This window comes from Vigna umbellata, chromosome 8, assembly GCF_029865625.1.
Source record: "Vigna umbellata cultivar VRB3 chromosome 8, Vumbellata_1.0, whole genome shotgun sequence".
In the NCBI taxonomy this organism is placed as follows: Eukaryota; Viridiplantae; Streptophyta; class Magnoliopsida; order Fabales; family Fabaceae; genus Vigna; species Vigna umbellata.
In genome coordinates this window covers 27,577,001-27,649,089 of record NC_142172.1, presented here as the reverse complement: position 1 = coordinate 27,649,089, position 72,089 = coordinate 27,577,001, and the positions used below count along the sequence as shown (strand labels likewise).

The 72,089-nt window shown below is 34.1% G+C and overlaps 7 protein-coding genes and 1 pseudogene across 9 annotated transcripts; 4 read left to right on the top strand and 4 right to left on the bottom strand.

Annotated features, from left to right (window-relative positions):
* Positions 1-319: 319 nt before the first annotated feature.
* TRM5 (zinc finger CCCH domain protein) lies at positions 320-3,684 on the bottom strand. Its single transcript, XM_047292037.2, has 4 exons — positions 3,334-3,684; positions 2,029-3,207; positions 1,679-1,871; positions 320-1,080 (listed from the first exon to the last, which is right to left on the bottom strand). The coding sequence occupies exons 1-4, from the start codon at positions 3,475-3,477 to the stop codon at positions 509-511; spliced, it is 2,088 nt and encodes a 695-aa protein (XP_047147993.2). The 5' UTR covers positions 3,478-3,684; the 3' UTR covers positions 320-508.
* Positions 3,685-22,510: 18,826 nt separating this feature from the next.
* LOC124820368 (guanine nucleotide-binding protein subunit gamma 1-like) lies at positions 22,511-25,868 on the bottom strand. 3 transcript variants are annotated; one of them, XM_047292039.2, is made up of 4 exons: positions 25,366-25,868; positions 23,145-23,197; positions 22,909-22,975; positions 22,511-22,826 (listed from the first exon to the last, which is right to left on the bottom strand). In XM_047292039.2, the coding sequence occupies exons 1-4, from the start codon at positions 25,504-25,506 to the stop codon at positions 22,794-22,796; spliced, it is 294 nt and encodes a 97-aa protein (XP_047147995.1). In that variant the 5' UTR covers positions 25,507-25,868; the 3' UTR covers positions 22,511-22,793. The 3 variants fall into 3 exon arrangements, with proteins under 3 accessions (XP_047147995.1, XP_047147994.1, XP_047147996.1); XM_047292038.2 differs by having other exon boundaries at positions 22,926-22,970; positions 25,366-25,755; XM_047292040.2 differs by having other exon boundaries at positions 22,735-22,826; positions 22,926-22,975; positions 25,366-25,852.
* A 12,048-nt stretch (positions 25,869-37,916) lies between these two features.
* On the top strand, positions 37,917-38,633 carry LOC148194375 (uncharacterized). Its single transcript, XM_088096278.1, has 2 exons — positions 37,917-38,413; positions 38,486-38,633. The coding sequence occupies exons 1-2, from the start codon at positions 37,917-37,919 to the stop codon at positions 38,631-38,633; spliced, it is 645 nt and encodes a 214-aa protein (XP_087952404.1).
* Positions 38,634-38,790: 157 nt separating this feature from the next.
* LOC148194374 (uncharacterized) lies at positions 38,791-39,799 on the top strand (annotated as a pseudogene).
* Positions 39,800-45,597: 5,798 nt separating this feature from the next.
* Positions 45,598-47,257, bottom strand: LOC124844651 (ammonium transporter 2 member 5-like). Its single transcript, XM_047321628.2, has 3 exons — positions 46,667-47,257; positions 46,272-46,557; positions 45,598-46,181 (listed from the first exon to the last, which is right to left on the bottom strand). Exons 1-3 carry the CDS (start codon positions 47,255-47,257, stop codon positions 45,622-45,624), a joined length of 1,437 nt encoding a protein of 478 aa, XP_047177584.2. The 3' UTR covers positions 45,598-45,621.
* A 3,286-nt stretch (positions 47,258-50,543) lies between these two features.
* APG1 (S-adenosyl-L-methionine-dependent methyltransferases superfamily protein) lies at positions 50,544-53,091 on the top strand. The gene is made up of 4 exons (XM_047321626.2): positions 50,544-50,687; positions 50,839-51,413; positions 51,772-52,078; positions 52,807-53,091. Exons 2-4 carry the CDS (start codon positions 50,848-50,850, stop codon positions 52,960-52,962), a joined length of 1,029 nt encoding a protein of 342 aa, XP_047177582.1. The 5' UTR covers positions 50,544-50,687; positions 50,839-50,847; the 3' UTR covers positions 52,963-53,091.
* A 1,793-nt stretch (positions 53,092-54,884) lies between these two features.
* LOC124847087 (uncharacterized) lies at positions 54,885-57,288 on the bottom strand. Its single transcript, XM_047324479.2, has one exon. The coding sequence runs from the start codon at positions 56,918-56,920 to the stop codon at positions 55,100-55,102; it is 1,821 nt and encodes a 606-aa protein (XP_047180435.2). The 5' UTR covers positions 56,921-57,288; the 3' UTR covers positions 54,885-55,099.
* Positions 57,289-65,486: 8,198 nt separating this feature from the next.
* LOC124844652 (uncharacterized) lies at positions 65,487-66,570 on the top strand. Its single transcript, XM_047321629.2, has 4 exons — positions 65,487-65,664; positions 65,789-65,946; positions 66,074-66,151; positions 66,298-66,570. Exons 1-4 carry the CDS (start codon positions 65,589-65,591, stop codon positions 66,430-66,432), a joined length of 447 nt encoding a protein of 148 aa, XP_047177585.1. The 5' UTR covers positions 65,487-65,588; the 3' UTR covers positions 66,433-66,570.
* The last annotated feature ends 5,519 nt before the right edge of the window (positions 66,571-72,089 follow it).

Sequence of the window (72,089 nt, the reverse complement as noted above, 5' to 3'; positions counted from 1 at the left end):
AAATAAAACTGAAGGTCCGGTCCAAATGTGCAGCTCAAGGTCCACAGACCGTTTGGCGACCTTGCTTTGTAGTTGTAGGACCAAATTAAGGGTAAGAAACGGTTGTCATCATTAATTAGCTTATCGTAAGACAACTTCCCCGATAAGCAAGTCCACATGCATAGGCTCAACAGGTTTTCTCTCTTGCTTCGTTATGTTTGACATCCTTATCCGATATGCTGCGTGTCTATCCTTCAATGTTAAGTGTTCGATGATCAACTACACATGACCGCCCGCACAACATACCATATAATAACATAATAAAAAAACAATCCAACAATTCATTCCAAGGTCAGATTTGCCTAGATTTCAGATTTAAAATTCCTGATTTCGTCATTGACAGTGAGTAAAAGTAAAATCATATAAAACGAAGCTACAAAAGGAAAAAAGATGCAAGCGCGCGAAAAATTTAAACAAAGCGTGCAACTCCTTTGCTTTTTCTTTTTTTTTTCATGTTTGTGAATGGAATTCAAAAGAGGAGTTTCCTACGAAGCGCGGGTAGCTTGTCGTTGTTACAATGAGGAGAAAACGAAGCGAGTTCTCTAATGGTTTCGCCAACCAGATCTTTAAACACCAGACGTTCAATGTCTAACACCACATCTCCCATCTCCACCGCCCATTCTCCCCACCCCCGCATTTCCTCCGCCATGTCCTTCTTCAACACTCCGCATATAACCTTGAACAAGTCCTCCGATTCCGATTCTTCCCTCTCTCGGATCCTCCGAAACTCCGACCAGATCTTCTGCCTCTGCTCGCCGTACGACACCGCCTTCCACGGCGGCAACTGTTGGTTCCGCTGCAGGATCTCCTGGAGAGTGTCGAAGATCAACCGCCTCTGCAGCGTCGAAGCCTTTGAGGTATCCTTTCCTTTCAGGCATTGCTGCTTCTCCAGTAACAGAAAAATGTCGCTCTCTTCCGGCAAGTAACTGCACGCTCGAAGAATCTCCGATACGTACACGAAATCGCAATCCTCCGACGCTGCCTCCTCGCTACTGCACAGTGCCGCACTCCACATATCATCTTCTGACTCCGCCGCTTGATCTGTAATGTAATTACACCGCATTTGTTATCTTCGTTAACTAACAAACACAATATTAATGAATTTAAAAAAAAATGAAACGGATAAAAGTGTGCACAGTATATGTTAGTGGAATTAAAAAATTAGGAAGATTCTTTGGGACGGTGAGAGTGTTGAAGACGCGAAGTGAGTCAGTCCCTCCCACGTGATAGTACGATTAAAAACAGGCACCGCACCGCACCGCAGTGCAGTTTTGAGGTAAGTGACTGAGCCAACTGAGTGATGCCATGTCAACATCCCTGGGATCAAATGATTGGTCCACATTGGTTGGGATTTTGGGAGAGCGAGAGGACAAACCATCTACTGTTCCCGTACTTGTAGTTGGATACAAACCAAAGCAAAAACAAAACGGGAGCAGCTTCAAAGTAAAAGCCCTTGACTAACGTTAGATATTTTGTTCCATTAAGTTCCCCTAGGGTCTTAGCCATTAGACCTCCTACATGATACATGATACATCATGACATGCTCCAACTTTGGATATGCACACACAAATAATGCGTCACAACAAAATCTAATTTCATTCTGTAACCAATTGCAACACAAGCTAAGCTAACCACTTACCTTTGTAATCAATGCAGCGTTTGGTTATAGGGGATGGTGAACACCAGTCGTCCTTGTCAAACGACGAGTCCAGAACCGATACTGGACTCGGTTGCAACTCGTTGGCTGCTGTTATTTCTGCTATGCTGTTCAGCAGCTTATCACACCTATCCAGCAGATCTTTCCCTTCTTTGTACTCTTCCAACCTGTACCTCTGCACCACAGGCACCACACTTCAATCAATTGCCACCAATCCCACAAACACCACTAATTAATTAATTCATTAACTGATTAAAAAGCTGCTTAATCATATGTACCCACCAGAAACAACAGTTTCTATTACCACTGCACGCACTCGTTTAGTATTTTACCTCTGTATCGGGATATGAAGAGGTGCTGAAGCTGTTCTCTGAGACTGTGGACGATTCATCCTCTGCCCCACCCAGCATTTTCAACTTAGGCTCCACATTTCTTCTCATCCTAGGCGATCCACATGACACCTGCTGATTGCCTGCATTCCTTCTTGGGCTCGTCTTGGGAGAATGAACCGGAGAGACAGACACAGACCCCCTTCTTGAATCAACACACACTTTCCTCTGAGGTTCCACTATTCGTTGCTTTCTCCTGTTTGGACTCGAACTTAGTGCTCTGTTGCTTTGACTCATTGAACCTCGTTCGTTTTGGTCAATCCTCCTGTTCTCGTTCCCAACACGGAGGTTCCGGCGAGGACTGGACCGGAGGAGAGGGGCAGGAGGAGGAGAATCGCTACCGGTCCGGTTCACCGATCGGACAGGTTTCATAACGACAATGGGAGATTGATTGGATTTGCCGTTGGAATGCAAAAGCCCCTTGAGCTGCAAGGCCTCCAGGATGTGTTTGAGAGTGTGGAGATCCTTGGATGGCTCGTTAATCCCTCGCATCCGCAACCTCCTCTCAATCTCCCCGTACACCGAAGCGGTGTGTTTGGGCTCGGGGAAGAAATCCGCCGAGTCATAGAAACTCTTCTTGGCCCTCTGCCTGGGTGGATCTGCAGCTCTGCCATTGCTCAATCGGGCATCGATGGCAGCATTATTATTCTCAAGGACCACATTGGTGACCTGAACCGCGCTTGGGAAATTGTTTGTGTCCAGAAAACGACACTGTGGCAGTGGCAGAGGCAGAGACAGATCTCTGGACACTCTGGACTCCGAAGCGGATCTCTGCAGCTTTGCTATGGGCCCTGGTCCGGGCTCTGAATCGGGCAGGGGCTCCAGGCCCATAAGCTTGGCAATGACGCTGGTGGAACGACGCTGCTTGTCTCCATCGTTCTCCGAGGGGATCTCTCGCGCGTGAAGGTGAAGAGTTCCTTTTGCGTCCACCATGGCTCTGCTGTCAAGAGACAGTCTCGGAGCCTCTCGCGAGAACTTCCAAGAGGAACGCGTGCCTTCCTTGAATTCCAGAACAGGGAGCACAGGAGAACTCGCCTTGGGTTCGGATTGGACCACCTCCCTAGCCGGCGACTGCGTGGAACGAGCCGGCGAGGCAGTAACTTTGTCAGGTTCCGGTGAGGCCTAAAGAAGACAAGAGAAAGAAAGTTAAGTTATTGGCAGCACGAAAGAGGAAGGTGTGGTAGAGAGTGAAAAAAGTTTAATGGCAGCATGAAAGAGGAAGGTGTGGTAGAGAGTGAAAAACATTACCGGAGGTAGACGTTTGGGGGAATAGATGCGTTTTCCAGTGAGTATCTGATGACGGTCAAAGATCTGAAGAAAGCCAGCCATGCACCCCATCTGCTTGTGAATGTGTTTCTCCAGGTTCTGGTCTCGTACTATACCAGTCGTCATTTTTTTTCTTTTACTTTGTTCCGTGCTTTTGCTTGGATTCTGGCACTGCTATGTCACTCTCTATAGGTGTGGCTTTGTGTTGATTGCGAAACTTAGTCCATGCTTATTTTTTTTTGCTACCACTCCGACTACTGTCTCCCTACTCATGTTATGAGATGGGATGCCATTTTCATCACACATTCCCTTCCTCGCGCTTTTCTGCTCTATAAAACGGGGTAGCCACAATTAAAAGCCACTGAACAGGACATAAGCCTATTTTTGTCCTTCCACTTTATCCCAAATGACTACCGTGTCCTTAGCCTTTTTTCTTCATTCCAACATCTCAATCAAATTATATTATTATCATCCTAAATAATATTATATTTATTATTATTTAATTCAAAAACAAAATTTCAAAAATCCAACAAAATTATTGTAATATTTTTTAATATATCTTATGTATTTCACAGAGAAAATTCTACCATCCACCTTACCTATATAGATCATTGATTCATCTGCTGTGATTTCCTCTCTGAAAGCTTTATAAGCTCCCATCAATCTTCTATATTGTGATAGATGAATCTTATTTATTTACAATAATAAATGTTCCACTTATCCTAAAAGAGACTTTATTAAATGCTTTTAAATGTGAAACAAAACTTAAATAAATGTGTAAAAATTAAGATTCTGTGCATGTTGTAACAAGGATTTCTTAAAAAAAAAAAAAATCGTATCTATATTATAAACTTTAATTTTCTGTGTGCATAGTAGGCCATACTTTTTATATTAGTTTCTTCAAAAACCGTTTTTAAATAATATTATACATGAGACTAGTTAATTTTACTTGTTTTTCTTTCATGCTTATTTTATGAATATTTATAAATTCACAATATTAAAATAGAATCAATAATTTTAAACTAGTTTTAGTCTTATGTAAAATAACTTGTTAGGGATAATATATTACAGAAAGAGTTTAAACATAACACAACTCAGGATATTTTTGTGCATTTTTATTTACTTATGTGAAACATATCACATGACTCAATCATAAATATATTAGTTTGTTAGTATTATATTGAAGTTTAGGAAGATTTTGGAAAATAATTTTTTATACCTTAAATATAAGAAAAAAAACATCTAGTAAAGTAAGTAAATTCTATCACATCAATACTATCTGCTTGATATGATTGTTTAAAATAATATTATGTTTTAAGTGTGAGCAGAATCTCCAAAAGAAAAGATGTGAAAATAGTTATTTTGACTGTGATGAGTTGATAGTTAATAGTTAAATCTGATTGTATGAATAAGGTAAGCATAAGACAGAAAAGTTTACAGTGGTTTGTTTTTTACAGTTAGATAGTGGAGGAGGGCTTTTACTGCAAAGAAGCAGGTGCAGTGCACCATAGCCACCGTGGGCAATGCTCTCTGCCTGCGTGTCAGGTGCCAACTCCCTTGTTTTTTGCGCCTTTCGACCAAAGACTCTCTTTCAATTCCAACCCTGTCTCCTCTTTCTCTTCCCCATGCTCCCCCAACCACTTCTAACCATTCAATTCAATTCTTCTTTCTCCACACTTAACAAAGCTTCAATATTTCACTATGTCAAGATTAATTTAGTAATTTGATGGAAGCTTTCTAAACCATTTTTCTAGTCTCCATTAAGATGGAAGCATTTTGTTTGTGTGTGTTTATGATCAGTCATGAATAACATTTGTCTATGTTGTCCTCTAACCTTAACAAATACACATGAACAGAGAGTTAATTAGGTTGGATTTGTCTGCAAATTGTTAGTTGAACCATTTATGTGTTTTTTATTTGAAAAGTTTGACATGATAATGTTCTGTTCTGAACCTAACATCTGGTTATGGTTACGGCAATTGTTCTTGTGTAACCGTTTCTTCTTCTTTCTATATTTTCTTTTTGCTTTCATAAAATTGTTGGTGAAAACTCTTTTCCAAACTTCAAGAAAGAAAAGCGGTGAATGAAGCCATCATAAGAGCACTTGCACCATTTTGAAAGTATACACAACTACACCATTTTATGCTTAATTCCCTTCTTTTATCTTCTTATCAGATAACTATTCTTAGAAAATGTTCTGCAATTTCAAAATTTCTTCTTATTTTGTAGGAAAAAGAATTGCAGATTAGCATTTTTATTATGTGATTTCCAATACCTGTGACTCTTTACATGAACTTTAAAAAGATATTCTTGGAACAAATTTGAAAAGATATTCTTGGAACTCTTTAAAACTTTAAGAATGAACTAGTTGAAGTATTACTTATTTGTTGAGTAGCTTTTAAAGGAATGACATTACTTAATGTGAAATATTTATTAGCTATGCCTTTAATTTTTAGTTAGTAAGTAAATTCTAGACATTAATTTGAATAAAAACAGTTGAGGCTTTAGTTAATATGATTTTGATAGCTCTTAAAGTACTTAAATGTTTGATGGGCACTATTATATATTTCTATGAATTTGTGTCTGTTTAATTTTTTTACTGTTGAATTTTTTTATAATGTATTGCTTATTCTATTTTAAAGAGCGTTTGCATCTACAAATATTCATGTTTGTATTATAAATTCATCATGGGAGTTCTATAAGACATTGACTAAGTCAAACGCGTGGTCAAAACACAAATAAATTGTGACGAGAGTTTCAAAAATTATGGAGATATGAAATTTCATACAATAACTTCAAAATATTTGTTATATAATCCACTCAAACAAAATATATACTCACTCACATTTTGTTTGTTATCACTTTACATTTTGTAATTCAACGATGCATTATTATTATTTTCTTAAAATATCATTAACTAAATATTTAAAATAAATTAACTTTTTTTTCAACTACTTTAATTTTAAATATGTAAGAATAATTTTGAAATAATATAAATTATTGACAAATTATTTCTAACTAAGTTTTTTAAAAAAAATAGTTGAAAAGATTTTATACATAAAGATGGAGGGAGTATAACTATAATAATAATAATTTTATTATTTTTTATAATCATGAAAAAAAATGAACACAAATGTCCATAGCACATGTATTTTCACTAGTGTATATATATATATATATATATATATATATATATATATATATATATATATATTATATATATATATATATATATATATATATATATATTTATATATATATATATAAAACTAACGTAAAAATAATAAAAATCTTATAAATACATTAAATTTATGAAAATTTATTTTATTCCTTTATTTAAAGTAACAAACTTTAAATGAATCCTAAAAGTGAGTACTCACATGATAACATATAAATCAAAACTTTTAATTTATTACTTCAAAGAAAATTTCACTAAGGACTTAAAATAAAAATAACTTACATATTGAAAACATAAAATATTTTTGAAACTAAATTGTATGAATTTGAAGTGAACAATATAAGGATTAAAAAGTACTTTATAGAGTATAAGTAGTTTTTATAAGATATATTGATTAGTTTATTATTACATAGTTTAAGCTATAAATAACCAATTCAAATTTTATTTTATAAAATCTATAATCTTTCTTTTCATCTTTAATTTTTTTTAATTCTAATTTATTTGTCTTGAATATCATATACTCCTGAGGTTGACGTCTATAATGTTATCATATCAGTTTTTTAATTCATTTTTTATATTTTAAAGTCCTTTTTAGTATATATGTTGTATGTGAGGTGTTGAAGGCTGGCATGTGTTATCTAAGTTCTAAGGATGAATCTATGTTTGATTAGGATTATGAGAATGTGATCACATATTTGATTTGATTTTTCTATGTGACGATATTGCTTTCTATGTGAGTAAGCGATCCTTGGAAATAGTGGAACTATAGCGTTGATAGCTTACAATTATGTAAAGGAAGTTAGTTAATTTAAATTGATGGTGTGGTTTTGCTGTGATGAGAAAATTGAATGATTTATGATATATGTGATGAGATAATGAAAGATAATTACTAATTTTGTTACTGTTGTGTTAGGTGTATTATGATGTGAATGGATGATTGTTTAAAATTGAAGAATCATGTGAAAAACATGTATACCAATTTCGGTTGACATTGTAACATCCCATTTAATAGAGTAATCTACTAAACAAAATATTATATATTTGGTATAACATAGCAGATAGATAAGAAAACATGTAGTTTATGTTACAACTATCCAAAGTAATAACTATATCAACAAAAACATATTTTAAGAACCTCCTAAACACAAAGTATCTTAAAAGAGGTAGACCGTTATACAAAATGTCTAAGCAATTATATATCTGCATTTATATACATATCTACATGCTAAACTCCGAATATCACTCGACCGCATCCTCTAGCTCCATCAGCGGCGAGCTAACACCTACAACATCCTCTGCTCACACCAAATGGTTATCATTGTTAAACACACACAAACAAATAACACAAAGCAAGTGTAAGCTAGTATACAAAGAAATCAACATATTATAATTCATATAAGAAATCATATTTCCACATCCACACCAACCCATCAAACACATGATCATATAACAATTTAACCTCTCAACTCAATGATCCGGATCCAATAGACTTCGCTGAAAGTTTGCACCCATGATAGTATTTATACTTTACAAAGTCATAAACAAGGGTCACACGACCTACTTTCCCATGAGATTGATCTTCCTTTACACGACCCAAAGGGTCAGGATAAGACCTTCTGCCATTCTCTCTACCACCCCAATTCACTCGACATGAGTTGAATGGTTGGTAAAATATGAGGATACCTTCTCTCCAAAGTCTCATTATCAAACATTCACCACAACTGACTTAAACATAGAATTTCTCCTTGAGATTCTTCTCACATCACCCATCTTTCATTACCACAACATACTCATCATCATCATATTCTTCAACCATAAACATACTCATCATCATGTTCATCAACCATTAACATGTTCAAAAATCATAAATATACTTATACACATCTCCATTACTCACATCATAACAATCATAATTATCATCACATACTTAAGGTATTTCAAGTACAAAATCATTTTTAATAGATGGAAATCACAACCACATTATAACATAATTTTCCTTCATATTAGCTTATTAAACACTCTAGGCAAAGAAAACAGCTTGGAAGGGTCCAACCCCCCCCCCCAAAAAAAAAAAACAACATAAAGAACATCCAAAACGAATGTCCAGAACCCCAAATTTGAGATTCCCCACAACTTAATTCTTACAATCTTTTACCAAACAATCCCTTACCCAAATGATTTCTTACCAGACGATTCTTTGCCAGACGATCCCTCACCAGACTACTCCTCACCATATAACTTTTACCCAAACGACTCTTACCAGACGATCTACCATATTTTTGTACAATAAGAAACCAACTAAGCCCTAAATGATCCCAAGACAGTTCCCAAAACTTTAGACTTTCCCTTAAACCATGATCTTAGAATCTTACTTGTTAAAACCCTCATTTTTATGCCCAAACTCACTCTTCTTCTAATTTATTCCATACCAAAGTTCTGTAAAAATACATCAGTTGAAACTCGCTAAATTCACATTCACAAATTCATTCAATAAACAAATTTTAACAGCAGCAACCAGACACACCAATATGCAACAATTTTCAATTCAATAAACCACCTTTCTCAAACACCCAACATACCATATTTCACAATTTAATCAAAGTTCACAAATCAATCATCACATCATCATCCAAACATCAAATATTACATGTATACCAAATTCAAACCAAATAAACTAGCTTCCCTTACCTAATTGACGCTTCGACGGTGCTAAAAACTCTAAAATTTCTTCTACGGCTCTAAGATCTCTACTTGCTCTCTATAGCTGAAATCAATTGGCTAGAAATGAAGATCTTGCCTTAAGAAATCCTCAAGCAGTCTCTGATCTTTCAATAAATGGATAGGTAGTTAGGATTTCTAGAGAGAAAACAAAGAAAATTTAGAGAAGAAAGTGTTAGAGAGATAAAGTTTCTTAGATAATGAAACTCCTAATTAGTATATTTTATTTATTATTCTCTTGATATTTTTGAAATAAAATAATAGAGTATCATTATTTAAAACACTCTACCACACTAATATCAGATTTTTGAGGGTCTTACATTTTTTCCAACAACAAAATTTTTTGACCTCAAAAATTGAATTTATCAGGAAATAGGTGTGGATATGACTTCCTCATATCCTCCTCTCAATCCCAGGTAGAGTCACTGATTCTCCCATCCCACAACACTAATAGGCAACACCTCCAACAAAAGGTGTTCCTTAACTTGCAAATTCTCAACTATTCCAATATACGAGGCATGTACTTTCTCAATTGAGATACGTGGAAAATCGGATGAAGATTAACTAGTTGAGGAGGCAAAGCAATTTCATAAGCCACTGGTCCAATCCTTCTCAAAACCAGATATGGACCAATAAACTTAGGAGATTGTTTCCTCAAGTGAATAACCCTTCCCACGCTAGTGGTTGGAGTTACCCTTAAAAATACATGCTCCCCTACTACAAACTCCAAAGGTTTCCTCCTCTGATCAACATAAGACTTTTGTCAACTTTGAGATGCCTTCATTATCTCTTGTATCTTCCTCACCTTATCCATAGTTTGCTTCAATAATTCTGGCTCGACCAAAACTATCTCACCATCATTAAACCAACATAATGAGGTTCTACATCTTCTACCATACAATGCTTCATATGGAGCCATCCCGATGCTAGCATGATTACTGTTATTATAGGTGAACTCCACCAAAGGTAACACTTCATTCCATCCACCCAAATGATCCAATACACACCTTCTCAACAAATCTTCTAGGGAATGAATCATTCTTTCTGATTATCCATCGGTTTGAGGATGATAGGAAAAATTCATCCTCAGTCTACTACCCAAAGACTATTGCAGCGTTTGCTAAAACCTAGAAGTAAATCTAGGGTCTCTGTTTGACACAATACTTAAAGGTACACCATGCAACCTTACTATTTTCTTAATGTACAACTGTGCCAATTTGACCATTAACATCCATAGATTAATCGCTAGAAAATGAGCACTCTTTATTAATCGATCCACTATCACCTAAATTGTATCATGACCACCCACTAACCGTGGCAAATGGGTAACATAGTCCATAGCTATGTTATCCCATTTCCACTGTGGCACCTCCAATTGTTGCAACATCCCTTCGGATCTTTGATGTTCAACTTTTGTCTTTTGACACGTCAAACATGATGCTACAAACTGAACCACATCATGCTTCATACCCGACCACAAGAAAGAATTCTTGAAATCATAATACATCTTGTTCATACTAGGATGAATACTCAGATGACATCTATGACCCTCTTCTAAAACTTTCAATTCGACATCGTCAGGAATACAAAATCTGTTTTTAAACTTCAAAATCCCATCACTTCCTATCACAAAATCTTTAGCCAACTCATATCCAATCAGCTTCACAATTTTCTACAAACCAAGGTCTAACAATTGTTTATCTTTAACCAAACTCATGAACACATGAGCTTTTAAATTTCTTAGGATTGGTTGAGAATAATTTTTAATCTAATCCGTGATTTGTTTTCTCCAACTTCAATGCTTGTTAATAGTAAGACTTGTGTTCGGCCAACTAACTAAGGTTAATAAATTGGAAACAAAGACTTAACCCATAAATAAATTAGAGACGAACTATAATAGAAAATTGGATGCCAACTACAAAACTCAAGAAATTTAAAAGAGAAAGAAATTGCACTAAAAGAATTAAGAAGCTTATTTGAATTTTCTCTTAGCTAACTACTTGTGTTTGTTTTCCTTTTATGCTAAATAAAAAGCAGACAAAATGAATAATTTGTTTCCCAACATGATAAATAATTGATATGTTTTTGGAATGATGAAAAAGAAAATTATAATATTTTATATTACATGTATAATTAGTACACACTTGTCATATTGTGAATGATACTTATAAATGCCAGATGAATAATTCCATAACATTGAATTGCAGGTTCCCTAACACTCCTATTTAAAGGAGTGATAGAAAGTGACATGTTTACATTTTCTGTAAAACGATAGAAGTAATATTGCAAGGAGACACCTCGTTTTGCATATTAGAAATGATGCTCCCCAAACTCAGGGCAATTCTTGTGAAAAATAAAATAAAAAAGGAATTAAATTAAGCTGGCTTTTATGGAAGGCTAGACCCTGATAGGACACAGATGTCTACCTCCAACGACACTGCTAAAATCTCTTTAACACATTCTTACATACATCTTTTCTTTTCTTCTGTCTCCATTACCAAATCTATATCCTTTTAACCATCACATTATACTCAAATCAAATTCAAAACTAGTACCAATCACTCACACTGTTCCATTTCAGTCTGAAGAATATTCCACCATTCTTCAATTTCCTAATAAAATCTGTCATTAGTGTCAAAACCTGAAATGCTTGTACTTTTACTATATTCAAATACTCTGATATCATATCTCTCTAAACTCAAGATAAACACTTTCTTTTATGTATCAGAAGAGGACATGTTAATGGGTGGAGAAAAAATAAAAGGAATAATGGGTTGAGATGTTCTGGTGCAGGTACAGGCCATTGAATGAAGTTAGGAAATGAGAGAGTAATCCAATTAAAACAAAGTGAAGTGGGATGAGTTATTTCACTTCTGTCCTCATCACAATTATGACCTGTGCCCTATTCATAACAATTGATCCAGCTACAACTAGAAAGTGATAGTTCAAGTTCTGATGCTGCTGCTTATCAAATTCAATTTCATTTCTGAAAAATAAATTATGTTCTGAACTCAGTGGACACTCCATTGAGTAGTCTTGTACCCAAGTCCAAAATTTTGGACTTACTTTCCCACAATTCTATCATCAGTACTGGTTTTTCTTTCTTATGGTTTTACAGCAGTGATTTAAGTTCTCATCTAACCAGCTTCCGTTTTTGGAGGGTTTCAACTATTTCCTAATCAATGTCTTGTATCTACCAACATTAAATAATTTTAAATTTACATAAAAACTTGTGTACACATAATTTTTGTAAAAAGAAATTCAGTAAAACGTATGCAATCTAACCATGATGTTATTCTGGCAAAATCTAAGTACCCATCACATCTAAAATTGCTGTGCAAATTGGATTCCTGTTTGGGAAGGGGAAAGTTGCGCACATCAATAATATTCGGCAAACCTATACAAAGCTCGAGATACTAAGTCCTCAACTTGAGCACCACCTATGATTTTTTGTTTGCTGTGAAAAGGTTGTATTTGATTTGACTGAGGAAACCAAAAAATATATGCATTCATTCACTCCAGTTTTTATGTACACACGCACAGATTTTAGCAAATAAAATTTAGAGATGTTGGTCGGGTGTTTGCTGAAAAGAGAAACTTTATACATATTTTAGAATCCTCAAGTTATGATATGACGGAAATGTTATCTGGTGAGAGGAAGAAGAAACCTTGATGGTGCTATGGTGTTAAAATATTGATAAAGATAAGTGAAAGTGGAGATATTATTAATATTATTATTATTGTTGTTACAAGTAAATGCTGTCAAGCTGCCATCCCATGTGGTTTGTCCTATTGCAACTTTTCTGATTGATCCATGTGACTCTATATAAGTTCCCCTATCTTTCACACCTTCACCCTTATTGGTTACATTTATGGTTCACAGTAACAAAACACTAAATTGCATTGTTCTATTCATGTTGATAAAACATTGTAGAAAAAGACATCAAGTGTCTGTTTTTCTCTTATTATTATAATGACAGTGTTAATATCTTTTGCTTCAGTTTTGGTCTTTTCAAAAGCACATTCAAAACTCTCATTGAAACAGCATTTTATTATCTGAGTTGTGGTATGAAGAAATGCAGAATTGGAATCACAGACTGAAAGTTACCCTGCAAATGAAACGCGTGACTCTCTAACATAACTGTGTTTTAGCCAAAGTAAAAGAAATATCTGTCACTGGAGTGTTAGACCACTTAACACAAAAAGGGAAAAAAGGGTTGTAAAAAAGAGAAATAAAAGATGGAAGAAGAGTGGTTCCAAGTTTGAAGTGAAGAGAGAAAAAATGAGGGGTCCCCATCATCCTCAATTTCCCATGCCATGGTTATATGAATGTGGTAACTGCTATGAGAGCTCACTTCCCAATCATAAAACTCCCATCTTCTGTTTCACTTCCAATGCACACATTTCCCAGCGTTTCAAAATCCTCTTCTTCCCATTTCCACCTTTCTTCACCACTTTTCAACCTCTATTTTCGATTATCATTTCTAAATCATCCTTTTAGTTAATTAAACTGCTTAAACTACTCTTTGGGGATCCCAAATCATGTTCAAGCACAAAAATATAAAAATATTTTAATTCCTGTTCAAAAATTGTTTCTCAAGGCATCACTTATCACTCACTTTAGTGTCAAATCCAAAGAGTTTTCTATGTACTTATCAAACAATTTTATGATAATTAAATAAATATCAAAGATGGCCAAAAAGTGATAATTTAATAGTTTTAAAGGAATAATTTTTCACATGGTAAACTTAAGAAAATGGAATGAAAAAATATTCGTAATTTGGACTTGTATGTGTTAAATGAAGTAATTGAGGATAAATGAAAATATAAGAATAAAGTAGAAGTTTAAACTTTGTTATGATACTAATCAAGGATTGAGAGTGTTTGATTGTGTTAAAGGGTGATGCATTTAAGAGGTAGGGTGTGTGGGTGTGTTTTATTATTAATACATAAATGTTAAGAATATGATATATGAAGGGATGAATGGTTGCATCAAGGTTGTTGATGAATGGTGATATATTAATATTATAGAAAAAAGTTATTGGGAGAAAGGGATTATAGGAATGGCTAATGAATGATGAAGAGAAGATTGTGATTGTGATTCCTCAATCTTAGGCTCAGTACTTGGACCACTTCCAACACTGTTATTCCCTCCCCTCCCACATGGATTCTCTCTTTCTTTAATCTACTATATATGCTTCTCCATTTTTGTTCTATATCATTTTCATTCATCAACCAACCTACACCCTCTCTTCCCTTATATATAGCACAATTCTAAATTCTCCATCTTCATTCAAAAACAGACATTCATTTCATCCTAAACTATAAGACTAGTTTTATTAGGTTAACTATGTATTCTACTTCATTGTGTGGAATTAATGTGCATCGATCCCTTTAAGTTTTAACTGGTTGAGATCATGATATATTAAATTATATATATAACTTCCCTTTGTCAGTTTAACAATTATTCAACTTCTGATAAGTCTTTTCAGATCAGAGAATCCAGTCAATCCACAAACAAAATGAGGAGAATTATTGTGTGTAATAATTAAGGTGAAAGAAGTTGTAATGCAAGAGAGCAAAAAGTGTTTTTGTGTAGAAGCTCTTCTTCATGTGCTGGAATACATTGCACCCTTGTCATGTAGTGGGAAGATTAGTTATCTTTTTGGCCCGTGGAATTTGATTCTATTAATTACCCTATACATGTTCTGACTGCTATAACACACACATATAGAGAGAGAGAGGAATATAAGCACGACCTAATCTAGAACAAGGGTCAAATTGTTTATATCCAAAAAAGAGACCGCTCCCCTCACATTCACATGTCATTGCTTTTCTGTTTACCTCTGACCATAAAACGGGAAATCAAAGATCCCAAGTCCAAAAGAAGATGATGAATGATGAAAAGAAGAAAAGATGAATCTATGCACATGATATGAGGGGGAACAGTTTTGTGGCTTCTGCTACTTCTCACACATAATTTCCCCACAAATTCACCGTGTCACGCCTTATAACCAAGTTAGAAAAATTAAAAAAAGTGAAAAAATTTCAGAGAAATGATAAACTCGGGTAATTTGTTTTGATTTTTGATAAAAAAAAAAAATAGGTAGCTATAAACGAATGTTATGATTAGTCTAGTTGGGTAGATAGAGCAGTTATTGATTAAGAAAAAAGAAGAAAGGAGGATGTTGTTGTGGTGTGGATGAGGTCACATATAGTAGGGTTTTAGGTATAGGTATGAGAGTAATAATGGAAGAGAATTTGGTTTAATTATAGTATGATGCAGTAATCTAAGAAGGGTATTTTGTATTAGACCTTGACATGTGTGTATATTCTAGTTTTCCTTGAAGGAAAGGGAAGTAGCCAATAAGAAGAAGGATTGGGTTGGCTCGTTGTTCGAAGTAGTTGGTGCATTAAAAATATGAAGATATATAGAAAGAGTGTGAAGTTGGATTAATTAATTAACCAAATGGGGGGTTGAGAAAGTGAAAGTGATTGGAGGAAATGAAAAGAAAATGATGTATAACGGTTCTTTTTGTGAGTAGAATAGATGATTGTTGGTTGCTACTGAGAGGGAGTATGTCTCCATCTTCATTTGCTTGGGAGGCGTACCCATTTGCCAAATGCAGTGCCTTTTCTCATCGATAACATAGCCATTCTCACATGCAACACCATTCCACTTCATTGGAGGATTCAAAACATGGCTCCATGCTTCATGCACACTCCATACTCTCTCTCTCTCTATATGTTCATACAATACAATACAACCACTATTATGGTCAAGTGCTTCCCCTCTTACTATAATCATGCATTGAAGCTTTCCATAAACTTTATTCTAAAGTATTCTCAGTTCAGAATGACATATTTTTTTCTACTTCCAATGTACAGATGCTGACGAACATGATGCAACGGTCTTTTTATTTATGGGTCATGTTTCTTGTACCAAATGGGATATTCATTCTCCTCTTACTCTTTTCTTGTACAATAACAAAATACAAAGAAATGCCTACAAAAAATGTTATCATCACCTGCAAGTGCCATTTAGCAGACCTTCTGTTTATTTATTTGATCATCAAAACTTGATTATTAAATTGTGAGTGTTTGATTTGATGATAAATGTGTAGAAGGGTTAGATTAAAATGGAAAATTTGAAGGCTAATTAGGTGGTGTGGTTGCCGGCAACTGCAACTTTATTTATTTGTCTGGTAGTGTTATGTTACATGCAGGCGAGACGCACTATAGTGTATAGATAATTGAAATGCAGAAGGAGCAATAGTTTTGGTCCAAGGACAAAGTTTGATGATGTTCTTTCTCTTTGCACACTATGCACTCCACAACTATTGCTCATTTTTTCACAAATTCACGAATTCTTTTTCATTTTTCACCCCAGTTGTATTTTAGAGATTCTCAATTTAAAACTTCTAATTAAGTTAAAATGGTTCTTTCTTATTTCATGTATGTTTTCTGTGGCCACATTTGCCTAAATCCTATTGCTAATTAAATTGCTGACTGAATTAATATATGACATTGGCAATTACGTCGCAGTTCATCTTTAATATGATTTGGCTGAATAGATAACACTTTTCTATATATAAACTCACTAGGAGAAGACAACAACATAGTCCAGGCGTTTCAAATTTTAAACTAACCTAGGATGTTTTTGAAAAGATCTTGAATTTAATGCGACCCAATTTTTTTTTTTTTCAAAAAATCCACCAATATATTTTGTTTTTTCTTTCTGTTATGAGCTTTAGAATGAATCAACCTAACCTAAGACTGCATTGGATATTAACTCCAATGACATTAATATGTCAAGAATCAATTAACTATAATAATAATAATTTAATTATAAGGTTATGATTTAATCTATTAAAATATTTTTTTATTTAATCATATTTATCAAATCTTTTATAAATTTTATTTTCCATTTTTTATTTTTACCTTCAATTTTTTTAAAACAAATATAAAATTCTTACTTTTAAATTCATTCAAATTCGTTCATTTTTTCCTTTTGATATTTATTTTCACCTGAACAGAAACTTTTAGTATTTATTTATTTAAAATATAGTGATAAACAGTTTATTTTAATGTTTTAAAATATATTTAATTTTTTTTTAAAAGATAAAGTTCAGCAAATCCCTTTATATTAGTAGTTCCCGTTTCCCAAATACCGAAATGAGAAGCAAGCCTCCTGTTACCGTGGTGGGTTTGCATGTGCATTTGCTCATTTTCATCAGCAAGCCAATACATGCTTACTAACTGGGTTCTGCTTTCAATTGAATTAATCTTCACTAGTAAAAAATTAGTATTTTTAAATCGTATATTATGTTTCGATTTTTTCGAGAAGCGTATCAGACGTGGTGGCAGGACTATAATTTTTAAATCATTATATGTCTCAGTTGTTAAACAACCGGTGTCTAAAAGACATACTGACTCGGTTGACAGAATGGACCGAGATATATACCTAGGTGAAAAGAAAAAGTCATAACTTTAAAGTTGATCAAATTTGTAAATAAATCTGAAGTTTAATTATGTTTTAAATTCTTGATAAATTTGAAACTTTCAATTGAAATTTTATTAAATTTGTGAATAAATCTTTAAAATTTTAAAAGATTATAATTGAACCACTGTTAAATTATTTGTTAACTATATGATATGATATGATAGGTACTTGCACTGTCATCACGATATACATTGTTACAAGAAGTTTGTAACAAGTTATGAGGACGAGATGAAGATTTCCATCAAAAATTTGCTGTATTTAATGAAAATTATTCGTGAAAAAATTAAAATTATAAAATCATAATATTTGTTCTATAATTTATAATTTTATATATTTTATAATATAAATTCTAAATAAATAGTTTAAAATATTATTCAGGAATTATTACAGTTTAATATGATAGAATATTTAACCAGAGATGACGTATAAATACTAAATGTAATAATAAATTAAATTTTATATACAAAATTTTAATATAAAAGGATCTCAAATACAACTAAAAGAAAGAACATAAGCATTATATTATCTAAACATTAGTAATATTTTCACCTAAGGTTTACTCTAGAGACACATCTTCACTCTCTGTTCACACCCACCATCGTCACATAAAATCAACGAATCCAATTAAACAAAAAGCAATACAAAAGAAGGGTGAACTAGTAATAAAAGAATAAACAATCATTACATAGTTAGATTCATATTATACATTCCATTTCATTCAAAACAAACCAAACATCTTAATCATGTTATTGACCTAGGAAAAAGCATCCGGATAGATGTATTGTTGTCAGACTATGTCAAGGTTAGGTAGTGAAACAACTGCCCCCCAAGCTACCACACAATGTTAATCTGTCTACCACTTATGAACAAACAACATCAAACCATAGATTAGGATCTCATGTTACTCCTTACCACATAATTCTCTTCTCTGTCTGAGATGGCACGATTATTGGAGCGTCAGGATAACTTCCAAGACTGAGTCCCTACATCAATACATCACTTACTTCAAATCACCACCAAGAATTTCACCCTAGAAATTCTTTTCAAACCAAATGGAGTACTATTCATACCATCATATCATTTAAAATCACATTACTAAGCAATTGACATAACATTCCATCATTAGAACTAAAAATAAAATAGAAGAGAAATCAAAATATCTACAACAACTCGAACTGCTCGCCCAGCGAGAGAGCTCGCTTAGCCCCTAACCTTCACTGCCAAAAACCTCAAAAACTCGCCTAGCAAGCAAACCCCATTCGTCCAACGAGAGCCAAAACAACAAGCTCCATGAGCTCAGCAAGCTCCATAGGCCCAGCAAGCTCCATGAGCCCAGCGAGTTGGCTCGCCTAACCACTAGAACTTATTACCAAAACTCATTTAAACTCGCGCAATGAGCTTCTCTTGCTCTCCTAGCCTTGTTGCATAATTATGTAGCACGAAACTTAGGGACTCTAGCAAGTCAGAAATGATTTACCAATACTCTCAAAAACTTTCATTTTGACAGAGAACCTGTAATTCACAATCTCACCATTCAAAATCTCTACAATGCACCAAAAACCCATTTCAAGACATTATATATTGCTTTTTTAACATTTCTAAACCAATTCTTTGCACATTCATCACCCAACCAAGTTTCAATTAACCACAAGTTCATAAATCACCCCCTCTTCATTTAGACCATTATTTCAAAAAGTCACCTAGTGAAACTCCATTTTCAGACCAAAATTTGACTTACCACCTAGCTTAACTTTCTCTTCCTCAACATTTTAATCCAATATCATTACTAACTTTCCAAGCATAACCAAAATCACAATGAGATTCATTCCAACCAAATTCATCATAGTAACAAGTAATCAATTAACTATTTTAAACCATTCCAATCACAATATACACTTTAGCATGCAAAATTCTAGTTTAACCAAATTCAACACAATTTAACTAAACTCATGAAATTGAAATAGCAATAAGAAAGGTTATTAGCTCTTCTTACCTTAAAGAGAACTACACAGCTCTAAGAACGTTCAACAATTGCTTCAAACGCAAGAAACTCTAAAAATGCCTACAACCTGCATAATTGAAATCAAAGTGAGTCCTTAAGACCACTGATCAACAAGGAACAAGAAAAGGAAGGTGGATGACACATGTGTCACCCCTAAATTAGAGATTTTAGAAACAAAACATCAAATGGAAAAAGGACTAGAAACTTACTCGCTCTATAGAAGCAATTGATGGGATAGAAATGTAGATTTCATTGTTGTGCTAGACACCTCCTGATCGTCAAAAAAATAACTCGAGAGTTAGAAAAGGTAGAAAACTCAAGAGAAGAGTTTTTAGAGAGATGATTTACGTTTTAAATAATGAGACAACATGTTAATGGAATGATAATATAAGATAACTATCATATTGTATAATTCTTAATGACAAAAATTCAATTGAAAAGTTTTAAAATTAGAAAAGTTAAATAAATTTAGAAATTTAATCCAAAATATTAAACATGTTGAAATAAAGCCGAAATAGTTGGTGCTAAACCTTTGTTTAAAAAATGGAAGATGAGAGATTATGGAAGCTCCTTTCCCCAAAACATGAGCATTTCTCGGGCAGACAATAAAGTGAAATAAAAGCTCTTTTAGATTATATTGCATTGAAAATGTGATGGTTGGTTTTAGACAACAGAAGTACGCAAAGAATTTAACAATGGAGCTCAAAAAAATGTCTTTTCTCTGTGTAAGAAAATTGTGTGTGGACTGTTACTATTAGTGGCACTGTCATTGACTATATGTCCAATTCCGTGGCTACTATTTGTCTTAAATCCCATTTCCATCACATGATGTCACCTCTGCAACATCCACATCGCTTCTATGTGATGTGATTGTATCTCATTATATCTGCCATTACCTTCAATTTTATCACTTTCTTTTTCTCATTTCCTTCCCAGTCAAAACCAGAACTCAACATTCATAATTACTATCCAATAGAACACCTGCAATTTTACTGTCTTGTCCCTCAAACGAATAAAAGGTTAACATTTGGATCATAAGAGCACGGGAGCCTTTTCTTCTTGAACCTCTATTTTTTCTACATGCACCTCCCTCAATTACCATATTCCTTTTTTACCCTTGAGTGAATATTTAGTCAAAAACCCTAATTCCCTCTGCACCTTTTATTCTTTCACCCCCATACGCCTGCCTCCGATCATATGCACCGCGTTTGTTCTTGCATCGTGCCTCCCCTTTGTTGAGAAGGTGAGATGGACGGTAAATGATGGATGGTGTAGGATTGAAGGAGAAGGAAAAATTGGAAAAAAAAGGAAGAAGCTGTTTGGGTGAATTAAAATAAAAAACAAAAAGCTTTTAAGATTTAATTTTTTTCAGATCATATTCGAAATATCTTTTAAAATATTTAAGCCAAAATGTGTAAAAAATATATTTAATTTCGAACTATGTTTTCAGATCCAAAAGTATCATTAGAATCTGAAATATATTTTTTATGCATGCTGGATTAAATATTAAGAAAAATATTTCTGAATCTAAAAATATCTTTCGAAATATTTAATTAGGTATTTTGATTGGATACTCATTTTGGAATATGTAAAAAATATATTTTAGATTGAATTTTATGAAAAGCTTTTTTGGATCTGAAAATAATTTCTGAAATATTTAATTTGAAAGGGTTAAAAAAGAAAGATGCAGAGATTTTTATTATATTTTTAATAAAAGATAGCTTGGGAATTACAAATTTTATGGGGGTGTAGGAAGAAATTATCAATGAGGAACAACAAAAATAAACGGGAAAAGAGATAAAGTAACGGGGCTGTTAGCTTAAGATGGACAATTTCTTTATGCACCTCATGTTTTATACATGCACGACTATTATCAAGTTACACCATGGTAATAGTTTTATAGAATGGGAGTGTTTGAGTGTTGTTAGTGGAGAATTTATGGTGGTGGTTGTTGTTGGTGACTGGTGATTGCTAGTGATAATTTGTGTTGGTTCTTGTGGTCATTGGCGATGGTTTCTGTTTTGTGGTGGTTTCAAATTATGCTTTCTAGATACTTCTCATATTATATATAATTTGGGAGTATTTTTTTTCTTTTACACGTTTTGGATTATGCGTTTCAAAAAGCAAAATTTGTATTTGAAATTGTGCATTTCGATATACAAATTTAGTTTTTTTTTTTTAATTTTCAAAGATTTTATTTCTTTTTATGAAAAGTCATTGTTAAATTTAATGAAATCTCAATATTAGATCACAATGTTTGATGAAGTAGATAAGTTGTCAGATATGGAAGAGCTTAAAATAATTATGTGTCAAGTGCAATCAAATTGATTTGAGGAGTAGACCTTTTATAACAAATGAGATATATGAAATTTCATTGATTTGTGTAATAAATTTGACACTTGATGTCATTATGTTGTGATAGTGTATAAGTATTTGGTAAGTTAATCTCTGAACTTGGTTTTGTGAAAATTGCAAACTTTCTTTGCTTTCATAACCTCCAATTGGTTTGCCCAGTAAATCTGGCACTCATGCATGACTGGTTTATGACTCTTTTCAAACAATGTTAGGCCTTTCCAAAAGTGATTATCTTCGAGGTAAATGCTGCTGAAATACGTGTCTATAACATATCTCAGTTACAACAATTGTTAGCTATAATCCAAGTTCGTTTCTCAATCCCGTAACATAGGTCAATTAAGGCAAATAGCAACCAAGTCGTGATGGTTAGCTATAATTTTCTCCTAGTGATTATTACAAGCAATAATAATAACAGTTCTCCGTTGATTACAGTTAATGAATGTGAGTAGACATTAACAGTATTCATCATAATGTAATGTAATGTAATGAAAGGAAGGAGCCGTAAAAGAATTAGTGTGCGTGGTATAAGATGTGATCAAGCATTTTGTTCACTTGCAGAGTCACTTTAATGTAGTTACATGTGGCATGGCATGGCATCCTATTTTCAAGGCAAGGCAATTGACACAGCTTTAAATCAAAGTATCCAACATCTACATGCTTGTGGATCTTGAGGCCCTTCAAACCATCTATCCCATAAGAGGTTTACAGGTCCATGGACTCTGTCAGGAGATGAAATTGATGATGAGAACTCACTTCAATTACAACTATACCACCAAAATGAAATTAAAAGTAAACATGTACGTAATATAGCCATTTACTCTGGGAGTAGTGGATCAGGCCTACTTTCCATGTTTTGTAGCAAGCTGCACTACGTCAAGTGAAATTGTTTAGGCTCAGCATATTGCAGCAAACCACACATAAGACAAATATTTTAACATAAGTCTGTTTCAGATTTACATACAATAAAAATATACTACCATGAACTTTTAGAAGGATATTCTTATTTCTCCTTTAACAAGTAATGAAACACTACTTACTCCGTGCATATGGTGGATACATTTTCTGTTTTCTCAAGCTCTTCCAGTTCTTCCTGTTTAACATCCGAGGAAAGAGAATTAATCCAAATGAAATGAAATGACAAATGTTTTCAGAGGGGCTAACTGTTTGCTTTGGCTTCCACTGAAAGAAAACATTCAACTTGGTAATGTGCCATAACGTTGATTTAATAGATCTCTTATGAAACATTCACGGATATAACAAGAATGATGGGAACCATGAGCTTGTTTGGTTTGAGAAAACATTTGTGCCTTTTACAAATAATTACAAAACTTCTACCTACCTCATTTTAACTTTGCTTTCTTTCATAAACATTTTCACGGGAACATTAAGTGATGTTTTGTAACTATTTGTGAAAATAAGAAATGAAAATAAAAATATTTTCTCAAGCCAAACAGACCTAAATGACCAATTTTTATGTATTTTTTACAAGTCATGGGAACCTTATTAAAACAACATGATTGTACATAGATTAAGAAAAGAGGTAAGGATTACAGAGAATGAATTTAGTTTTATGTCAGGAAGCTATTTTGTCATCTACATAGGCTAATGAAAAGATATGAAAGTAAAAAAAAAGATACATATGCTTGATTTTATTAAATAGGGAAAATAAATGATCTAGTGCTACTGAAAGTTTTGTATAATGCTTTGGAAAAGAAGGGTTTGCGGCTTATATCTAAATTATACAAGACATATATGATAAGACAACTAGCCTGAAAACTCCCAGAGAAGAGACTATGAACGTTCCTGCAAAGTCTGTATTAGGCTTAGCCTTCTGTATTCAATCTAATCTAGGATGAGCTCACCATGGAACATACAAAATATTATCCCTAAATACATACTGCTCATGGATGATATAGTTCAAATTTTAGAATCAAATGCTAACTCTAAACTTGAGGTTTTGGAACATACTTTGGAAATAAGGATTTTCAGTACAATAAGAGTAAAACAAACTACATGCATTGCAATTTAAAAAAGACGAATATAATTTATAGGTAAAAATGGGAGATGTCACATCAGAAGTTTCTAAGTTTAAATGTCTAAAATCAATAATACACAAAATAATATGGAGATTATTCAAGACGTCACACGCAAGATGCAAGTTAGGTGGTTGAAATGAAATAAGGCATTGAAGTTTTCTTGTACTATTAGGAGTATAATTCACAAGCTCAAAGGGGAGTTTTCTCTCCTATTATACAACTGGCAATACTCAGTTGTAGAGAATATTAGACTCCATAGGAGTAACACAAGAAAAAAGTGATAGTAATACAAGTAAGAATGTTAAGATGAATGTATGATCATACAAGAAAATATGCGATACATAATAACTGATGTTATTAGTAAATTGCATGGTTTCAAGATCCGGGGAAAAAGGTTTGGCGATCAAGAAAGACAACAACTATAGCTTATCTCACTAAGTAATGTGGGTAACATAACACCATTCGTCTAGGTTAGAGACCAAATCTTCACAAATATTATTTATCATGAGATCCCTCATAACAACCTCCTCCAATTTTCAATAGAACCGTGGTATCAAGGAGAACTGAAGATAATTTCAAATAGGGCAACAACTTTTCATTGCATCAAAATATATTAAACTGAGGAGCTTAAGAATAAGGAAAAAAATATAAAAGATCTGGAACTAGTTGATTTGTGAAACTAATTTCATAATTGCTATATTGCAATCTTCACCTGTAAATAACAAATGAATTGTTATTTAGGAACAGCTCAACCAGAGAAATAGACAGTTGCCATTGCAGCCATTGCAGAGGATCAAAATTTCTCTCAATGTAAAAAACTTAACCAGAAAAGTTGACACACTAGAATCACCAAGAGAGAAGCATAAAAATTGAAAGTCCTTTGCACTAATTTATCAAGCATGAAATAGAACAGAAAAACCAACAGGCAGATTCCTTATATCTAAACAGAGAATCTCAAACTAGGGAGCAAATTGGGACTAAACGAATACATACCTATGACCCTAAGAGAAAACAAAATCAGAAAAATACGCGCAAATCATTTCTTAAAATTTTCTTCACTGTGTTGTTTTTTCTGTTTTTAATTTTTCAGCAGTGAACTAGCATGCACACTATAAACAAACCGCAGTAGGAAATTGTTAATTCTACAGCATTTCTAGTACTAACTACATTTCCAAAATTGAAGAAAAATTATGAAATAGAAGAGAGAAGAAAGTGAACTAACTTGAAGAAATTTGGAGTCTTGGTCGAGACGCTTCAATTCAGCAAGAATCCGGTGTCTGCCTCTCTTATCAATTCCTCCTGCACCCGCAGCTGAAACAGGAACGGTTTCTTCATCCGCGGACGACGCCGTTTCAGACGCCATAAGAAAGCGTCGGCTACCACATTCAGCAAAACACCCCACCTTGCTTGCAACCTCGGCTGTGCTTAATATGACACAGATCTGAAACACTAAGCAATAATAACAATATTAACAGTAACAATTATTCACATTATTGTTATTACAGAGAAAAAGGAACTCTTAACTCTTAAGGGCTTATGCTGCTTTTCTCTAATCCTATTCCTCACTAAAGCCCTTTCTCTTTCTACATGTGCACCGCGCTCTCTTCAAAATCCAAATTATATACCCATCAAAAAGCGAGCCTTTTTTTCTCTCTCTTCCTGTCATTTTCATGCCCTTAAACTCTGCTTAAGTGATAACCATTAGGAAGACACTGTTGCAATCAAAGATGCTCTCTTTTTTTTTTTTTTTCTTCACAACTTGGATAATAATGATTAAGAACAAGTTCATCCTTCTATTTATTCTTTATTCCCTTTTTTTAATTATTAGTTTCTTAATTCTGCAACTGTTCAGAGTTCAGACTGTGATGCTTTAATTTTATTTTGTTTTCTTTGTTCAAAAAACTACCCTCTCTATCCCTACGCATAGAAGTACAATTTTTTTGTCTTCTATGGTTATAAAGAGAAGTCCAAACAAAACTTTGGAGGCTTGGTGTGGGTTCTGATGGAGAATGGGTCAATGGTTTCACAACATACTTGGTCCACTTCAAATTCCTTCAGCTTCTGTTGCTGAGAAACTGTGCGCTGCAATGGAAATAAAGGTTGCAGCATCTTGCTTCATCTTTGGAGTTTCGTGAACAAGAGTTACTTCTTCAATCTGCTATGTTATTTAGAATGCCTGTGTGGGAAATTCAGGAGGATGCTTTGGTTGGACCAGGAACTGAAGATTATGTATTGCGAGTCTCGTAATGTGTGTTTGGTTATAGTGACAGAGAAAATCACTTTTTTATGGGAAATTTTTTAAGCTAGAGAGAGTTGTGGAGTTTTTAAAATCACAACACCACGCATGAACATATTTTAAAAAATAGTTCACTATAAGAAATATTTAGAAGATGGGAGACCCGAAATTTCAAAATCCGTTTTATCGAATTTTGAAACTGTTGCAATTCAGTGCTGTATATTTTTACAAGTCCTTTGTAATTATATTTTACATTTATTGTTTTCACATTATCTTTATTATTTTATTTTTAGAGTAAGTAGATTGTTTGTTGAGTTAATTTAATTCTTCTAGTTAAATCCTTCCAAAATTTATTTATATGGGTTTTTTTTAATTAGATTCGTCTTATAGATTTCTCCAATTTAGGTTTTAATATTAAAAAATTGATTCAATTGGGGTTCTGTCGCGTTAAATTGGTTTAACGGAATTAAGTTTTTTTATGATCTCACACGTTTACTTAATAAGTTTTTTATACGTGACACATTCAAGCAAATTACATAGAATGTGAAATAAAAAAATAAAGTTTCTGATGATTGAAACCCAAATTAGGGTTCATCTTCAACCTCCCTTCATCATCTTCAACCTCCCTTCACCATCTTCAACTTTAGCGATTGATGCTCAGGGTTTATCACCAAATTTGGATTTATGAATTTCTTTGTAATTAGGGTTCATCGTTTCAGTGGTGCTTTGTGGGAATTGGGGCTGGCGCTTTGGTTCGATGGTGTTCGCGATTTAGGGTGGCTACTGTTTTTAGGATTTTCTATTTGTAGGTTTGGTGGCTCTACGGAAGCTAGGTTCGAGGAAGACGAAGACACGAGGGGTTTCACAGTGTTCACGCATGGAAGTCGCGAGATTGGCGTTCTCTTGATTTTCTCTCTTTTTTTTTTGGGTTCTCCTCTTCTTTGCAAGTGTGAGGCGATTGATGAAGGAGGAGAAGACGAACCGAGGTTTCTCGCGATTCTGGGTTTTGTTGCAGTTGAAGGTGGAGCGATTGCAACGATGTGGTTGATTATGAAGTTCTCGCACTTGGTTTCTGAGTGTGTTTGCAGGTCACGATGCTGCAAGGGAGGCGCTGCTTGCCCGACGACGGAGACGAACTTGCGTTGGTGATGGTGGCGGATGATGGGCTTCTACGATGCAAAAGATTACAAAAACTTGAAGTTCTCTGGTTCAATTGATGCTTTCAAAAAAATGGTATAACCAACAAATTTTGGGTTCTCATTATTTGACTTCATAATAATTATTGTCTAATTTCATTGATATATCATGCAGCAAATGATTTCTGCAAAAGATTGGCCATGAAGGGTGTAACTAAACTGCAAAATTTTGGATCAGTTTTTAATATTTTAATACATGTTTTCAGGAATAAGGAGATCCCACAAAATTTGATTTACTCATTCCTTTTGTTCATTTTCTTTTCTAGTTTAATATTGGGGTTGTTATAATATGAATTTCCTTATTTCCATGTGGTTACTAAGAGGGAAATTAGGGTTTCTGCTGTTGGGGAATATGACGCTGACATGACAGGAGTGATGTGGCAAAAACTGGCCACGTCAATGTGTCAGGTCATCAAAAACTTAACCCCGTTAAGACAATTTAACGGCAAGGACCCAATTGAGTCAATTTTTTAATATTAAGGACCAAATTGGCGAAACATAAGACGGGGATCTAACTGGGAAAACCCAACATAAATAGGGACTTTCGAAGGGGTTTAACAATTCTTAGTCATGTCATAATAATATAGTTTTAATATAGATTAACGTTGGACATAGTTATGACACACATTTTTTTCTTATGCAATTATACTAGGTTGAAGGTTAGATTTATATTTCTTATAGTTTTTATTATGGTTTTCAAAATGAGTCATTCGGACCAACTTGGCTCGACTCATTATGGGGCCAATCCAACCTAGTTTATTTATCATTGAAAAAAAAAATTAAATCTGACCCAGACCACCACAGGTTAGTGGGTTAAATACTGACTCACTTAATTACAGTATTTATATTTAGGATCAATTAAACATATGATTTCATTCACACAAAAAAATAACAAAAGCTTCTCAACAAAATTTTGAGTAGCTTCGTAGCGATTTAGATTTGTTTTTGCATAAAATTGAGTTACTAAGTATAAAGTTGTATATTTTTCATGTTGCCTAATTATTCTATACAAAAATGATTCCACCCCAGCCTCGGTTTTAAGATTTTGTAAAATGCCTAACCTAACAAAAAAAGTACTTATTAGAAAAATTACATCGGTTCGTGAGCCAACTTGACTCACCACAGATTCAACTCGAGTGAGCCGGATTCAAAATTAACCTGTATTGAAATTTTAAGTTATTTTTTTTCAACACAATCCGATCCGAACCCGTGGTGGACTGGATTGACCACTACCATAAACGCACTGTTTACCGAAGGACTATTACCGAAGGCCTTCAGGACCGTCGGTAAGTAGCACATATCGAAGGATTTTGCCCTTCGGTATTGGGCTGGTGTTTACCGAAGGCTTTAGCCCTTCGGTATTGGACAACAAATTTATCGAAGGCTTTGGCCTGTCGGTATAGGCATTGAATTAATGAAATCTGAATTTGGGATTTCCCTCTTCCATTCTCTGAAAATCCCTACGAAAGCAAGGTCCCCTTTTCTGAGTTCCCTCTCCCCTCTCCCTTGTCCCCCAACCGTAATCCCTACGAAAGCAAGGTCCATTACGTTTCCGCCATCACCATTGGTGATTCTGGAGCTCCTCTCCATTGTCGAAAAGCGTCTACGGTTGAAGGACGGAGGCATTGGCGTGACGCCTTCGGTTGTGGACGGTGGTTGTCTTAGGATTTGTTGACGACGATCCTTTGGCAGCGTGAGGAGGTACGTCATGCCGGGTCAGTGGGTTGTGGCGCGGTTTTGAGCAGAGGTTGGAGTTGGTGAGGAGGCTAATCCAGGGTCTGTCGGTGAGAAGGGCTTCGCGAGATAGCTGTCGGAGGTGGTACAATACCTAAGGTTGTCGCTGTTGTGGAGGTAAGTTATTGCTTCGATCAACTGCATCAAATTATGTTGTTGTATTGTATAGTTGTAGTTAAATATCCAGTTGTGTATCTGCGTTTTGACAATATTACTGCAAGAAGTAGTTGATACTTCTTGTATGGTTTAGTGATAAATAGTTTGGGAAGAAAAAGTTTAACAACGGTGAGAAATAAAATAAAATGGGCAGAGTATTTTGTTACCCATTCTAAAACTATAGGATCAATGCCATCAACAAGCAGTTGAAGGCTCCAAATATCTTGCTTCCATAGTGAATCTTGTTTGTCACTTGTGAAAGGCCAAATTGCCCGAAATCCATATCATATGGACTGCAATAAGGGAGGACAATTTGCCTTGTGGATCAAGGGCCACTAGATTACAATGAACCTATCTACTCTTCCCTTACTTGAACTGCTCTCCGTTGTAGATGGCCTCAAATCCTATTCCCTGCATGATCTTCCTCACTACAGTACAGTTTTGGTGATGAAAGAAAACTACACTACACTAGTGGAAATCACACGACTGAATCCTACACTACTGCTCTGGACTCCTGGAAGAGAGACCTCTCCCAGGCCGTGACTCTCTATGGAACCCCTTTTTCACGGTCTGCTTCCTCCTTATATTCTTGGAAGTGCACTCTTTCCTTTGTTCCAGCCAGCTTCCCCATGTTTTTGGTCTCCCATTATCATCCATTGGTGCTTTGAGTGTTGTGTGTTTCTCGGTGACAGTGTGTTGTGGCTTTCAACACTTAAATTAAAATTCTTGAACAATACAACTAAAAATGAACGAGCAAAAGGTGACACACTTCTAGTGCTTCAGAAATTAAAACTACAATTGCACTGTTTGAAATGGAAACTCATAGAGCGGAAGAGAAAGAGGAAGAGGCGAGAGCCTCTTCCAGGGCTGTCCTAAACTACTCCTAATTCCTCCTAAAATCTACTACAAAGTCTGCTGCTGCCAATTTATAGCCAATCAACCGACATACTCCTGTGTAATACTCCTGCATTTCAGCTTGGTTATTTGTCTGTTGTTCCCTACCTTTCTTTTCGTTTTTGTCTCTAATAGCTATGAAGACTTTCTTGCCTAGTTGTGCCAAGAGAAAATAAGGTAGGGCCCCTCCATTCTCCACCTAATTTTTGTCCTCTTCTCCAATCATATGCTAGCCGAGAATACCACCTTCAGGATGCATGTCTCCTCTTGCTGCCAAGACTATGAAGACGGCTACTCCAAACATGGACATTTTCTTCTCCAACTATCAAGACCGTGGAGTATCTTCCCCAACTGGACCAGCTGCTGCACCATGCCTCAAAACCGTGAGCTCCTCTCTTGTCATGACACCATCCTCCTTGTGCTCTTCTTTTTCTTCTGGACGTGTTAAGGTAGCATGTTGGACTTGGACGTTGGAACTGCACTCCTTCAATTCTGGACGTTGAAGTGTTGGTGCTGGACTTGGCTTGTTGTGTCCAAGAAGCCAGCTGTTGTTTTCCCAAGCTAAGCACACTTGTCTTCACACTTTGTACACCTCCTGGAACATGAGCTGCTGCCTCTCCTCTTAGCTAGACCGTGACCTTCCTCTTGGTGGCTTCAAGCTGGATGTTCCCTTCTTGTGCCGTGGCATTCCCCTTAGCATTCTGGAATTCATTATGAGTTTTCAATCAACCAAGTGGTGGCCCTCTCCATTATGCTTCACGGTTTACTACATCCTTTCTTAAGCCAAAGAAAATTCTCGCAGCTCCCACTTTGATTCCATCCAAAACTTTGCTTGTAAAATGAATTATTCGTGGGCCCATTATAATTGGAAGATGACTACCGTGAGGCATTATGGCAGCTCCTTTGCACAATAGAAAAATCACATATGTTACTTTGATTTGCCAATTGCTTTGCTAAATTTTCCATGTGGGCCATGTGTAGCACTTCTTTAGAATTCAGCATTTTGGAAGTCTTTCATGTGCACGTGACTTTGCCAAACCATGAGTGGTGGCTCCCTTCTCTAATTTGGTGTCTCCCACTTCCTTCCAAAAAGAATAAAAGATTTCTCCATTTTGTCTTAGGAGGCCGTGAGATAACCAAGAGCTTTGCTTCCATTTGAATGCTAATGGACAATTTACGTGAAAGGCATGTATTTATGTGGATGTTCCAAATGCATTTTCTACCATGAGGTGTACTTCCTTGTAGCCAATCAAGAAGCTTAAAAACCTTTTTAAGTTGTGGCCGTGAAATGCTCCTAATTAATTTCTTCCCACAAAATTTAATCCCCAATAATTTTCCTGCAATCATTAATGAAACTAATAAGCTCAGATAATTCAAATTAATTACAATAAGAATTTCTGATCAAATTACGCACAATTAACGAAAACGGAATAATATCGGATATTTAAGCACAATTCCCTGATTAATTCTAGTACAGTAAACTAAGTGAAGTGAAGAAAATAATGATTCATCACTCATTTATTAGGAATGGACAATACCAATTTCACCCTCATTCCTCCATTTAATTATTGTTGTGTTCTTCCTCACCCTCTCTTAACCCCAGTCATAAGTGAATCACTCTGTTAACCACTGGTATATAGATATAAGACCAGTTTTATGATATAATGGTGCAGTACTGGTTTGTAGTTTAGCAAACTAATAATGGGTTATTTGAATCAATGAAGTGTACTATATATATTGTTTAGATGATTTTATTGTTCAATATGTGATAAAATATAAGGATGTAGATAAAACTATGGTATAAGAAAGTAAGATAAATATTAATTTATGAATTATTTAGTGAGTATTGTCATAAAAAAGTATACAATAATGGTGATAGTCATTAGCAGGATGACATTAGTGATAATATGAATTATGATAGCATGTTTCTGTTCACTGTTTCAGTTTGGGTTTTTCACCGTGCTCACTTCATTGCCTGTGTCTTAGGTACTTAAAATTTCTTGTAACTCATTCTCTACAGTTAGATGTAGTGTATAAGGACTTCCTTGAGTCAATGATTGTACTGTTGAGTATTGATTCCACTGATTTCTAGATTATGGTGCAAATTTTGTGTAAAAAGTGTTGCACATTTGGCTACAACAGTGGTCTTTTTTTAAATCTGTCCATTTCAGTGCAGTTTCAACATTTGTGGAAGTGTATTTTACCTTTTAAAACATGTATGCACTGTTTATTTGGTAAAATTTGATCTCATATGCAAAATCACTTCCTAAACCATCCATTTTGCCTTAATTTGGAAGTAAACTAGTGAATTTTGAGTGCAATGTGTGTCTTTGCTAGGTCAGTGTCTAAACACCTTCAAATTGATGATACAAAGTTGGTAAAAACATCAATTTATATTTCCAAACGTGTTTATGAACAATCACCCATTAAACCACTAAATTTGCCTAAAATTGGAAGTGGACCACTGATTTTGTGGTGTAATCTGTTTCTTGGCTGTTTAAGTGTTTGCACACATCCAATTAGATGATATAAACTTGCTTGAAGTCTCAATTGAGCCTAACAAACAGTGGCATTCATTTTGACCACTGTAGTCCCATTTTTTTAGCCATTTCTGGTGCAATTTTTCAGCTTTGGCTTGCTGTTTGAAAACTTCATAGGAGAAATATTAAGACCTGTACTTATGTGAGGTTACTTAAACAGTCCACAGTAGAATTTTGATTGTGTCAATCATTACTTAACCTTCATGATCTGTATCTGGGTCAGCCCTATGTTGGTTTTGATTCTAAGTTTAAAACAACATTAAGGAACACTTGATTAGCACCAAAGTATATCATAAACTCACCATAAATGGTTACTGGACAACAAAAAATTTTAGACTTCAATTTCACAACTTAGATGGCCAAAGATTGAATAGGCAATTAAGAAAAGTTTATAAACGAAGTAGGCACTGAAATATAATCTAGGAAATGCTCTAGATGCAGTGTTTGTTGTCAATAACTACCATATTATAATTGAAAATGAAAGTGCATATTATGAACAATATGGGTAATTATTAAAGATGAAACTCCATATGGGTTTTTACCATTTATAACATCTCTGACAGAAGCAACTTATTGAAGTTGCTTCATATATTACAAGTGTAGTTTGTAATGATGAATTCTGTTTGAACTTTTAGGAGTTTTGTCTGACTTTTATGTTTGGAAAGTGATAAAGCCATGCTCATAATATAGCTATTAATTATTCCGAATAGACAATAGATGAAGTAGCTAAAAGTAGTAGCTTAAACTCAAAATTTGACAACTAAGAACCTAAAACCACTGAATGTTGATCTATATGCTGTATATTGATGTATTTATTGTATGCTCCTGTATATTGTATGTTCATGTATTAGGCTACTCCTTCATTAAGTTAAGTAGTCATTTAATTTCTTATGGTACTAAAAACATTCTCAATAGAATGAGAAGGGTAACAGTACCTTAAACACTTACAATGTACAAAGTATGTAAAAGTACTCTATACAAGAGAACTTTAGTGATGTTAGATTATTGACTCCCCCAAATTGTACACATAATCACTTAGAATGTCAGGGGCATTTCAATACTCAGGACTTCTCTTTGGATGCCCTTATTGAATGCCTATGACAATAGTGTTGAAATTGTCTTCCATGTTTGACTTGAGTAGTAATAGGTTTATTACTTATATCGCATGGAGTGTGTATGTTTTGGCTAAGTTTTTATTTGTTTGGCTTGTCACAGAACATGGCCCATTTTGTCAACCATCGTGGATGGATGTACGACCGTTGTTATAGTGGAAGGAGAGGTTTGAAGGAATCTTTTGTCATCGGAGTTGAAGAGTTCGTGGAGACGGCCCGACGATGTCAATATTATGCCCTTGATGGAGGGATTCGATGTCCATGCATCAAGTGCGAATGTACAAGGATTTTGAAAGATGAAGTCGTCAAAGTTCACCTTTACCAAAAAGGGTTCATGCCTAATTACACGGTTTGGACATTTCATGGTGAAGAAATTCCTTCAACCTCCACTGGAGCTGAAACACGGCTTGCATCAGGTTCGAATACTGTTGTACATACATCTGAGACAGATCAATTTGCCTATATGCAAGAGATGGTCGACAATGCTCTTCGTCACCATGCTGAAGAAGCAGACGATAGTCATGATGAAGAGCCTCCAAATGAAACGACGCAGAGGTTTTACAATTTACTGACAGAGGCAAATCTACCTGTATTTGAAGGTTCATCTGAGTCAAAATTGTCAGTGTGCATTAGACTCATGGCTGTGAAATCTAATTGGAACGTTCCCATTCAAGCAGTGGACTTCTATACAAAATTGATGTTAGATTTGACACCGCCAAACAATTTCATGCCGAAGAACTATTACCAAGCCAAAAAATGTGTTTCAAAGTTGGGATTGGATGTGAAGAAGATTGATTGTTGTGTTAATGGATGTATGTTATTCTATGACAATGACAGTGGCAAAAATGATGCACTGTTGGTTGAATGCAAGTTTTGTGGCTCACCTCGATATCAGACAATGCATGCTGGACGGAGGCAAAAAAAACCAATTCCATTAAAGTCCATGTTCTACTTACCTATAATTCCAAGATTACAAAGATTGTTTACTTCAATGCAAACAGCAGAACACATGACATGGCATGATGGTAACAAAACTCCGGGACTTTTGCGTCATCCTTCTGATGGTGAAGCTTGGAAGCACTTCAATCGTAAACATCCATCCTTTGCTAGTGAACCGCATAACGTCAGACTTGGTCTATGCTCTGATGGGTTTACCCCGTACATTCAGGCGTCTGCATCACCGTATTCATGTTGGCCCGTGATAGTTACCCCATACAATCTACCACCTGAGATGTGCATGACAAAGCCTTACATGTTTTTATCGTGTATAATACCAGGTCCATCTAATCCCAAATCATTGATTGATGTTTACTTGGAGCCTTTGATTGATGATTTGAAGAAGTTGTGGAATGGTGTTTGGACGTATGACGTTTCAAGGAGGCAAAATTTCCTTATGAGGGCAGCCTTGATGTGGACTATTAATGACTTCCCAGCGTACGGCATGTTATCTGGTTGGAGCACACATGGTCGATTAGCTTGTCCACATTGCATGGAACATACAAAGTCATTCCAATTGAGTCATGGCCGGAAAAGTAGTTGGTTTGACTGCCATCGACAGTTCTTGCCTATTGATCACCCCTTTAGAAGAAACAAAAAGGCATTTCGCAAAGGACAAGTTGAAACGGATATGCCCCCGCCAAAGTTGACTGGATCACACGTGTGGAGAAGAGTGAAAGACTATCCAAAAGTGACTGAATCTGGTCAGAATAGGCTAGAAGGGTTTGGGGAATGGCATAATTGGACTAAAAGAAGCATATTCTGGGAACTTCCCTATTGGAAGGACAACTTGCTAAGACACAACATCGATGTCATGCACACAGAAAAAAATTTCTTTGACAATGTCTTCAACACAGTCATGGATGTTAAAGGTAAGACAAAAGATAATGAGAAAGCAAGAAAAGATTTACCTTTGTATTGTGGACGAAAAGACTTAGAGTTGAAGGCACAAGGTAACGGCCGATTATTTAAACCAAAAGCAAATTACACCATGTCAAAAGACGAGACAAGAATAGTGTGTGGATGGATCAAGGAGCTTAGAATGCCAGATGGATATGCTTCTAACTTGTCCAGATGTGCCAATGTTCAGAATGGTACTATTCAAGGGTTGAAGAGTCATGATTGTCATGTATCCATGGAGACTTTCATCCCTCTTGCGTTCAGTTGTTTGCCAATGCACGTGTTAAATCCACTGATAGAAATCAGTAACTTCTTTAAAGATTTGTGCTGCACGACACTAAAGGAAGATTCCCTTAAAAAGATGGATGAAAATATCCCGATTATTCTCTGCAAATTGGAAAGAATATTCCCTCCTGCATTCTTTGATTCAATGGAGCACATTCCAATTCATCTTGCATATGAAGCTTGGCTCGGGGGACCCGTGCAGTACAGGTGGATGTATCCCTTTGAAAGGTTTATGGGAGAATCCAAACGCTCAGTTAAAAATAAAGCTAGAATGGAAGGCTCAATTTGTGCAGCTTACTTGCACAGAGAGACAACTTATTTTTGTTCCCATTATTTCAAGAACTTCATGTTGTCCCCCACTCATGTCAGAAATGAAATGCAATGGCAAGTTGAACCACGTGAAGGTGCATTATCAGTTTTCCGACAATCAGGCCGTCACGCAGGGAAATAATTCACTCATTGGTTAACTGATGCTGAATTCAACTCTGCTCATGTCCATGTCTTGATCAATTGCAGTGAAGTAAAGCCGTACCTTGAGTATGTCATCATCCATCTCTAATCTATCAAACGGTTTAATTGTTATACACTAATGAATTTCATTTGTACCAGCTCATTTGTTGTGGCTGAGCAAGTCGCAGAAGGAAATACTTCTGCTAGAATACACTCAGAGTTTCCCCATTGGTTTAGAAATCAGGTCCGTAGTTTTCCCTACGTTTAAAGCAAGGTTAATTTGACTATTGCTTTTATAATTTTGTTAGTTCCTTTGTAGGTTTTTAATCAGGCATTAACTCCCACGGTTCAAGAGTTAAGACATCTCTCCAATTGGCCAATGAGATGTGTCAAAGAATGGCACACTTACTTCATCAATGGTTACAAATTCCATACACATGAATGGTCTAAAGGAAAGAAAACATCAAATTGTGGTGTGTATGTCAAGGGCCTAACAGAGGGGTCTTATGATGATTTCTACGGCATCATTCATAAAATATATGAGTTAGAGTACAACAGCACTACTTCTCCAAACAGAGTGGTACTCTTTTATTGTGAATGGTTTGATCCTTCTAGAGCTGGTACTAGAGTCGATCCACGCTTTAATATTGTCGAACTGAACCAGAGATTAAGATATGGGCCTTTTGATCCTTTCATTCTACCATCTAATGTCAGACAGGTTTATTATGTGCCATATCCACCATTTCGCAATATTGACAAGCGTGGTTGGGCCGTAGCAATACAAACGAAGCCTAGAGGTCGCATAGACTCAAATGAAGTTGAGGAAGATGTAGCCTACCAACTTGACCAAATGTCACAACCACAAGAAATTATCGAAGTTGAACGTATAACCGCATTGGTCGACCCTGATGGTGATGGAGATGAATTAGAAGCAACAGTACAAGGTGATGAAGAACAAGAGGAAGAAGAAGAAGAAGAAGAAGAAGAAGAAGAAGAAGATGAAGAAGAAGAAGATGATGATGATGATGACGATGAAGAAGAAGAACAACAAGAAGAAGACGATGATGAAGATGAAGATGAAGATGATGATCATGATGACGATGATTGAATGTTGAACATCTATTGTAGCAAATTGGACTATCATTTCATTACCATTATCTAAAATACCATCTTTAAGTTGTATGCAATTACTTATACATTGACTTTGAAAACAATAGATCGTTCTTTATTTATTTATATTTTTTCGCTTTATTTGTAACCATTTGAATGCAGTAATGACGGGACAAGGTTCAGAGTGTCCTGATAAAGGAAAAGGGGTAGCAAGGCCTACGAAGAGGCAACGACAGGCACCAAAGTATGTACTTAGGGTGCCTGCTAGACTACCTACCCCTGCTCCCGGTAGTTCATCATCTGTGGGGCCTCCTCCTACCCCTAGTATACAGACTCCTACACCAGTAGTAGACCCTACTCCTCCTCCTGCAGTACACCCTTCTACTACCACTGCAGTAGACCCTTCTCCTCCTCCTGCAGCACACCCTTCTACAACCCCTACAGCAGACCCTCTTCCTCCTCCTATTATTGCCACCCCCACTCCTCCCCCTATTGTTATTACCCCCACTCCTCTCCCTGACCCTACTTCTATACCTTCCTCATCTTCTGTACCTCCTTCTGAGACTGTCACACCACTTGGTGATCCAGATTCAAGTGGTGATGCTGAAGATCTTGACCTGCCCCTCCATGATCGACCATGGATTGAGCCCTATGGTAAAGGGTAAGTTTATAATCTGTTGATATCATTTGATGTTTAAACCATATTGTAATTGAAATGAGTTTTGTTATGCAGGTTTATTCCATCTAGGGTTGCTTCCCAGGCCATCACACGTTCAATAAAGCAACAGTTTTTAACTCCATGGCCTACTTGGGGAGCAATACCTCATGACGACAGAAAGCCATTCTGGCAACGCTTTCAGGTGAGCAATCTATTACACTAATGTCCGTCTTATTTTAGTATGTTCTGTAATCAATGTTTGTTCTCTTTAATGTTACAGATGAAGGTGCAGTGGAAACCTGAACATGAAACTCAGATACACAGAAATTTCCACATGAAAGCATCTCATCGGCTGTCAGAGATGTTTAGGGATGCCCGGAATGCAGGACAGCGCCCTAACTGGCTGGGTGAGCACATTTGGAACTCTTTACTGGCCCATTGGAATACAGTAGAGTTCCGCAATAAGTGTGCCAAAGCCCAGCGGAACAGAGCGTCTGAAAGGGGTGGCACCCTGCATACTGGTGGGTCGATCACTATTCATGAGCATGCCATTCGTATGGTATAATCTCATTACATAACTTTTTCTTTCATACATAAGTTATGTATATTCTATTTCATATGTACGCTTGTAATTCTTAATTATGTTACAGGCACAGGCTCTAGGACGGGCGGTCCATGTTGATGAGGTCTTTGCACAGACTCATGTTCGGAAGGGAACTAATCAATTTGTTGATGAAAGATCTCGAAAGACTTATGTAAGCAAATAACACTATTACTATTACTAATTGTTCATTTATGTTATACTATCGTTCCCTGACATTGCTTTTAATGTTTCAATAGGAAGACTTTTCTACGAGACTTTCACAGGTTAGATCTGAACATGAGTCAGCTCCTACACCGGATGATGCCAGTAATGCAGATGATGACATCCGTAGGACACAGTGCTGGATCGACATCGTTGGTGGGAAGAAAAAGGGACAAGTGTATGGTGCGGGACAGCTTGCTGCAAACTATACAGCATCCAGAGGAGGTACTATGAAGCACCAGCCTTCTTCTTCCACCAGTACTCCTGACGAGGTTCTTCAACTCAGGCAGGAACTCCATCAACGTGAGCAGGAGATCACTGATCTCAGAGCAGAGTTTACAAATTTTAAGGCCCTGGTCATGAGAGTCTTGCCTCAAACCTCACAGGACGAACAAAATATCCCTCCCACCCAGTCACGACCCTCCTCATCACCTGCTGCCACTCAGCAGCCCACATCAGTCCAACCCTCATCAGTCCAACCCTCATCAGTCTAACCCTCATCAGTCCAACCCACACCAGTCCAGCCATCAGTAGAGGAGCAGGATGATGAAGATCATTCTGATGATAGTTATGTACATTATTAGTTTCATTTTCTTCTTACTTTGTTAGACAAACATTTAGATATTAGAACATTTTAGACTTGATATCATTTCAGTGTTAGTTAGATCTACTTCCAGACTTTGGATGTTAGAACATCCTTTTGTTACATTGTTTTATATTTGAACTATAATTACATAATCTATACATTAATGGATGTTCTATGGATTAATTGATGTTCAATGGATATTGATAATTGATTGCATCTTTGAGATGCACATTATGCATGTTTGTATGTGCTTGAAAACTGATATGCAGGTCTGTTTGTAATTGAAATTTGATATACAGGTGTGGGTTGCAAAGAAAAACCATTTCTCTGAAACCTGCTCTGCATTTTACCGAAGGCTTTTGCCCTTCGGTAAATGCCCACAGCAGGTCATTACCGAAGGCTTCTGCCCTTCGGTAAATACCCTCGAATGGCCATTACCGAGGGCTTTTGCCCTTCGGTAATTACCGAGGGCTTCTGCCCTTCGGTAATTACCGAAGGGCAGAAGCCCTCGGTAATTGTTAGCGACAAGAGATTTACCGAAGGATTTTTGGCCGTCGATAAGCCTTCGGTAAACACCCATTATCGACGGCCTTTGGCATTTTCCGAGGGCTTCTGGCCTTCGGTAATACCCTACTTTTTTGTAGTGGACTCACGAGTTCTAACTCGTTTTGACAACACTATTTTTCACCTTTTTCACATCCGAACAACGCATAACTCTTCCTCCCATATTGACTATTAATTGTATCAAATCTCATAATAACAATAACAAACCTAAGCTCTAAAGAAATACCTTGCACCCACTCAAATAACTTATCATGTGTATAAAATACCTCATCAATTATAAAATTCCTAGCATAATCACCTACAAACAACACAAACTAATGAATACATAATTCTCTCCAAGCATAATTGCATAATTTCACATCAATGCATCTCATTTCCATATTACAATATTCGTGTTATGTACTGGATTACAAATCCGATATGACTGGGAAAAGAAAACCAGATTACAAAATTTGGGTGAATTGATGTGGACTAGATTATGAAATTCAGTATGAACTTATGGAATCTAATCAATAGATTTCAGAATGTAGTGTGCAACACTTGATTCGGGAAAACCGTACTAGATATCAAAATCTAGTTAAATTTTCTCAAATACCAGATTTTGAAATCGAGTGAGTACACCCCCTAAAAATCCATACCAAATTTCATAATCCGGTCAACATCCATTTTCTGGATTTCGTTCTTCACTGATTCGATTTGTTATCCATATTTGGTGAACCAAACCAGAATGTGAAATCCGGTGAAAAAAATTCCTTATAACCGAATTCCATAATCAAATTCTTCCACAACCAAAATCCAAAATACCCTAAATCATCACACCTGAAACCTCTTCTTTAATACTTCATACCAAAATGTTATCCGGATTTGAAGTTGAAGATTACTTTGTTGAAATAATCTTCCACCAAACCTCTTTGAATAAATGCTTAGTTCTTTAATGTAAAGCAAAACGAGATTTTTGTGAGCAAGAGGAAGAATGTCTGAATTTAGGTTAAGGAAGAAGAGTTTTATGGAGAAAGGAAGAAGAGAGCTGTATTAATTTATTTAATTATTTAATATACAATAATGAGGGATAAAATGGGAATAAAAAGAAAATTTGGAGTGTAGGAAAAAATCTCTAATATTTATGTTGTTAATAAAATAAATAACCATGACAATATATATATATATATATCCCGTGACAAGAAGTCAAATATGAAACTTAATTTACATTTATCAAAACATAGTTTTCCTAAAAGTACTTGATTTTTTTTATTAATATAGTGAGAACAATACAATATGATCTACATTATCAAAAATAATAATTGTAATTGTTATTGATTAGAAAAAAAAAACTTCGAGTGACGTCAATTAAAAAAAATCTAAATTGACATAAATTTTAAAAATAATGTGTTTGACATAAGTCGAAAAATATTATTGATATTAAATGAGTAAATCCTAATTAAAGTTGGTTGACAAATAACATCAATAATCCGGTGTCACGTAAAACACAAACATAATTGACTTTACTAAAGGAAGTATTTATTATTTATAAAAAAAAATATTCGTTACAAGAAAATTTATAAATAATGAGTAAAAATATATTTAAAGACTAATTTTTTTGATTATAAATCAATTTAGAAATAAATTTTATTAGTAGTCAAAACTTTTGGTAGCTAACGTTAGTGATCAATTTAAATACCAATTCATAATAGAAACTATTTTAGTTACTAATTTAGAAACTGATTATAATATTTTAGGATTAAATATGTTTTTAGTCCCTAAACTATCAAGTGATATTGGTTTTGTCCCTCGCTTTGTTCATTTTCGTCCTCTTACTTTTGAAACTCGTATTTTTAGTCCTTAAAATGTAACTGCGTTAAGTTTTCAGTAAGGTAGCAAACGGCGCGCGTGATGTCACATTTCCTTAAAATTATTCATTATCAATAATTTTTAGTTTATAAATTATTCACTATAATAACTAGTTATTTTTAGTTATTAAAATTGGTCATTATTTAAAAAAATTATTTATTGGTTGAGTTCATGATACTTAAATCTCGACAAAAAATAATGTATATCAATCTTAGCTAAATCAACCATGTTCTAACTAAAACCTTAAAGAGAATCAATTATATTAATTACGTTATATTTGTTACTATTTTCTCACGTGTGTATGCTTTTGCATGTTTATCTTTCGTGTATATATTTTTCTCTCTTTTAGTTGTTCAACGTAATAAATCTTTCTATCAATACATTTATTTTCTTATTTTCTCTCCATTGTTTATATAAGAGATGAAGGATTAACCATGACTTATGTACGTCCAAATATTTCCACATCCACCTCCAACCCATTTGTTCAATCTTTTACACCCCCATACATTCTCCAATCCTATCAACATCAAATTAGATGATGAAATTTTGTTAGTTTGGAAACAAAAAATCTCACCACCATCATTGGTTTATCTTTCTTTCAACATCTTGATGGTTCTAATCCTTCACCACAATTCGCCACCATTGAAGATCGCACAAACAAGATCATCAACCCTCAACTTCTCCATTTTCAAAAGCAAGATCAATTAATAGTTGCTTGAGTGCTTTAATCTGTCTTCAAAAATGCTCACCAAAATGGTTTGACTAACCACATCTGCACAGATCTGGTAATAGCTTGTAAACTATTATACAAGTCAATCTCATGTAAAGATAAAAAAAATTAAAGATCCAACTCAAAACCTAGAAACACGATTGTTCAATTGCTGACTACGTTCTTGATATTAAACACACTATTGATTCTCTCGCAGCTATAGACACACCAATCTTTGAAGATGATCACAATGTTGAAAGTCTCACATCGATTAGTTATAAGGTCAATTCATAATATATGAGTGGGTGCAAATCTCATCTGACTAGCTAGTTTTGTGGGGTTGAGTTAGGCTTAAAGTCTACTTCTTAACATGGTATCAGAGCCAGGTTAGACCGATGTGGGACTTTCAACACACAATGATGCCATCTTGAACAATTTTACCTAACCAATATGATGTTTTTATCACTGTCATCCTCTCACGTATTGACCCTTATTCTGTTGAAGAGATCAAAGCTTTACTCCTTGCAAAAAAAGAAAGATTAGAAAAATATAAAATCTCTTACTCCACCGTTCAAACTCACATCACAACCCATTTGTGATTCAACAACACCAATTCTTGTGGAAGAAGTAACACTTGCGGTGGTCGTCCCTCCATGAAAGTGGTCAATTTTTTCGAAGTCATCATATACAATTCAAATATAAATTTTCAGTACATAATATATATTTTCAAAATCAAAATAAACATTTATTAAATAAAAAAGCTAATCTAACTTAGAAAAAAAAAAGTTAATTAAAATGTCATTTATTCAATGCTAGACTTTTATGCTTTGCTCACATGTGAGGATTTGTGAAAGATGATTTGGGAGAGAGTGATTGAATGGATTTGAGGGTAAATTTTTTGTTGTTTGTTTGAGTGGATTTGAAGGTAATTGAGAATGAATATAGAAGTAAAGTTTATGAGAATTAATGTAGGATTTGATTGATGTGATAGATGAAAAAAATTTGTTTAATTGGTATAAATTAAAGATTACCAAAATGCCCCTAGTTATTAAAATAATATAAAATGATAATTGTTAAGGTTATATTTAATTGTAAAAATATTTATAAAAAGTAAAAAATTAAAAATAATTAATAAGATTGATTTTTAAAATGTAAAAAAATTATAATTTAGTAAAATGAATTTATAATAAAATTAAGGTTTAATAGCCAATTTAGTCCCCACTTTGGTTGAAAAATCTCAATTTAGTCCCTCGTTATAAAAGTGTTTTACATTAGTCCTAACTTTTAAAATAGTGGGTCAGATTGGTCACTTTCGTTAAATATAAGTTAACGAAATTAATGGATGATGATGTGACACAGCTTAAAGCTGATGTGTTAGATTGGTCCCTCGTTAGCTTTAAGTTGTGTCACATCATCATCCATTAATTTTGTTAACTTATATTTAACAGAAAGGACCAATCTGACCCACTATTTTAAAAGTTAGGACTAATTCAAAACACTTTTATAACGAGGGACTAAATTGAGATTTTTCAACCAAAGTGAGGACTAAATTGGCTATTAAACCTAAAATTAATTTTTAAAATCTAAAAATAAAATGTTATGTCTTTATATATATATATATATATATATATATATATATATATATATATATATATATATATATATATATAATTGATGTCCCAGATTAATTCATTCTTATTTTTATCCTAATTCAATTCAAACTCAAAATTTAATAAATAAAAAATAGTAAAATAAAATAAAAAACATACCTCTGAAATAATTGTTGTATTGTTGTCGTTTCTCCACTATGCAACTTTTAAAGAAGGTTGCCTAGGAACTTTCGTAAAAAACTTTGCCAAAATTGCAATAGTGTTATTGTATTTGATGTCATGGAATTCCCTTTACACACTAGTGTGTATGGATAATTTGATTGACAAAAAAAATAGTGTTTGAAAGTTCTATTACTTTATTTTAAAATCGTTTTTCTAGACACATTTATGATATTTTGGAGAAGTTTTAAAATTGATCCCTAAAAGCAAATTGCTAATTAATTCTATATTTTGAGCTTTGTTATGATTATAATTGAAAGTCTATGATGAAGTTGGTAAAAAGAATACCTCATAATTTCTAAATTGATAGAGTTGGTTAAAGATAACATGAATTGAATTGAATTTATCTAAAAAAGTTATTTATACACATAAAGTATTGATCAACACTTTATGAATACTTAAAAAAGAAAAGATAAAAGTCACGAGTTTATAAAATAAGATATATAATATAATAAAAAAATGTTTAATAGATATTTATGAGTATAGATGTATATGATTATCCTCTTTCTGGATCATATAAGTCACAAGATTGAACTACATAGATAAAATATATATTATTTGATAGGAAAATGATTTTTTAACATAACATTTTTTACAATAGCCGTGATGTTTCGTGATTCGTTCTGTTTAAAATATATAAATCAAGTGATTGATACGTTTAAAACATACAAACGAATAAAATAGTAATTATGTAAAAAAAATTATTAAAAAAAAGTTGTTAAGTTATAACAACATTACTATTTGATATTTGATAAAAGGGAAATGTAAAATGGAGTGATCTTCCAACAAAACAACCATGAGAGGAATGAAAATTCTCATCCTAACACCACTACACCTTATTTTAAACATTTCCCTCTCAAACAATGACAATCACTCCATTTCTGCATCAGTGGAAGTTTTTACATCAACAGTTGGCCATTCATGATTGATCCCAAAACTCAAAGCCTGAGTGGCAGTCTCAAGCCTCTCTCCATCACCCCACAATGCATATGCAACCTCACCATGCACTGCATCATCTCCAACTTCCAACTCATCTTCCTGCAGCCTAAGTGGAACAATGGTCTTAACAACCAAGCACACAATGCTGGTTGTGGTGACATTCAGAACTATTACAAACACGATGCCAAGAAGCTGAACCCCCATTTGCCTGCACCCTGCCTTAGGCCTCCCTCTGAATATGCCGTATACAAGGCCCGTATAGTGCACCGAATCCTCTACCCCATAGAAGAGACGGCAGAGGTCAGGGTCAGCAAAGAAACCAGCCAAAATACCACCTAAGCATCCAGCCACTGCATGAGTGTGGAAAACTGCCATGGTATCATCCACCTGTTTTAGGAGCCTAATCTCTTTGTGGAGGACCATCATTGTGTACCAGGGGATGCTTCCTGACATTATTCCCATTATCATTGCTGCCCAACCTTGCACCACACCTAAACTCAAACATATAAATCAAGTTTCAGATTCCTCACAAGGTTCAAACTTTCATAAAATATGTGGTTAAAGAAGGTTTGGTTTGGTACCGGCAGCAGGGGTGATGCAAACCAAACCAGTGATCATGCCTTGAGTGGCACCAATCACTGAAGGTTTTCCAAAGAAGAGGATATCAAGGAAAAGCCAAGTCAACAAACTCATGGCCGTGCAGACATGGGTGTTCAGAACGGCCAGAGATGCATCTATGCTGGCTGCGTATGGATCTCCACCGTTGAATCCGGTCCACCCCATCCATAGTAGGCCAGCCCCAGCCAGCATCAGAAGTATGTTGTTTGGAGGAAACCTCTCTCTATCCTTCACTGTCCTTGGCCCTACCTGCATACAGAATCACGTTCTCCACTTCATTCATGTCTTGTAATAAACTCATGTTACATATATAGTTACGAGGGAGATGATGTATGAAAGATGAATTATTTATACATACCCAAGATGCTGCGATGAAACCAGCAATCCCAGAAGAAAGGTGAATAACAAAGCCACCGGAGTAATCAATGAGGCCCATTTTGAACAACCATCCATCGGGGCTCCATATACTGAAGGCGCAGATGGTGTAAGAGAAGGTGACCCAAAGTGGAACGAATAACATCCAAGCGTAGAAGTTCATTCTCCCGAGCAACGCCCCTGCGATGAGAATCAACGTGATGGCAGCAAAGACGAGCTGAAAGTAGATCATAGTGGCGTTGGGAAAATCTCCAGAAAAAGCTTTGTCCCTAAGGAATTGTTGGTCTAAAGCCACGTTTGGACGTCCCAGAAATGGAAGAATCTTTTCACCAAAGGACATTTGGTAGCACCACCCCACCCAACAAACAAGAACCACCGCGAAAGCGTAGAGGGCCATGAACGCAGAGTTCAAAGCCCATTTCTTCTTGACTATGCTGCCGTAGAGGATGACCAGGCCCGGAACACTTTGCAGGCCCACCAGAGTGCCTGCCGTTAACTGCCACATGTTGTCCCCCTTGTTCATCCACTCCGGGCTTCCTTCATCGGGCAACAGGTTCGACGGTAAGTGATTCATCGTTTCCTAACACCCACTCTTCTCACTCTTTCCATCTGTATATTCTCATTGTATCTATGTTGCTGCGTTCATTGTTACAACGGAGAATCCAACGCCTAATATGTCATGCCACTGGAAACCCCGTGGATTCTTGTAGCTGGAATCTTTGTAATGTTCGATGATGACTTTTAACAATATACGAAGGCACAAGCATTTCCACACCAATATATTTTATTTCATTAAATGCAACTTAAACTTGGTATCTTTTATCTCTTGTGGGTTTCATACAGAGAAAAATAATTAAGTTGTTTTAAGGAACGTACAAATTATATTATTTATTTTTATTTTGTAATATAATTATTCTAATAATAACTCACGTACGTTAAAATAGTAAAAGAATCAAAATTTTAGTTTTCAAATATAAGATGACACTTAAGATTAGAGCATCTTTATTTCAAAATTGTTTATATTTAATTTATTTATTTTATTTGTTATAAATTTTCTCTTAATTTTCACTGAGCATGTTTGGAAGTTGCTAAGACATGTGAACACGGTAGATGAATCTTTGAAACTTGCCACAATCACATCATCGTTCATCCAATCTGACAACAAATTTTCCTGCAAGTTGTATTTCTCTTGGGTTTACCATCTCCTCGACTTTGAATCTTGTTGTATTTCTATCAAATTCAACCACACTATGGTGTTTGATTTCGAATCAGCATCCTGTGGACCTTCGTGACATTTTCATAATAGACATGACCATACGCTTATCATTGCGTATGCTGCAAAAATATTTAAGAAAGTATTAATGATTACGGATAACGAAGAATAATAAAGACGACATTCAATTGGTTAAATTTTTTAAAAATGAAGTAGTTACCAAGGTTCATAAAGTCCTTCAAACTTGTATCCATGAATCTTCGGATGAAATTTTGTGCAATGTGTTGAATGCAATACACATGCACACATTGCCATCCATTGGTTTGTCTGTTGAATGCTACACTAATGAAGTTGTGGCGATCCAAAATTAAGCACAAGTTTTGTTGAGGTGTTACATGTCTCTTAAGGTGTTTTAGAAAAAACAACCTGACTGCAATCTTTTTCTGTACGTGAGGATCCCACCAGAGCACCTTCTACTTCTAATAGGCCATGAACTAGATCAGAATTCTTCTCAACGAGTCCATAAGATGTGATCCCATTTTTTTCATCAGGTTCGAGTAGAGACCAAAGGTCTTGAGCCACCGATCCGGCAGAACAACTCAAAAGGTAAAGAAGTATCGTTAATTTCTTCATACTCGTTCCAAGTTCGAAGTACCACTTGTACAAATAAGAATCCCCCGTCACATGATTTCTTCTTCATATAGATAGATATAGGATCTATGGAGCAACTACTTAGAAGTACATTTTGTGAAATAGCCCTTCCTATTTGATAGAAAAGGATCCCATGATCCTGAACCGATCTTACCTGAGATCGGAAATCCCAAGTTTGTCTATGAAGAACATAACTAATTATATTAGTGTCTAAAGCGTCTACTGTTTCACCCTCAACTATAGCAAAAGCAATGGGGAGTATGTTGTTTCTCCCATCTTATGCCACATCCACCAAAAGAGTCCCCCTATATCTTTCGTACAAGAATGTTCTGTCCACTTGCACCAATGGTTTGCAATATGGGAATCCATCAATACAAGGTTTGAAGGTCCAGAAAAGTCTTTTGAAATATTGTTGGTTTTGTCGAACCTCCTGGCCATCAATAATTGGTTATGTTTTCAATTTGTACACAAAGTTGGGAAGAAAAGTTTGCAAGGATTGTAGTAGGCATAACAATTTGTTGAACGATTCTTCCCAATACCCATACACATGTTCAATTGCATGTTGTTTAGCCAACCAAGCCTTTCTATAGGATGTAGTGTTCCCCCACAGAGGTCTTAATGGAAACAATAATTATTGCAATTGGTGTGGATGGGTCAGATTCGACCATCTCACGTATGTGATGAGAAATGATTCATGATCCCAGCCTGTTGTGATCTCTTGTGTGATGAGTTACGTCGCACATGTGTGGGCACCATCAATTTTTCTTATTTTTCAGACTTGATCTTGTGTACGATGGCTTGACAGTTTCATGGATATTGTTGATGAACACATTCCACCCTCAACATTGTTGTGTTAGAATGTGTCGTTTTGTATGTACAATGGTTTTGTATGTGAAATGTGTTTAGAGCATCAATGACTTGTTTCTTGGTTTGGAACCTCATTCCCTGAGTCAATGTTCCTTGATGGTCAAAAGTGCCATGCAAAACCGAATGGTGATCATATACATGAGGATATTTTGTAGATGCGAGGGAAATTCTTCATAGGATTAGAGGTGTTGAGGTAGGTTGTATGGAATAGATGTAAAAGGTTGTTGTTGTTGTTGATGTATTGAGGGGATATCTAAGTTTTGTTTATCATGATCGTGTTGGCTTAGAATTTCATCTTCACTAAATGGATCTAATGATGATGAAGGTAAACCTAATATTTCATTTTCTTATAAAGTAGGAGGGATAAGGGTTCTGTGTTTTGATGTGAGAGATATTGGAAAAGTTGTGAGGTGGATAGACTGATTAATAGTTCGGTGTATGACTCAACGATTTTTGAAACCCGTTAAAGACCTCAACGATTTTCCAAAGCCAATCAATGACTCTACGTTGTTCAATAGGCCTCACTATGTGTGTTATTAATGAAAAAAATACACAGTGATAATTCTATATATCGTTCTAATATATATATATATATATATATATATATATATATATATATATTTGGTATATTATTAAATTCATAATTTTATATTTTAAATAAAATTAATTTTACAAATTATTTTATATTTGATAAGAATGGAAGAGAAAATAAAAGTATGGAGATGTTTGTTTTTCTCCAAAATTAAGATTATAGAATTCTAGGAAATTTTCGTGAATCTTTAATTATATTTTTAATTTAAGTTTAATTCTCGTATTGTTAGATTTTTCATTAAAGTTAAAAATCAATAAACTCATTCAATGTTAATAATATAAAAAATAATCTTAACTAAACTATTTTATTTACCAACTAGTATTTCTTTAGAAGTTTAAAAATATTTTTTTGTTTAATACTTCTTTTTACCATTTGCTTAGCAGAGACATTGAACAAGGTATCTCCCATCAGCATGTAAATGGTTGCAAAAAGAAGTATTCACTGAATAATCATCTGTATTGATAATCTTCCCTGATTTGGTTTTGGTGTACTAATTGTTCTGAATTCTTACTAATTGGAGAGGATAAAAAGTGTAAAAAACTCAATTTGGTGTAACGCTATCTTAATAACGTATAATTTGGTGTTGGTTTTCTTATGTAGTAGCAGTGAGTGGTTAGAAATGAATCTGAATTAATAGTACTATTTTGTGTGAGCCACACCAAATTCAACCGCCACTTTAAGGTTATGCTTCCCCTTTTTGTTTCTTCTTCTTCCTTACCTAAGCCTAATAATTTCCCACTTTCCGCCTTCGTTTTTCTGGATAACATCTCTGTTTCCACGATAAACTAATGCTTCTTTTCAATTGAACTTTTTTTGTGGTTTTTCTGTGTAGATTGGTTCAATGGCTTCGGTAATGCTCAGTGGAACTGAAAAGCTAACTCTGAGAACCCTAACCGGAAACGGGTTGGGTTTCACGGCTTCAGATTTTCATGGTAAGGCTTTTCCCAGAGTGAGTTTTGTTACTACTAGCAGTGCTAGAATCCCCAACTCTAGGAGCATGGTGGTGCCCAAGTGTAGTGTCTCGGCTTCCAGGCCAACGTCGCAGCCCAGGTTCATTCAGCACAAGAAAGAGGCGTTTTGGTTCTATAGGTTTCTCTCTATTGTTTATGACCATGTGATTAACCCTGGCCATTGGACCGAGGACATGAGGGATGAAGCCCTTGAACCCGCTGATCTCAGTTCCAGGGATATGCTTGTTGTTGATGTTGGTGGTGGCACGGGTTTCACCACTCTGGGAATTGTCAAGCACGTGAATGCCAAAAATGTCACCATCCTTGACCAGTCACCCCACCAGCTTGCTAAGGCCAAGCAGAAGGAACCACTCAAGGAGTGCAAGATAATCGAAGGGGATGCTGAGGATCTCCCCTTTCGAACTGATTATGCTGATCGATATGTATCAGCAGGAAGGTAAATCTTGTCTTTACCTGTCTTGTCTATGATGTTTTAATTTGTTCTTATATGATGATATTGTGTGATGACAAATTTTCATTGCTGTGCTATAGTTGCATTGTCGTTATTGAAGAGTTCGGATCATTCAGTGACCTAGATTGGAAGTTAATTTACATTTTGGTTATTTTATGTGTATATAGATGTATATTACTGCGTTTGGTTCCTCATCCCAGATGTGATTTCTCATGTTTTTGGATGTGATTTTAAGAAGCAAATAGTTAAAGCTTCCACATTCCAAGTGTGATTTTTACTTCTCAATGGATTTCCAATAGTGGTTAGCTGTAAAAGAGGTGATTTGCGTGCTTTTGTTTCTCAGTATTGAGTATTGGCCGGATCCGCAGCGAGGCATCAAGGAAGCTTACAGAGTTTTGAAACTTGGAGGCAAGGCGTGTCTAATTGGTCCTGTGTACCCAACATTTTGGTTGTCTCGTTTCTTTGCAGATGTTTGGATGCTCTTTCCCAAGGAGGAGGAGTATATTGACTGGTTTCAAAAGGCAGGGTTTAAGGATGTCCAACTGAAAAGGATTGGTCCAAAATGGTATCGTGGAGTTCGCCGGCATGGCTTGATTATGGGTTGTTCTGTGACCGGTGTTAAACCTGCATCTGGGGATTCTCCTTTGCAGGTATTTGTCTTCTTAGGTTTTCAATCTATATTTTTGTTCTTTTGCCCCTGTTTTCTTCGGGGATTTGTTATATATGACTAACAATTTGTTAGTCATATATTAACTTGAACTCCTAGATGATGTGCAGATGTAATCATAAACAAAGTAGACACTTAACATGAATAATTAGCAGATGTAATCATTTGCTGAGTATGATGATCAAACTAACAAGGTTGAATTTACTGCTTGCTTTCAGTTTTGATTTACATGCTTAGTTAGGTCAACAAGTTTCACACTTTCATTTCAACTTATAAAGGCTCTCATTCATTGAATAAGTTGAAGTGTAATATAATAGTTTCTGTTTACAAAATTATTGTACAGAGGCAAGCAAATGTTCTGGTTTTCTTTAACTGAATGTTATATTTTATGTTCTTTGAGTAAATATCATGAATAATTTGGTTTAGAGGCTGGATTTCCAATTAAGGGCTAACCTACTTTACCTTTTGCCTATGTAAGACATAGTTTTCTTGCTCAGCTGCAAAATTTCCATTCAAAATAATATAGTTATAGGATTTAAGGTTTGATTTAATATGCGATTTGTTTTCAAAATGTATACATTATTATCCCCTTGACTTTACAAGATGGTAATGTATTAGTATATTTCAAAAGTATATTTCCTTATTGTAGCTTAACAAGAGGAGTAAAATGTAAAATATGATGTTTGACTGGGTTTCTACAATTTGCTGCAGCTTGGTCCAAAGGAAGAAGATGTTGAAAAGCCCGTCAATCCATTTGTCTTCTTAATGCGCTTTCTTTTGGGTGCCTTGGCAGCTACATGGTTTGTGTTGGTTCCTATTTACATGTGGCTCAAAGATCAAATTGTTCCCAAAGGTCAGCCAATCTAAGAGATATTGGTAGTTAAACCTTTTGATACTTAATCAACTTCTAGTTCAAAGTTTCATCCAATTTACGTGCAACTAAGAAACATCTATCAAACGTCAATTAGTTTATTATGGAATTGAGCTCAATTTTTATGGGTGCTCTTAGCTATATGATAATTTTGGGTGTCAGCATATTAGTCAAAATCTAAGAGTTAGATGGCAGACTCATAAGTTTGCACTGTTTCCAAAAATTATGTTCGTTCCACAGCAAGTTATGATTGGAACAGTTTGAAATATGGGGGATCGTGGCTAAATTTTGAAAAAACAAAGAATTGTTTGGAGTTCATTTTTGGGTCAAAGGTTTTTGTTTTCCTCTTCTTCACATACAAATAAATGGTTTGTGTCTTCACCTTTTTCATCTTCAACACTGCTCGTGGTCTTCGTTCTATTTTGGGTGTTGTGTTTGTGCGGTGGGGGACCTAGTGTTGGTTTCCGTTTCGTTTCTTCATCAAAGGGCATTTACTTTTCATTTCCAGTGATTGATTTTGATTTGATTATTGCTTATTTTCAGTCACACACACATGTATCTACTATATGTATTACAATCTCAAGAATTAAGGTTTTGAGCTTTATATGATCTTAATCATAACATAATCTCCATTTAATCTTGAGAGGTCAGTTATTCCACCATGGCTACATAATGACAATGGTTTTAGTATGATAATCCTGAACTTTCAACAATTATTGGTTTTGGTTTTAGTTCTCATACTTAACTTTTTTTTATCAATTTGGTTCCAGGACTCTTACATAATGACTGCTTGTTTTTCATTGACGACGTTAATTTTTGTGTGCTAACGACGTGTGGTTAATATCGTTGATTCAAACAAAATAATAAAAAGGTGTTTAAAAATAATAATCGTATTTAAATTAAATATCAACAAAAGTATTAAGAATAATTATAATAATATTAATATTAATAATGAAATTATAATAACAAAGATAATTTAGTCATTATATATATATATATATATATATATATATATATATATATATATATATATATACATATTTAAATTATTATATCTCAAATCACTCAATTTTTCGCAAACTTTTTTTTGTATTTTTTTCACCTTTCACTAACCTGTTCGTTCTCTGATAATGGAAAAACAACCATTTGCTGTGCATAAGGAAATAAATCGGAAATATAAAGTGCCAAATGTAATAATCATGAAAAATAAGGAAACGACAACTCTAATATTTCCTTGCACATATGAGCTGATTTGGAAGGAAACGCACGTACACTATTGATTATGGTAATATTATATCTTTTAGATAAATAATTAAAACATATATACATATTACAAAAAATTATTTAAATTTAATAATTTTAAAGTTATTTATTTTAATATGTTACTATTTTAAAAACCTTTTTTATTTCATTAAATTTAATTATAATTTATTTTAATATATTATTATTTTAAAGATACATTTTATTTATTGAAATTTATAATAATATATTTTCATTCTAATTCATATTTTTAAAAATAATTTTTATATCAAATTATTTTAAAAAAATCATATAATTATTTTCTAAATATTAATATGAAAAAAAAATATTTTATCACAACAAATCAAATAAATTTTAATTTTTCTCACCATTTTTTCTTCACTTTTGCAATATTTTTTCTCCTAATCCAAACAGTTTTTTTTATCTATGGTGAAACGACCAGACTACTCAAACAAACAATAACTTACAATAGACACATTAACTAACTTTGAAAAAAAGTGATGGAATAATGCCAAGCTAAGGATTTATCAAACGTAGAATAACTCAATAAAAATCACAAAACTCATCAACAAAGAGCATGATGTTTAAAAGCAATAAGGAAGATCAAAATCAACCTACCAAGGTCATCCAAGGCTGTCTAGCACAAGTTAAAGCTCGCTTAAAACTAATACAAATTAAAGTATATACTAATTGACGTCAGAAAAGGGAAATCCCGACGTCATTTAACGTTGGTTTCCCCACTAGAGACGTTATATTGTTGTGCATACGTTTTGTAAAAGTGGAGGTGCTTTTGAAATCCTCGGAAGAAGGGGAGGCCTAACTCATCCCCACAAAACCGGCTTGTAAGGTGAGGTCTGCATCCACTTATATACTTTAATTTGGCCTTATCTCTAGTCGATGTGGGACTTCCAACACACCCCCCTCACGCCGAGGTATATACATCTCGAGCGTGAGATTAGACATTAATGGGTGGTCAATAGCGGCCCGATAATGGATGGAACAATATGCCCAACAAACAACCAATAATGCTAGGATAGGCTCTAACCATAGCTCTGATACCACACGAGTGCCATGAGTGTTTAAAGAGATTCTGACAAGCTGACCAGGTTCTTCAGTAAGGATTAGAAGGATTTGCATCCTCTGTTCTTCATTGCATACATCTAATAACTTCTGCATAAGGTAATTTCCAAAAGGATTCACCATAAGTTCCACTACATGATCAATGATCTCGTTAAATATCACTTGAACATCATCCCGTGTACCCTCATCAAACATTTTTTGCAAGAACCTACAGCCATGCTGATCTTTAGCCATTAAATATATATAACCTTGGGCTTCAGCTAGAGAATTGTATTTGGGCACCAAAGGTAAGGAGCAACCTATCCTGGCACCCCTAGGATTGTCAAAATTTCCTACAACCTGGTAAGGCATGCCTAGCTCTGATCTCTTGCAATGCTTATCAAAGCCAGTGCCCCGTAGTGCAGACTTACTATGATACATGGAAGAATCCGAACCTCTGCCAGCAACATAATTTACACCTTCACCTTGTATGATGAAGCTTCCCTCACTTGCAATTGCATCTATATTTCCTTGTGGGATTCTAGCATTTGATAGAGGGACAGCTCTTGCATTATTAGGCACAGAACGGCTATACTGCAGTAAATCTTGAACACCCAAATAAGGTCTTAAATTAACAAACTGAGGAGAGGTAGGCCATCTTTGCATGCCTGTTTCTTCAGTTAGATGCATTCCATTATTCTGAGCATAGAGTAACGCATCAACCACTGGATTTATACTCAAAGGAGTGTACTCCGGTGGCTGGCTTCGACTTCCTCCACTGTAGTAGTTATTCATCAGCTGCCTTGTCTGATGGCATGGAGACTTCAATGAACCACTAAAGTCATTTAATTGAGAAAGCATTGTCTCAGTCCTTTCAGCACACTGTCTTGATCCAAATAAATTAGCCATTCTATAGTCCCGGGTCAACCCGGACAAGGCCATATTCATTTCACCATCATGATTTACAGGGCTCCATGGCACAGGGGCTTGAACCCCAACACAATCCAAAGAACCTCTCCTGAAACTGCAATGTGCCCCGTTTGTGTGAACATTGCTGGGACCATTTCCAGTGAACGAACATTCTGGAAACAGTGGCCTATTCATGCCCATCGAATGTTCCTTGAAATCACAAGGCCTCTCTTGTTGATTGCTGATGTGCATTCGACTCAAATTGGCACACAGGTCAAATTCATCAACCAAACCTCCATTGGCATTATTAAAAACAGTTGAATCAGGTGTGATGAAACGGTTATTAGGGTAAGAAGAAGAACCTCCAGAAGGCATGGTGGATTTAAGATCCTCCAATGGAGGAGGGGTTGGTGATCCAGTGTCAGACAAAGCATGTCCAGAAGAGAACAAGCTTGAGGAAGAACCATCAGATTGCAGAGAAAAACCACTCGCAGGAGACGAGACACATGGATACTGAATCTGACTAAATGGGTCATCATCACACACACCACACATTCCATTAGACACAAAAAAACCATGATTATGATGATCATCACCATCACGAACATCATATGATTTCCCGTGGTAAAGATTGTTTGATGTTGCCTGAGGGATCTCATTCAGCAACATCTCAAGCTCCTCAAGGCCCCCATCGTCTTTCACATTCTCCAACATCTCTTTCCCCATCTCAATGCTTTCACACACCAACAACCAGTGACAGAACACAACAAAAAAAACAAAACGAAAAACAAACAAACCAAACTCACACACAACAATCAAAAGACTCCATGAATCAGAAAACCCATTTCAGACATAGATTAAAAGAGAGTAAATAACACAATCCTATCAGAAATTAGAAGCCTTGTGTCATCTTGGTTGCGCTCAGTGGTTGGAAAAACTGAAAAAGTTAGGTTCTTTGTTATTACGAAGAGAATTGGGATTGCATTTGCATTTGCATTTTGAGAAAATCATATTATTTGGGTAATGGGGATTGTCTGAGTGGAGTTGGTGAAGCATGCAAATATTGAAGATTTACATGCGGTCACTGGGAACCGTAGGCGTACACACTCAGCGTAGTCTCACAGACCATTAAAACTACATCTACAAATGGTATATGACATTAGAATTCTCATATTTCGACCTCATATACCCTTCAAAATGAGTAAATGCAGAGTTGTAAGAAATTACAACTGACCTTTGGTTTCCCACAGGCCAAGTAGACGTCGGAACAACGAAAACTTCCAACATCAATTTTCTCATTGGACTCTCAACAACTTTATAAATGATCACAACTGTCACTACATAGTTTGAGGGATATATGACGTCGACATTCTCCATTTCGCGATGCCATATACCCTTCGAAATGAGTATTTGCAGTTGCAAGAATTTACAACTAACCTTTGGTTTGCCACAGACCAAGTCGACATCGGAACAACAAAAACTTTCGACGTCAATTTGCTCATTGGACTCAATAATTTAATAATGATCACAATTATCATTACATAGTTCGAGGGATATATGATGTCGGTATTCTCCATTTTTCGATGTCATATATCCTTCGAAAGTTGTAAGGATTAAGTGATGACCTTTTGATTTTTCACTCACCAATTAGACATCGGAAAGATGGAAATTTTGACGTCATATACCCTTGAAAATGTTGAAATTTTTGCAGGCAAGTCTAAGTATTTACTATCATACGTCGTATGCCCTAGATTTCGACGTCATATATCTATAAGACGTCAAAATTAGTGCTTTTCCAATGTCATATATCTTGTAAAAACTTATTCCACTCTCAGTGTTTCTTCATGCTTTCATTTGTACTTGAACTTTCGTTTTTGAAGACAAGTGCGAGCAAGAAAAGAGATTAGTTTTTACTTAGTTAACTCTTGCGAAAGTGCTTCCATGTACTTTGGTTATGTATTTTGTATGTGTTGACTGATTGGTTTTTGTATTTTTTGAAGTATTTACATGCGTACATGAGTTCAACCTCCATTCCTTAAGTGAGAACTAACGGCTTTGTTCACAAAGTCAAGGAACAACAAAGGTTGATTTTTGTGTTATTTGTCATAAACGTATTTGTTTTTGAAGGTGTGGTTATAATTTTGTTTATATTTTTGTATTTGGTGTTTCATAAGTTAGATTTATTTTTTGGTGTGATTTTTTTCCTTTTTATTTTTTATAAGTATGAATCAAAGATTGATGAATGAACATCGTATTCGTTAAGAGTATGAAAAATGAGTTTTTGAGTTCTTACAATATGTTCAAGAACATGCAAACCCAGTGAATGAGACATATTTTATCTTTGTGGTCATTGTCTTGATAAAATATTGGAAGACTTGGACAATATTCGTGATCATTTATGGAATAATGAGGAGTTATATATACAGTTTGGACTTTGCGTGAAGAAATACTACACCCCAAACAACGTCAAGAGATACAAATTATGTGGACGAATGGATGAATGATCATTTTGAGGATATGGTACGAGATGTTGGAGAAGAAAGTTTTAGAAAACTTCATTTATAGGATTCTCTTAAGAACGATCTAGAGCAAGAGTTGTATCTAGCATGCACCTACTTTAAACAGTTGTCAGCAATTTTGAAATTGTTTTGTTTAAAAGCACGGAATGGATTAACTGATAAAAGTTTCACAGAATGGTACAAGATGTTGGAGAAGAAATTTTTAGAAGAGTTCATTTATACGATTCTCTTAAGAACGATCCAGAGCAAAAGTTGTATCTAGGATGCACCTATTTTAAACAGTTGTCGGCAATTTTGAAATTGTTTTGTTTAAAAAGCAAGAAATGGATGAACTGATAAAAGTTTCACAGAATTGTTGGAGTTGCTGAAGGAGATGCTTCTAGAAAATAACACGTTACTTATCCTTAATTACGAGGAGAAAAAAATTCTATACTTCACTGAAGGTGTATCCGACATGTGGTTTATCACAGTTTAAGCAGAAAGTTGATGAAAATAATGATGATGAAGACAATGATGGTCCATCTGCTAAGGTGATGTGGTACTTGCCTATAGTACCTAGGTTGAAACGATTGTTTTCCATTAAAGAATATACGAAGAATCTTAAATGGAAGAAGATTCCCTACATCTTTATAGGAAGCATTGAAGAAAGTAAATAAATCCGATCCTTCTTGGAAATGAGAGACACCCATAACTTGTTATAGGGTTCGACCGGGCCCGAAAAATATATAGGAAAGACACTGGCGTAGGAGTCAGGTCAAAGGCCTTGCAGACAATGACAAACGCCTACATAAAGGCCCACCCGTTCGGGCGCAGTTGGATAGGTGTCACCTTTAATTCCCGTATAACGCCCATTTGAAACTCGGAGAACAGTAGCTAAACGGACATGTCGCGATATATCGTTGAGTATGTGTAGAAGAAGTCTGATGCGTAACCCTCATTCCTATGACATGCCCGTTTGGTCCGTTTTGCAAACAGAGAGCTTAAAACACTCAGCATCTGCAGCCTCCCCCACCAAGTTAATAACGCTCTTAAGTTCCTGCAAGGACTAACTAGTACTGAAGTAAGAAATGTAGTTCCTGACCTCGTGGGGAACCCAACCTTACTTAGGAACAGGTAGTATCAACGCACAAGACCCTGTCCACTCCCCAACGACATCTAATTCCATGGCAATCGTCACACCCTTCGACAAGAGTAACATTATTATTTATATGCACGGTTGTTCCTCCGTCAACCGAGGCCTCGCACCGCTCGGTTGACCCTAAGATGGAAGAGCCGACGGACGACAATGATGACTTTGATCCACCATCAGCGTACCCCCGACCTCCCCTCCCTATGGACTCCTCAGACGAAGAAAGCTCCACAATCAACATTATTACCTTAGAATAAGAGAATGAATGAAATGATCAGTCGTAAGAAGTGAGAAAAATAATAAGTGTAAAAATAACCGCGACCCCACCCCTATTTATAGCCAAAAGAAGGGTTTCGACAAACGAATCTCAACCGTTGAAACTACCACGATCTAATGATCCACAAGGTGTGACCTTTCGTTTCAAGCAGACACACAATTACATTTTCTAATAACTGCCATGGTAATTGCCCACACAAGCAACTATTTTTGGATGAACGGTTCAACGAAATTCACTCCACTATAAAATGCACGGTCATCTCCTTGCCTTAAACAAACCCCTACACATCTCACTAATGCATGCCCGGGCTTGGGGGGCCTTTGTATAGTATGACTGAACAGTCAACAAGCAACGATCCCACATGAGTCGGTCGGTGAACCAGTTGGTCGGATTGCAACTTACAATAACCCTAAATCAAATAATCACCATTAGAACCGTGATTAGGCCAACACTAATTATAAGCTTATTCGAAAATCTATAAATACAGGTTTAATATTCAGGTAATTAATTATTTTTACTACACATTTATTACTCGCACTTTCGTACAAAGATTGACTTTAACATTTGAGTTCTTTTTACATGTAGTTCACCAGTTTAACCGAACGACAAAAGAGAGGATTGAAGATAGAACTTTAACCTAAACTTGTAGATCAAAACCCTTTGAAGAAGAAGCAAACTTAACTTCAACACCATAAACGAAAACAAATAATATTAATTAGAAAAATTATTAATATTTCATATTTTATTAAGAATAAATATATATTATGCTTGAATAATGAGTAATTACGAAAGAATCATGTAATTGCAAAATTTATTTATATATATATATATATATATATATATATATATATATATATATATATATATATATATATATATATATATATATATATTACCAATGAGGTTAAACGTATTTCTTTCATATGAATATAAAAATATGAAAGTGTATTAAAAATGTGTAATATTTCAAATTAAATTTAATTAAATGATTTTTTTATACAATCATTTCAATTTTTTAGGTTTATGACATGTTATTTTACCAATTGTGAAAATTAAGTGGTTTCTAAGTAGAGGAATGATTAATGAAAATTTGCACATATTATAAGGTATTAGTCACGTACTTTAACTTTCATATATGATATAGACAGAAATTTAGAAAATGACTAGTGTCTCAAAAACTATTTGATTATTCAAATTCAATAGCATCATAACAATAAGATACATTCATCATAATTGAAACTAAAATTGTTTTGATACGTTTTACTTAGAATTGGTATGAAATTCAATAAAGATAATGATAAATTCAACATTTTACAAAAGTTACACTACACTAATGTGAAGTATAAGTATCAGTTAGAGACTAACTTTTACACTAATTTCTTAATAGCTAAAAACTTGATATTTAATGTTAGAAATAAATTTATATTCAAATTTAAAAATCAAATATAATTTTTTTATAATAGAGATTATTTTGAATATAAAAAAATTTAGTTTATAAATTAATATATGAATTAATCATTATTTTATTTTTCTAAAATTAATTGTTATTTAATGATTTTTTTATAGTGTTAATTTTTTTTTAATTTATAAAGTTAAAAATTATACTTTGTAAAAGTGAAAAATTAAATTTTGATTCTTTTTTCTACTAGAAGTATTAAAGTTTTGCAGTTCTTAAAAAATCAAAAGCAATCAGTGTGTAAAATTTTAATTTTGTTGCTAATCAAATTTCAGTTATTATTATAACGACGTAATGAAATTTTGTTGACATGAAGCTGACAACAACAAAAAGACAAAATGCATGCCAAAATTGAACCTTCTACAACTATAAATTCATGCTCTTTTATGATCTCACGAAAATAACTTCACGAAATTCTCGTACATTAAAATTAATCTCCCGAATTATTTTTTTATTATATAAATCAATAATTTATTTTTTAGGAAGAGTATCTGAAAATGTTGTCATTTAAATTTGTCAACCAAAATCAAAACGTGCAAAATTAATTTGTTATATCTAAGTGACCTGTTTTTGGAATGCTTTCTTAATAAACATCGTTTACTGTAAACAAAAGTGATTTAGAGTAACTCATTGTAAATCTGGAAATTAGTGTCTGTGCATGCTATAAAGTTTTTAAAATCCAGTAGAGTCGATTTTTTTGGATAAAATAGTTCAATTGTATTGAATTTGTAATAGCTAAATAATATTATTTGAAATTTAATAAATATGTAAAACACATTAAACATCAAACACTGTATTCATAATATTGTAAATAAAAAAATATTAAAAAGAAGAATAATATGTCTGAGAAAACGTAAACAATATAATGGGGAAGGTGTGAATAAGAATAGTAGGTACAATGTTCCAGAAAATGACTCCTATTCCAAGTAACATAATTAACAACTTTAGAAGCTACATCCTTATAAATAAGTAAATGTTTATACGAGGTATTCAAAGCCAAATTGATTATTAATTTGGTGAAAGTAGTTATTTAGTTCAATGTTTAAATGAACACAATGTTTCAGATAAATAAAAATAAAAAAGTTCAAGTCCTACAAGACTTTTTCTTCCTCCATTTTTATATCTCATCCAGCCTCTAAAAAAAGTGTAAAACCATAGTTTATTTATTTTTTTATCATAATACATTTTACGCAATGATAATTAATAACTATTTCAGACCAATTTGCTATCAATTTTTTGAAAAGTACACATCACCTTTAAAGAAAAATGTATTTTCAAAGTCTCCTGTGAGAATATAGTGTTAAAAGAGAATATATAAATTTGTTAGTGAATCATAACTCAAATTGTTAGTCTCTTGTATAGAAATTTTGTGTGTCCAACCGATGAGGGTTAGAATATGGTTTTTAATTTTAAAATAAACTATAACAGAATTCTAATATAAAAAACACTTACAAATACAAACATTTACGGAATTTATAAGAGTAGTACATAATTATAAAACAAAATATTAAAAATAAGAAACAAGTAATAATCATATTTTATTTAAAAATATAAAAGAAAAATTATTTTCACTAAATAGACTGGACATTTACTTCAGAAGACAGATTATTATTATTTCCATCATGAAATCTTTAAAAGAAAGTAAAATATTAAATAAATAAAAAATTAAAGACACTGCATGTAATTTATATTCACAGTAAACTCTGAAAAATCAAATATTCTAAAATTATGATATATATATATATATAATATTATATATCATAAATTTTATTTATATGTTTGAAATAAAACTAATGTAAGTATTCATCGAGAAGATTGATCGATGGATAAAATCTATGAATAAAAAAGTTAATAATTTAAATTTATTGACTGATTATCTATAGTTAAAATTTATTAATAAAATTCTTGTCAATAAATTTTATGAAAGGATTATAAAATTCATTAATAATTATTAATAAATAAATATCATTCGTTAATTATTTTTAACTAAATTTGTTATTAAATATTAATTAATAATTACTGTTATTAGTTTTTTTCCTTCTTTTTTTGTTTTTTTTTCTTCTTCCTCTCTTCCTCTCTCCTCTCTTCCTAACCATCCTTCTTAGTTGCTATCTTACATCAACTCCATCTTCGTCTCTTTCTCTTACTTTTACTTTTCCTTCTATTTCTTTTTCTCTTGCTCCTTATTTAACGTTGACTCCTTATTTTTCTCTTGTTCTTCCTTCTTTTTCTTCTCTTTCTCTTATTTTCTTCTCACCAAACTCACTTGATTAATAAAAAATCTTATTAGACTTGACACAAAAAAAATTATCATTTTTTACTAACATTATTTATTGACAAAAAAAATTTATAATAATAAAACTATAAATTAGTGACAGATTTTAGGAGATGTTACTACAATTTTTATATGAAGTTGTCAAAATATAAATTGAAAAGTTGGTCACTTCTTTTATCAACAAAATTTATTGATGGACAAATCTCTTGATAATATCAACGGTAAAATATTGACAAAAATTTAAATATAAAAATTACCAATAAATATATTATTGACGAAAATATTTCTCGATAATACAAATTTTAATTTATCAACAAATCCTAATAACGGATATATTACGAACAAATATTTTTGTTGATAATTGAAATTCTAAAATGCATCGGTAAAATCCTTTAGTTAATTTGATTTTACCAACAAATTTATTTTGATCGATAAAATTTCGTCAGTTAGTCATGAAAATTCTTGAAAGGACTAATTTGGTTGTTTTTTAAAATAAATTTTAAAATATTTTTAATCTCTAAACTTTCACGTATTTAAAGTTGAATAGTCATTATTATCTAACAGTGTTAAATTTTATAATAACGTGTTTATTCTTAAGTGTAGAGTAATTTCAATTTTAAGTAAAAATTTAGAAACTAAAAAATATTTATTTATAAGAACAAATTACTCCAAAGTTGCAATTTAGTAAAACGTATAAATTACTATCTGAATATCACATCATACAAAATTATTTCTTATATAATTTCAAATTAAATTTTTAAAATATATGTATGAATGAAAATAATATAAATTCCCATTTTACGTAAGAGTCATTTTGCATATTTGAGGCATTAAATATTTCTTTATTCTTTTGAAGACTAAATTAATGAAATCGTCTGACGCATTTAAGGAGGAAATTGATTGAATTGTGTCTCATGTTTTAGAGTTTGAATTGTAATAATGTTAGTTTGAATACGAAATAAATTTGGTTGAAAGTAAAATATCAAAATTGTGTTCCTAAAGGTGATGCTCATTACAACCGACAATACATAATTATAAAAGAAAAAATCGTTTATAATAGTAATTTAAAACTCTAGGATGCATTGATTGAGAAAATCAATAAATAAATGTAAAATAAATATTTTAATTTTTTTTACTCTTGTCTATCTTTTAGTGTAAATAATGCTATCAATTTATTTTAATTATTTTTAACAAGTATTGTTGAAAAAAAAATGAAATAAAATTATTCTTTTAAAAGTGAAAAAAGTAAAAAAAAATGATCATTATTATAGAAAGGAGGATTCTTTCTTCTAAAATAATGACACTAATCAAAGGTTGACCTAGAGTAGATAATTACTAATTATGTAGACATGGATTAATTGGAAGGTGGTGCAATTCCCCAACAAGTGTACACAAATATGATTCCTTCTGTAGTTGGGAGTTGGAACAAGAACGAAAGAAAGAAAACATCATTTGAAACATTCATACATTCAATAGTCGATTTCTATCACCCTTCTCGAATAATTCCAGCTTTTTGAAAATCCAACGTGTTTTGACTATTTCAATCCAGAAGAAAAAACTGGCCCACATCACATCTATAAAACAAAATGAAAATCACGGAACCTTATGTAATACAAAAATATTGCATGCTCTTCCACCACCCTCCATTTTCGAATAACCAATAAGCAAATTCGAAGTACTGTTACAACTTTCTGGTTAATTTCCACTTAAGTTGAGCCTAGCCTGCTGCAGAAAAATAATGGCAAATGCATGGACAGAAGATCAAATAGCTATATTCCACGAAGCCTTTGATGTTGTTGACAAGGATTCTGACGGTGTGCTCTTTTGCATCATTAACCTATATATATACATATGTGTGTGTGTGTCAGTTCTAACGTAAAATGTTTATGAAAGTATATTTAGTTAACTTTGATTTGCAATGTCTGTGATGATGTCCAGGTTTCATTACTGTGGAAGAACTGATATCCATTGTTCAGTCATTAGAAGGAAACACAACAAAAGAAGAAATTCAAGAAATGATTAGTAAAGTCGATATGGATGGAAAAGGAAGCGTAAATTTTGAAGAGTTCTTGAATGTTATCGGAATAAGAATGAAGGTAAATCTGCCATTGTTAACTATTGTTTGTTCTTAAAAATAGGAGTGAGAGGAAAATCTTTGTTTATTGATGATAATTGAGTGCTATAAGTAAAGATCATGAAACATTTTAATTGTCCTTTCGTTAGGAAAATCTGACCGAAGAGCTAAAAGACGCGTTCAAAGTGTTTGACAGGGATAATGATGGGTACATATCAGCTACTGAGGTAAGCATATATATATATATATATATATCATGCCATGCAACTCAATCTGCATTTCCTGCGTATTAGAATCACGTAGAGTTTTTGTTTTTCTCTTACTTCCAAACCCATTAGACTGTGAGTGAAAATGAGACATTTTGTTTTTACAGTTGCGACATGTGATGATGAAATTGGGAGAGAGGCTAACCGAAGAAGAAGTTGAACAAATGATTAGAGAAGCAGATTTGGATGGAGATGGTCGAGTTAGCTATGAAGAATTTGCAAGATTTATGTCACTAAATTGATCCATTTCTTTTGAATTTGGAACTGACACCATTGACTTTTCTTTAGACCATTCCATGTTCTTTTGTATTTATTATGACAATTAATATCGGCCAAACGTTGATCCTCTCTCTCTTTCAACGTTGACTCCGTCATCTAAATAGCACGTGCCTCTATGTAATGTATTTTTCAAAAGTTTAGAAAAATGTGAGGCACGTGTAACTTTTTCAACGATTAAATATAAAGTAAGGTATAACTTCTTAATTAGGTGACATAACTTTGGATGAAAGAATTAACGCTTGACTAGTAAAATGACATGTTCAATTCTCTTATACATGTTTACCATTTTCACCAAAAGATAATAAGTGTCTTTGTCGGAATTCCTTACAAACTGGTTCTAATTAACTCTCATTATTTTTTTCAATTAATCACTTTACAATGTTAATGTACAGCTTTAATGTGAGAAGAGAAGTTTCGTATACAAGGAAATTTACTTTGGTGTTTACTTCTTATGTTATAAAAGGAATAGAGTGTTCCTTTAGGAAAACATTCATAAAACTCTGTTTTTTTATCTCCTTACAGTTATTATAATTTTCTTACCTTATAGTAAATTTACATTATTGTCTATTAGTTGATTTGTTCCTTTTTTTCTAGCTGTCACTACAAGCAAAAAATATTTTAAGGAAGATTTACTTTACTATTATGAAAGATTAAAACTTTTGTTACGTCATTTATCTAAGGATACACACGAACACACAAGGACAAACACACACACACGAACACATACACACGAACACACACACACGAACACACACATACACAGACACAGACATAGATATACACACAGACACAGACACAGACACAAACATAGACACAGACACACACACACATATAGAGACACAGACACAAGACACAGACACAAGACACAGACACAAGACACAGACACAGACACACAGACACGGACACACACACACATAAACACACACACAAACACATACACACACACACACAGGCAGACACACACACACAAACAGACACACACACAAACACACAAACACACAGATACAGACACAAACAAACAGACACACACACACACACAACGAGAGAGACATAAACAAACACAGACACACAAATACAGATAGAGACACACAGAGAGACAAACACACACAAACACAGACACAGACACATGCACAAACACACACACACACACAGACACAGACACACACACACACAAACATAGACACACACACACAAACACAGACACACACACATACACACACAAACACACACAAACACAGACACACACACACACACAAACACACACATACACATACACAAACACACACACACACACCCACACACACGCGCGCGCACATACATACTCACACACACACACACACTCACACACACACACACACTCACACACACACTCACACACACACACACACTCACACACACATACACAAATACACACAAACAGAGACACAGACACAGACATACAAACACACAAACACACACACGCACGCACACATACATATTCTCTCTCTCTCTCACACACACACACACACACACTCGCATACTCACACTCCTACACGCACATGCACACACGCATACGCACACACACAAATATTAAAATTCAAATACAAAATATGAAATAAGAAAAACTAACACAAAACGGTAAAAGAATACGAAGTACTACAAATGTAAACCTATCATATTGTTCTCAAAACACAAAATAGGATAAATTATTTTCACAACAAACTATATTCTTCAACTATCACTTGTGTCCAAATCTTCTATTAGTTGACTTGATATATAGGACACACACACAAATATTAAAATTCAAATACAAAATTTTAATTACGAAAAACTAACACAAAACGGTAAAAGAATACGAAGTACTACAAATGTAAACCTGTCATATTTTTCTCAAAACACAAAATAGGACAAATTATTTTCACAACAAACTATATTCTTCAACTATCACTTGTGTCCAAATCTTGTTCTATTAGTTGACTTGATAGGACAAATTATTTTCACAGCAAACTATATTCTTCAACTATCACTTGTGTCCAAATCTTGTTTATTGACTTGCTTTCATAATAAAGAAAACCTACGATATAAATTTATGTGTAGCATAATTAGAAATATAAATTGTGAAAAATAAATAAAAAAAGTTATATAATAATTTTTAAACAAGACTTATACTTCCAGGCTGTTAAGGTTTTTACAAGTCAGACAAACACACACTTGTCTCGTCGAACAAGTCACGTTACTATATCAAGAACTGTTAAGATGGAGTCCTTACTGAAAGGTCAGCTGCGTTAGAGATCCTATTGAATCTGGAATCGAACTAGAGAAATCACAACCAACCAATGATTTGAAAAAAAAAAGTTAAAAAGGGAGATTTAAAAAAGCATCGTAAATTTTGTTAGAGAAAATTTCAGTTTGTATAAAAGTTATTTGATAGAAAATAAACTCCCTAGCTTACATGGGTGTTAGCTTTTTTGGAATTTTCCCGTAAAGCCTATGTTGTAAGAATGATGCTTACATGAACAAAAACAACATTAGTAAGTGAGAGCTTCTAGTGAGAATTGCATAACATTCACCAAAAAAACTTAATCAAAATTGTTGGAAATTCAAGTGAGTCTAAATCTCACATTAGATAAAAATGAGAAAGTGAAACACTATATAAAGATAAAGACTTATTAACCCATTACCTTAAGATTTTAGGTTGAAAGTAGGGGTGGACAAAATGAACTGAATTGCACTATTAAGAACTGCACTGAACTAAAAATTAGTTTGTCTGAATTGAATTTAACTAAAAATTAGTTTAGACAAACTGAACTGAAATAGTTTTTATTCTATCAAAATGTACTACACTGAACTATACTAAATTGCATTGAACTATAATATGAATTGAGTTGAACTGTTATGAATTGAGCTAAACTACACAATTTTTGAATCGAACTGCACTAATTTTGAATCAAAATAAACTATTTTTGACTAAACTAAAAAAAATAGTATTTACCTACTTCATTCATAATATAGGTTCTTCTATAAACAACATAATTAAAATGTTTATTTGAGTCGAGTCGAACCAAAAGTTGAGAAAAGACAACTCCGCAAAATTGTCGAAACAGGTAGAGAGCAAAATTTGGTTGAATTCAATCGAGTCAACCTACACCTAAAATCGACCGAATTAGATTAGGGAGGCCACAAAAAAAACTCAGTCAAGTCGATCTTAACCAAAATTCGATCGAGTCATCCCTGATCAAAAATCAGACAAATTTGGTTGAACGGCCACGATTGAAACTCACTTGATTCAATCCTGATCGAAAACTGTTCGAATTTGGGTGGAACGACCATGACCAAAACTTAGTCGAGTTGGTCCTAATCGAAATTGGCTAAATTTGACCGAGTCAGCACTGTTTGAAAATCAGTAGAATTCGGTGGAGACGACTACAAATAGTTGAGACAGTCCCAATCAAAAATCGATCGAATTTGGTCAAGTTAGCTCCAGCAAAAAATTGTCCAAATTCAGTTTTCTATATGAACTATAAAATAGTACAATTCAATTTTTATTATAAATATAATTAAATACAATTAATTTATAGTTCAATGCACTTTAATTAATTTTGTGCAACCCTAATTAATTAAGAATGGTGTCAATTGGATTCATGTCTTATTTTATATCTCCTTGGTAAAGCTCCTCGACCTAACAAAAATAAAATAAAATGTTCTTTTGAGTCTCGTGTCTTCCTTTTTCCATTTCCTCGGCAACATGACTCACTTGACCACTGAGGAAGCATTTGTCTTTGTCCAGGGTAAATACAATCTGCATAATCAAGATCTTTACCAAGAATTCAATCACAAAATCTAATGGAAAGAAGCCAAAATAACTGCATGAAATTTTATCAATCATTCTTCATGCATCATGTATCTCTATTTAACTACTATAATAAGGTCTAATTCAGGGACTAGAATACTGTTCTGATAGATTCAGAGTTGGTAATATCTAACCCAAAAAAATAAAATAAATAAAGAGTAGAAATTGATTAAAGAATCCAAATGAGATGGAGAAGAAACCTACTTTTTTATTGAAGCAAACCAAGGCTTAACGACAAAGTACCAGGCCCAACGATGCAGTGCAGATGCAATGAAGTAGTGCAGGGCCAACAGTGCAGTAGAGGGTCAATGGTGCGGTTCAAGGCAGTGCGATGGGAGCTAAGTGCGGTGGATTTCCCCTGAGAGCTAAACTAAAGTAAACTATGGATTTGAAAAGATAAAGTGGAGGGATAAGCTAAAAAATTGGAAGAAAAAAAAGCAGAATAAAATTTATTAAAATTATAGTTTTTTAATTATTTGATTATAAAAATAATCAAAATAATTATATACATTTATTAGGATTTGAAATAAACCTAGATTATTTTCCGAAGGTTTATAAATAAACCTTTGAAACTTAAGAGAGGTTTAAAAACCTCCAATAGTAAAATTCATTAGTCGAGTTATATATTATTAACATTGAGCAAATAATTTCCATTAAATGCAAATTTTTTTGTAGTGTGTTATTGTGTTATTATTCTAAATACTTGTTACATCCAAATATTTACAATGTAAATGGATAATATTTTTATTAAAAAAATGTTATCTCATGTATAATATGAAAAAAATGTTATCTTATATATAATATAAAAAAAATGTTATCTTATATATAATATAAAAAAAATGTTATCTTATATAATTATAATAGTATTTTTATGTTAATTATATTTAAATTTTTTATTTAAATTTAGTTTTATAAGTAAATTGATAAATTATGGAAAGAGCTTTGAAAGATATAGAGAATGATTTTAAAGTGTCAGGTGGTTGCTATTTTTAAGTTGTGTCAATAAAATTATGATTATAATATCATGAATTATTGTATTAAGTTGCAATTTTTAACTGATCAGATTTATCATTGAAGGTTTATGCTAAGAAAAATAATTTTGATTATTTTAGTGTAAAAATTAAGTTTTCACGTATGTTTAGTTCTGAGTTGTCTTAACAAAAGTTTTATTTTCAATTCGTTAACCACTATGAGGATGAAAATTTTATCAAAATTTCTTAAGACCCAATACTTTGTTTTGACCATCAAGATTTTCACTTAGAGGTTTGTAGTTAGAGATATAATTTTCGCAATTGAACTAACATTACATATTTCCTATTTCGAGTTACTTCAATAATAATTTGATTCTCACTTCATTAATCATTAGATCAAGCTCAAAATTTTACATGTTCTTGAGATAATATTATCCACTCTCATCGTTCATATATATTGAGATTACTGTAAAAAATTCACAGGACAATAGATCATACATGGGATAAGGGGTTTTAAAATTATTTTTCATAGACAAGGATTGATTAACCTGATGCACATAGTCATTGAGATATTCAGGGGTTTTTCTAACCCTATTAGATCTCCTGCAGCTATGATTCTCTTCACCATGAGCAGCATGGTCACTGTTGTTGTTCTCGGTGACATTCTGCTGCGTCTCTATTTGCTCAGTGGCATCCATCTCCGGATGTCTTGCATCATCAATAAGGTCATGAGTGCCCAGGAGGTCATTAAGAGAGGGGGCTCCACCTTCTCCTTTGTCAGTAACATCTCTGCTGTTACACTGGTCTTTGTAGGAAAAAA

Bases quoted from the DNA above. Each gene is read 5' to 3' on its own strand.
- TRM5 (XM_047292037.2), bottom strand. From the start codon at position 3,477: ATGACGACTGGTATAGTACGAGACCAGAACCTGGAGAAACACATTCAC. The intron at 1,872-2,028 runs GTAAAATACTAA...CCTGTGGTGCAG, and splicing joins CTTCATATCCCGATACAGAG to AGGTACAGGTTGGAAGAGTA. The intron at 1,081-1,678 runs GTAAGTGGTTAG...ATTACATTACAG, and splicing joins ACGCTGCATTGATTACAAAG to ATCAAGCGGCGGAGTCAGAA.
- LOC124844652 (XM_047321629.2), top strand. From the start codon at position 65,589: ATGGCAAATGCATGGACAGAAGATCAAATAGCTATATTCCACGAAGCC. The intron at 65,947-66,073 runs GTAAATCTGCCA...TCCTTTCGTTAG, and splicing joins TTATCGGAATAAGAATGAAG to GAAAATCTGACCGAAGAGCT. The intron at 66,152-66,297 runs GTAAGCATATAT...TTGTTTTTACAG, and splicing joins GGTACATATCAGCTACTGAG to TTGCGACATGTGATGATGAA.
- APG1 (XM_047321626.2), top strand. From the start codon at position 50,848: ATGGCTTCGGTAATGCTCAGTGGAACTGAAAAGCTAACTCTGAGAACC. The intron at 51,414-51,771 runs GTAAATCTTGTC...TTTGTTTCTCAG, and splicing joins CGATATGTATCAGCAGGAAG to TATTGAGTATTGGCCGGATC. The intron at 52,079-52,806 runs GTATTTGTCTTC...AATTTGCTGCAG, and splicing joins CTGGGGATTCTCCTTTGCAG to CTTGGTCCAAAGGAAGAAGA.
- LOC148194375 (XM_088096278.1), top strand. From the start codon at position 37,917: ATGACGGGACAAGGTTCAGAGTGTCCTGATAAAGGAAAAGGGGTAGCA. The intron at 38,414-38,485 runs GTAAGTTTATAA...TTTGTTATGCAG, and splicing joins ATTGAGCCCTATGGTAAAGG to GTTTATTCCATCTAGGGTTG.
- LOC124844651 (XM_047321628.2), bottom strand. From the start codon at position 47,257: ATGAATCACTTACCGTCGAACCTGTTGCCCGATGAAGGAAGCCCGGAG. The intron at 46,558-46,666 runs GTATGTATAAAT...TTCTGTATGCAG, and splicing joins GTTTCATCGCAGCATCTTGG to GTAGGGCCAAGGACAGTGAA. The intron at 46,182-46,271 runs GTACCAAACCAA...GTTTGAGTTTAG, and splicing joins TTGCATCACCCCTGCTGCCG to GTGTGGTGCAAGGTTGGGCA.
- LOC124820368 (XM_047292038.2), bottom strand. From the start codon at position 25,506: ATGGCGTCTGAAACGGCGTCGTCCGCGGATGAAGAAACCGTTCCTGTT. The intron at 22,971-23,144 runs GTAAGTAGTGTT...GACGTAGTGCAG, and splicing joins GTATCCACCATATGCACGGA to CTTGCTACAAAACATGGAAA. The intron at 22,827-22,925 runs GTAAATGGCTAT...ATCTCCTGACAG, and splicing joins CCTGATCCACTACTCCCAGA to AGTCCATGGACCTGTAAACC.
- LOC124847087 (XM_047324479.2), bottom strand. From the start codon at position 56,920: ATGGGGAAAGAGATGTTGGAGAATGTGAAAGACGATGGGGGCCTTGAG.